Here is a 72,089-nt window from a genome sequence, read left to right as displayed (position 1 = left end):
TGCAGAGAGTGCAATCGACGGTACGGACTCAGACAGTCTCCAGCGTACGGGAGCAAGTGCAATCAATGAAACAAACTACTAGATCGACGCTAGTCCCAACAAGGTCAACTCGTGCAACCAAGCCACCGCAACAGCTTTATCACGGTGCTTCTTTCAATCAAGTAGTTTGAACTCTTCAAAATTAATTACCCCTTAGGGTTGCATCACGCATGAGCTGTCTGCCTCTGTCATTAGCGCAACACGATACACTTCGTCGATCGGGCATGTCCCGGTGAATATGGAAGATGTGAACCTCATTTGAGCATTTATTCCGCCAAAGCTTGCAAATGCTGCGGGTGCAGTACCCTGGAGAGCACTGAAACTTAGTGGTCTTTCATCCTAAACTTTTTACCATGGATAATAGCCATTTGAGCAGCCGTGTTTACTTATGCCCGTTTTGCTTATAGAAGTATGCGTTAATACCCGTAGCCAGAGAACCGGTCACCAGGAAGTGACAGCAAGTTAGCAATAATTTATAACAAGCGAAAAATGAACGCAATTAGAACAGGCAATGAAAGGACAAAAATACAAAAACGATCTATATTGAGACAATTACACCCAAAATAAATCCTGGAAAAATAAACGGGCATTATTTCAGCCAAATGTACTCAGAAATAGCATAATAGTAGTTTGTCTATATTGAATTTGGACGAACATTTTCAAAGACATCTCAATCAATCAATCAATCAATCAATCAATCAATCAATCAATCAATCAATCAATCAATCAATCAATCAATCAATCAATCAATCAATCAATCAATCAATCAATCAAACAATCAATCGATTAATCGATTAATCAATCAATTAATCAATTTATTCCAGTTTTCTTTACAAGGAAACTGAGGGTGGCAACAAAAAAGCAGTCATTACGACCGCTTTTGTTCACTGCTGTATGCGTATACCCAAGGTTATTATCCAACTGTCGAAATGTATGTTCAGCGAATAAAAAAAAGGAGGCATGATTGCACTCCCATATTAATTAATTGATCATATGCTCTCTAACTTGGCAATTCCGCCAGATACTGGCATTGTGAACATTGACATAACTGATCACTATCCCGTTTTCATGCGCTTCAATTCCCATCCGAAACACGGTACCATCTCGTATTCCAAAGTTGTGGTTGATAATGAAAAGTTCTTCGCTGCCGTTACTAACGCAGGCTAATCTTCGGTGAGCTCAGCGAACGACCGCCAACAGGCCTTCTGACGTTTCTTGACACTCCTGACATCCTTCGTTCGTGTTCAATCCCTGAAAAGTAAATTCAAGAAAGTTATCGCGTCACGCCAAAACCCATGGCTAACCGACAAACTCCTTAAGGCCATGGGCACACGCGACAATGTTTATAGAAAAATAAAAGAAAACAAAAACCTCGTTTAATATCAAGCTACGCACTTGCTACGAAAAGTTCTGCAATTGCGAATCCATGCAATAAAAGAATGCTAAAAGGCTTTCCTTTGAACAGCGAATTACCGAACTTGGTAGCAACACTAAAATAAAGTGGGAAGTAATGAACTCGTTCTTAAATGAAAATACACAGTAAGTATCCATAACAGCCGTGACCCATGACAATGTTGTTTATTCTAACGCTCCAGAAATTGCTGATGCTTTCTGTAATTACATTTGCTTCATAATTCAGTGCCAGCACCCCATTACGAGTTCAGCAGAAATCATCCACCTTATTCACTTCTTTTTATTCCAAATTACTCTTAACGCGATTTTTTTCACCATTTCCTCTCTAAATATAACCAGCGCCGGTCTCGATATGTTCACCTTAGCCATATAAAATTGATCGTCCTTATCTCTTGCTCTTTCTGTCATCAATAGCACGTTTAAGACCGGAACCCTTCCTCGCGAGCTAAAGCACGGCAGAAATATTCCAGTTTTTAAGAAAGGTGACCACTCATAGTTAACAAATTTTCGACCAATCTGCGTATTTTCATTTTTCAGCAAGAAAAAAAATTGAAAAGTTAATTAAAAACGCTCGACCAATTAATTTAATGAAATTAATGTCCTTTCTTCTTACCAATATCAATTTCGGCCAGGCTACTCTACTGACCTAGCAATTTAATCTTTAACAGGTAAAATTTAACCGGAAATATACGCAGGAAAATGCGCTGGTGTCGTATTTACAGACCTCACCAAATCATTCGATTCCATTAATTACTTAATCCTTTTTATGAAATTAGAAGCAGTAGGAAGAACAGGCCCACCGTTGCAACTTAAATGACCGCAGTCAGCTATTAAGCATTTCAGGCGTCCATTCCGATGAAAAAATTACTAATACAGGTGTACCTCAGGGCTCAATATTAAGCCCACTTCTTTTTATTGCCTATATTAACGACCTGCCTAACCGTCTCACATTATATGCCGATGATACTACAATCTTCACTTGCAATAAAGGTATCTCAAAATAACAGCTTGAGGGGCTATAGTTGGTGCTACATATTGCTTCACTTGCAATAAATCCGTATCAACTGTAGTTAGCAATCTTAACAGTTACCATGCTTCTATTTTCATCTGGTGCGAATTTCGCATGCTTCAGATTAATCCTTTAAAGACAGCGTTCCTTTTATTTAACTACAGCCAGACCAGTAGTAAATCCCCCCCCCCCCCCTCCCCCCCCCTCGTATATTCGAATTGATCAGCATATAATTGCAGCAAGCGTTTACTGCATCTACTTAGGCCTAAAAGTGGACTCAAATTTAGAATTTGATCTGCACATTGCTCACGCCAAAACTAAACTAACATCTGACATGCTCATTCTAATCAGAGCACTAGCCTTCTTTCCGAATGCTACACTGATGTCTTTGTATTACGCATTCATTCATCCCCATATCACTTATGACATTGTAGCCTGGGGGAACACTTACAACACAAACTTAATTTCTCTATAAATGATTCAAAAGTGCTCACTTAGAATAATTACTTGCTCATTCAATGATTCTAGAGCTAAGTAATGACTTCATAACCATTAAACCCTGTCAGTCGCTGACCTCGTTTCAATAACCTATGTATATTCTTCTATAAGTTACTAAACGACGAGCTTCCAGCATCACTTATTCCAGAAATTTCACTAATAAAAGATAACAAAAACATGATTGGCAAAAAACAAAAAATATTACTTCCTAGACTACGAGCAAATTATGGGAAACAAACTTTTAATTGCCCTGCTATGGTGCCCCGGAATGCGTTACCATCCATCATCAAATCGCTTAAAAAAAAAAAAAAAAAGAAAAAAAAAAAGATTTTCCTCCGAAGTTAAACGTTTCTTTATCTACAGGAGATAACTAATACTTGATGACTGTCGTTTATAAGCTCTGCGTAGTATGTACTTTTTGTGGTTTCAGACGTTTAAACTTTGTACTGTTGTATGCCCTTTTATGCAGATGTTTTTATTACTGTTCGATTTGCTGTTCAACTTATGGGTTAAGTTTGTTTTATGTTGCAAACTAATGTTATATTCATTATAGATATATGCCATATTTGTAGTATACGTTTATTTTAGCTTATTGCAAATTATTGCTGTTTTGTATACTGATTTCAATCTGTCATTCATAGGAGGTTCTGATACAGTCACTGACTATGGGACCTCCTTCTGTATGTGTATGCTGTAATGTATACTAACGAAGATATAATAAAATTGAATTGAATTAGACTCAGTGCTCGAGAGCCGCATGGTGGCAAGTAGTAATGGAATCTCAACCACGGCCATTTAAATAAAAGTGCAAAGCAATGCCGCCTTCCCTATATTAACAAACGCGATAAGGGTGTCGGTATGAGCAGATCATTATCCCGGAAATATGTCACGTGCCATCGAATGATGCATCATGGACGGATCGGTCAATCCAACCAATGAACGAATCAGTCCGAAAACGGGAAAGTCGCGCCCGGCTGTAGAAAAACTTAAGCCTGAATTCTAATAGAAGGTGCGGACGTCATGAAGTCTGATAAGCATCTTTGGCGCCGCGTGAAGGAAGCCTTAAGTTATGCGGCTACAGCGTCCCACGAGTGTGATGGCCATTGGAGACTAGAACGAATCATGCGCCAGACCATACAACTACAACGCGACATCGACTCAGCGATCGCAGATGTGCGTTGGCAAGTGCTACCGCTCCATTGGTGAACGTGCGAGTTGCGCGGTTCTCCACTAGAGAGAACCCTCCTCCGCATTCCGCCGTCGTGGACCCACTCAGCGGCCCTGGACTCCACGGACGCTCGCCTGTCCGTCCGAGTGACGAGAGCGTGTTGCCCCTCCAAGCGGTTTAAACATAGCCGCTTCCCTCCGTCCTTCCTCCGAGTAGCGCTGGGCAGGCGTCAAGCAGTCTGCGCGCTACGACTCGGCCGGCCTAGGGGCGCAGACCGCCGGGCGCTGCTGGGCGTTCCTTTCTTTAGGCTTTTTCCGGTTCTTCTCCCTCTTCCGAATGCCACGTCAGGGACGTCGACGTCACTTATTTTTCTCCCCTCAGACGAGCTATGTCGGGGGCGGCCAAGGAGGGCGCGAAGCTAAACAGCCGAGCTCACCGGGAATTTTTAAGCGCTCCCCCTGTCTTCGAAGTGCGCATTAGTGGCGCCGTGGTCAGGCGTAGCGTAATGGCCACAACGTGCACAGCTCGGCAGGTGCGAACGCACATCAGTGTGACCGCGAGAGTTACTTAAAGCACGCGGATCAGTTTGGACCGTGGCTAAATAGTACTGTCGGAGAATCAACGAGGTCTGTATTAGCCAGCTTAAGGTGACTTTACTTACAAAGAGACGGTAAATTAACAAATCCAATATCATTTTGCCTTTCTGGATTTATGGGTTACACTAATAAGATTGTTGTTATCATGCTCGTTTGCAGACGTAGCACAGAAAACACGTGAATGCAGGTTTACGCCGCTGAAATGCAATAGGTTTGGATGATTTACGTTACACCCAGAGAAGAACAGCGCTCATTGCTAACCCTGGGGCTCCATTTGTGATCTCATGGTATGCAAGATATCGGACAAATAGTTTTGCTTCTGTAATGAAACCGCTCCTAGGCCGCAAAAGATATCTGTCAAGATTGCCAAAACGTCTTAGCACATATTACACGATGTACAGTACCTGCAAACGTTGTACAGCGATTGGAACCGTTGACTTGGAAAAGCTCCCATGCTACTGGCTCGAGCATTTGCAATGATAGAAGTTTAATGAGGCCCCAGGCGATAACACCCAGCGCTGATCCCTCATAGACAAAAAAGGATACAAGACGCCGCAAAAACAGCGGTACCGTCTGCATATGTAGCTTAGCTCTTCCCAAATTTGAGCTTCACTCAAATGCAGCCTAAATAATACCAGATCTGTCTCTTTTTTATACAAAACAAATGTCATGATGTAGTTTTTAGGAACGATTTCTACATATTTTTATGCGGCGAAGCAGGAACTGGTAAACGAAGGTGTGTAGTCGTGCCTGTCGATAAGTGAGTTAACTGCGATAGCCCTTGACGAGCGTTTGTATGTACATTATCGGTGCGAAGGATGTTGTTTTGTTGTGCTTCGCGCTGAGCGGGAAACGGATGAACGGCTTCTTCGGAGCACTTCAATGGCGCAGAAGCCGCACTCACAAACCCCAAAGTTCTCGGAGGTGCGGTGCGACCGCAAATCTTCATTCCCTCATAGGTGTAGTTGATATGAGAAGTTGCGGTCAGCAAATTGATTCTGCCATTGTCAGTCACTATTGGAAGTATACAGTGTGCGTGGCGTATCGATACTGTCCTCGTATTTGCGCCGTGGCCTTTGCGGAGTTCCTTCATTCCTGTCTTCTTATCTTACTGAACGTCTGCGACTTGTTTACGTCCTCGCTAGGATTTGACTCGCAGCCATCAAGGTCAGTAAGCAAGCAGAGCTATCTTGCATGCCAGCCCGAATGTTTGTTTCCTGTTGACGTCTTGGCTAGTGATGTCTATGTCAGGCAAATGTGGTTCACCCATCTTGGGATGATAACAGCTAACAAAGACGCAGGATAGAGATTGGCAAGGTGAAATACGGGAGGAGGTGTAATAAATTTCGTATGAACAAGGTCACCTTGTTGCGAAATGATAGTCATATTTCGTCTTTTCAAGCCCGTAGCTATTCGGCTTCAATATTATGTTTTGTCAACTGGGCCCAAGCTGTTCCGTATCAGTACGTCCGATCACCAGCTAGGCCATGCCTCTTAATTTGCTAACTTGCTCCGCTCGCTCACTCACTCACTCACTTACTCGCTCACTCACTCGCTCACTCGCTCACTCACTCACTCACTCACTCACTCACTCACTCACTCACTCACTCACTCACTCACTCACTCACTCACTCACTCACTCACTCACTCACTCGCTCACTCGCTCACTCGCTCACTCACTCACTCACTCACTCACTCACTCACTCACTCACTCACTCACTCACTCACTCACTCACTCACTCACTCACTCACTCACTCACTCACTCACTCACTCACTCACTCACTCACTCACTCACTCACTCACTCACTCACTCACTGCTGCCCCACTCTTTGTCCTTTTTCGTCCTCTTGAATGTATTCCGAGAAGCTGGCAGGTGGCTAAAATTCGTGTTTGGTTATGCGCGAAAGCGTATTAGCTCGTTCGGTCGAAAAGGCATTGCTATCGCCGTTGCCTTAACCCAGAATTGACAAAAACGTATAGGAAAAAGCATGCACGTGATTCAGTGTTAAAGCTGTGACGCTACCGTTCGTCCTGCACCTTTCTGTCTGGTGTCATGCAGTTTCGCTTCCCATCTGGCATCTATATATGTGCGTCAAATTGGAGGATAGTTTGCGAGAGGGATTTTAACCGAGCACCGATGAACCTCCTTTTGTATTTTGTTAATCGGAAGCATAGGTGTCCAACCAAAAGTGAGACCGATACTGCGCCTCCATTTCCTCAGAAACCTAACCAACTAAATATGTGTAACTTTCTGCCATACCTTGTGTCAGCCTCTTAGTGTTGAAAATTAGCGGAATGAAAATGAGGTGTTAGACATAATCGCATCTACTGTCAAGAAGAACCTTAAGCGTCTTCCCAATTTTAATAAAAACAATTGAAAGCCTAAGAAGACATGGTTTCCCGATTCTACTGTGGCTGGCAGTCTCCTGTCCCGTGCTACAGTGTCAGATGAATGCTCAATCTGCATTGCATTTGACCACCAAGTCAATCTAAAGCTTGGAAGTTGCAGAGGACTTCGGAAGCAAGTCGTCGAAACGGGCTGAGGCAGGCCAAAGTTACACACGCCCACCCACAGAGCTATTATGCCATACCTTCTCAGACACTTAGCGTCCATTGTCAACCGATGGCCCGCTCAGTGCAGATGCTTGTAGATTCTTGACAGTCCCGACTGATCCTGGATGACCATGATCGCATATTTTCTTATCCCACCATATCTGGCCTATAAAATCATTTGCTTGGTGCGGTTTGCCCGGACACTTCGGATGTCTGATAAATAAATAAATAAATAAATAAATAAATAAATAAATAAATAAATAAATAAATAAATAAATAAATAAATAAATAAATAAATAAATAAATAAATAAATAAATAAATAAATAAGCAGAATGTTAGGAATGGACGTGACTATTTTGAGTGCTCAGCGCCACTATGACACGTGGTGGTGAACTGCATGGGTTTTCGTCCAAAAACGAATGATTAAGAGCGAATTAGTTGTGATATGGTCTCAAAAACATGTCACCATAGCGCTCCATTTCTCACGTAAGGTAATTGATCAGGAAGGGAATCCCGTTAAGTGGAGCTTATATATGGGGAAAACTATACAGGAAGATGTGCACTGCGCAGTGGTTAGTGCAACCATGGCTCCAAAACTAGGCTTTATGGACACAGGTAACAATACCTGCAGACTTGCTAGCTTTTGTTGCTTCCTGAGTCGCGTTGAAAAACGACAAGAGCGACAAGACTCTGTACGCTGCTCGTGCCAGTACTTTCTGGAGGGAGGTAAAACGACGCGAGAAGGGTGCCAGCCGCCACCTTGAGTGAATTGCATAGGTCGCACAGTATTTCTCTGGGTCCTTGATCATCGTAAAAGGTAATGACGATTTCGTGCACTTTTACTGGAGAGACAAGTAAGCCCCTAACAATAATGCCCACTTGCTAGACTACATCTGGTTTGAAAACAACAAAGATTCACATTTTAAATCCGCGTTGCCCCAAAAGTAAACAGGCGAGGCACTGCTGCTAAGGAAAGTCAGTTACACTGAGCCAGAAGTAGTGAGCTAGATTCGAGATCGGCTTGCTTCTTCCCCCATTTGTTAACAATCGAACCTCTTGTCACAAATTTTCATTGGCATCCCCCCTCATAGCCGCTTTCTTAGGCTCCTATTTATTTTTCCTATGTCCAATTCTAATGTATGTTCTAAATAGTGATAAGGGGGCTCTTCCAGGCCCGTCCTCCGGTAGGGGTTTTATGCAGCTTTTCTGGCCAAATATTCCTTATTGACATTTAGATGTACAAAATAGCCCCCATACCCTATCTGAGGCCGATTCATTCATCTTTACTATTGCCTCAAGCATTATACAAAGATGTGCGGGAGCAAAAAATATTCTTATCACTATTTTTACAAGACTTCAGCGTAACGAATATACAAGCATTCCTTGTCGATGTGAATGGCTGAGTAAAGTGACTTTCAGCAGGCCTTCAGTTACACTAGTTCCACGACTATCTCTTCCCTAAGTGAGAAGCTTTTTTTATTGTATCAGAAGCAAGAGACGTGCGATCACAAAAAGAAAAAAAAATATGAGCAGCGTCATGGTTGTGAAGCCTCTGCCAATAGCCACCTATCAGTGTTGGTAGACGGAAGAGCCACCTGATACTTGTCGCAGTTAAAAAAGGTGACAGAACGGAGATAAGGTAACCTACCATTCGGAATTGCAAGGGAGAGATGATGAACAATATAACAAAAAACTTGAACCAAATTTGTCGCCTCTAAATTCGAGAACAAGAATGTCTAGTGTGTACATTTCATAATCACAAGCTTGCCTGCCCAGTCTCACCCATCTCACTTTGTTCATGCATTATGAGAACATACTGACGCTTACCACGGCGCTTAACTCGTACTCATCGCCTGTGAATTTTTTAGGTTGTCTCACTCTCATTGAGAGCTGGGAAAGTTGCTGCTGCATCACCTCTCCAGCGAGAATTTTCTCGCTGATCAGCAATTGAGGAGGGAGTGACCTACCGTAACCGCTCCTCGCTTCTAGTCGCCATGTTTCACAGACAGCAGCTGGCCCTCGAGATTGATTTTTGGCGAGCAGTAACTTTCCTCTTCTTGTTTGGAGTGGTACCTGGAAAAGGGTCCACTTCGACATCTAGAGGCGGTTGGCCGATTCCAAATTTGAGCTTCCTTTTCAAAGAAGGGGTTCGGAAAACTTTCCGTCCACTCAGTCCGCGAACTGTTTGCCCTTGCAAGCTGATACAAGACCTCTAGCCGGTCTTTGCTATGTGTCTAAAAACAGCTATTGACTTGTTTTATCTTTAGTTTCGTGTTTTTCTACAGCAGAGATAACAGAATCATTAAAATAGCCAGTACAGACATGCCAATCCCATCTCACAGTTTATTGCATGCTTCACAAGCAGCCGGTACAAGTGAAATGGTGAACTCGCTTGTTCCTTCAAGGCACATTAGCCTCTTAGCAACCAGTTTATTGAAGCGCTTCGACGAGGTAGTTATAGTTAGTGAGCGATATTAGGTAAAAAATCGCAGTAATTTTTTTTTCTCAAAGCAGAGGGCATTATTATAATGTAAATAATGGACCAGACTAAAACCTGCTTCAGGTGCTAGCTATACAGAAGACGAGCTAGCAGAGGGCTGATGCGGATATTTTAGCGCCTGAAACTCTAGCTGCACAAGCTTAGGTCTTCAGTGCAGCACACTAAGGCGTTTAGATGTCACATGTATCGGCATGCGCCTACAATAACAACGACAAAAATATATAGAGACGCCAGTGACCCCTGAGCTTGCTTGGAAAGGTGACAAAGCTAGTCAGAATTGAAAATAATGATACAAGAAATCGGTAGGCGATGTGTAAGTTGCTTGAAAATGGGGCACTATCACACTGCTTCGTCATGCAAATAACCTGAGCCATCTCAATGCGCGCTAAACATTAATTTGTCTCTTGCTTTACGGGACTAAGTGTCCTGCGTAAGTGTCCTGCGTACTTGTCCTGCGTAACGTTGTGGACTACCGCCTTGCAAGCGTACATCATCATTACGTATCGTAGTGCCGATGTGCTCTCGAATCATGATTGTATCCTATTTTGTCGCCTCATCACGATGGTGCGCTTGTAGTGAAGGCGTGTGCAAAGTAACACAAAGAATGCATTTACTTATAACTGTGCTAAAAGAACCAAGCCGTGATGATTTGGTGCGCACTTGGACTGGAGACACCACTCACGCTGAGGAAAAGGACATATGCTTTTGTTTTCTCTCAAATGGTGGGCTGATGATGGACCATCAGGCCTTTGTGGCTCACACAGATGATATACTCAACGTTTGTTACTAGAATGTATTTTTCTTTCGCGACGTCCAATTCATCTGTCTATGACGATGCACAGATAAAATGCGGCACGTTAGTTTTTCAGTACTGCACAGTCTGAGTGATTTCATTAAAACCATTTAGGATTGGCCATTCAGCAGCCTTTTAAGCGCGGAGCTCATGAGGGTTGATATAATAGGTCCTGTAATATACGACACGAAAGTGAACCACGCAGCAACGAGTAGAGTGGGCTACATAACTCTCTAATGCCCAAACTGTAAAGAAGAAAAGTGAATGCCGAATTTTATAACTGCACACGAAATTTCAAGAATTGGCTTGTCGCTATTCACGGATAATTATAATTTTTAATTTTGAGCAGAGAGTCTGAGTAATGTAATTGAAGGCCCACATCGAGTATACAACATTTCATATTTCGTCCATTGAATTTTTGCCCATTGTACTGCTGAAGTTTCCAGAAAACAAGACTGGAGGAGCTCCTGAATGTTTGCTCCAACCCACAAATTCGCCGCAGTTTCCTTCGGACAGGTTACTCACCGCGAAAACAAATGTGTTGGCTAACTTGACTTGTTTGCTGCGTTTATGTTGGCCGAAAGCGCTGGCAACATGCTGACAATCTTTACTTAAACAGATGCCGTGCATAACATAGGACGCGATGCATTCACAGAAGCACCAATCGATGACACGGGAGTCAATACTTACAAGTGCGTGCTTTTGTGAAGCGTGGAAAAAAGGGGTATCTTAGCCGGACGCTTGCTGCGCCTTCTTTACAGGTTTAGCAGGACAATTTTTCGAAAGTTCCCTAGCTGTGAAGTGTGTGGGATCACTGAGGCACTGGAAGAATTATATCTGTTTCCCTTCTCTGCTTTGAATACATATTTTACAAATGCTCAGCGGGCCGTGTTGCGCGCGACACAGGAAAGTAGATGAGTGTTTAATATCGCTTGCAGGAGCTTTGGTTACATAAATTCAGTTTGAGGGCAGTGTTTGCGGCAACGCGCGGTGCAGGTGTGCACGCTCGTCGGCGACATTGCTCCTGCGAGATATTTGTTGCTCTGTATTGATTTTATTTTTCCCAATTCCATTGAAAGTCCTTAAACTATGTTGCTTTACTTTATGCTGCGGATAAAACATGCCTTTGGAACACAAAATGTCCCTTTCCACTCATTTATGCTTTCTCACTGCATCATTATCTATACAGTCAACGGTCACAACCATTTATTCCGGTAATACTACAATAATCGGTATAGTGCAAAAGAGAACTTTTGGTCAAAAGAGAAGCTTCTTTCGAAAACTGAAACCAAATATGTTAGATGAGCGCTTTTGCGTCATGCTGTTGTTAGCTAAATGTTAAAGCGTAATACTCAGTGTAAGCGCCACCGTTTTGATATGCCTTGAGCATGAAAACTCCCGCGTAGGTGCTCCCGCGACACAGTCGTCACGTCGACCGACTCTGAACTGGAGCGGCCTTTGGGAAAGTCGCGACCTGCCTACGTGACACAGTTGCCACGCAGACTCCACTGAGAGTGGATGGCGGTAGTGGAGAGTAGAATGTTAGCTACACACAGCCTTTTAAGGAAGCGAGGAAAGAGCGTGGCTGCATTACCGGGCCGATTCTCTGCGGCTGTCCGGGGAGCGTTAGTAGCGCCGGTGTTCATCGGTTCCTGAGCCCAGTCGTATATCTGTCTTCACTGGCCTTATCTCACACTCCAACCCTTCTCACACATTCCGCGGAGATCTGTCAACACTTTCTTTGTGCTGTGGTCATCCCTGGACAAGGAGTGCCTGCAGCGAATCCCCTTTCTACATTTTCCGAAGGCGATGGGGGAGATCGGAGCTGATAGCAAAAGCTCGCGAAGCGCGTACTCGAGCTCCCCTCTCTCCTTCTAGTCATCTTGAACCCACCGCCCTCGTATTCTCCTTCCTCTGCGACCGCTATATAAACCACACGCGACTCAGTGACATGTCCATTCAAGCCGCAGATAGGAAGGCGATTTTGGAGCCCGCTGTGTCAAGCAGAGGTCGAGTGTTCCGCCGGGCTTGTGAATTGGAGGTTGCTCTTCATCACTATGCGGAACAGGCGGTGATAGAGGCCTTGCGCTGAATTCTCATTCTCCGCTCTGTAGCTACTTGCTCTACTTGTACTTTGTTCTGCTAAAAGGACAGCTCTTATTGCTAGAAAATATCTTGCGACATGCGTGTGACACAACTGTCAGAAAATGACCGCAATAGTTCCTTCAGTTCCGTTTTCCGCAGGACTGTTTAAAAACGCCGATGGGCATTTCTGGGAGAGGAAAATGCCGGAGAGCCTAGACTAGTGTTCATGCCCACACAGAGGTCGGTCATCTCCTGTGAACTATAGCTTCACATGTGCATGATTTGCGTAAGTTGGCCAGTGCCCCGGGTGGCATTTTGAAATATAGTCGGATTCAAGGAATCTGAACTCCGCAGCAGGAGAAATCCCACAATTTTCAGCATCCATCTGATCAGAATTGCTCTGGCGATGGCGTTGAATTGGCTTGAACACTTGTGATAGATAATTCATTCGCGAGCGTTCGGCTCGTGCAAAATTTAATTTTAGCCTCATATACTCCACGGAAGACTAAAGTCCAAGGAAAGAGTGACCGAAGACTGACGTCACTGGCGACGTCACGGAAAACTATGACGCCATCATCGTCTGAACGCGAACGCATGTACCGTCGTAGAGTATTCTCGAAGACTTGTGTCGAGCATCTCGCCACTCCTGCTCGCCTCTGCCTCTCCCCCGGCTGTCACAGCCGCCATGCCCCGAGAGGCAAACCGCGTTCAAGCGCCGCTGCAGCCGCCGCTGCATCAACAAACAAACCGGCCCACCGGGCGAGGAGCGGCCAACGCGAACAGCGACGCAGCAGCACCCGAACCAGCGCAGCAGTCTGCCTGCTTCTTCCAGCATCGACGCTTCAGCCGCGGTGGTGAAGACGACGCAGTTGGAGGACCTCTTCTTCCTCCGGTGCGACTGACTCTGAGGACTCCACATTTGAAGACACCTCTTCCCGCCAAGTACCTTTAGTGTTGCTTTAGCGGGTAGCGTGGCGTGTGTTGGGTGTTGTCGAGACTGGTGGCGAGGACCCGGCGTTTGTTTTGGCTGCGAGCCTCGGGTGTTCGTGCGTCGGACGAGACACGAGCGTTTTCTCCTGTGGAGGGTAAGGGGACTCGGGACAGGGGGTGCTCTCCCTGCCGTCTGCCGCCCAGGACTCAGACCGCGTGTTGTGCGCTGAGTGAGACGACGTGCGTTGGTGGGCGCACGTGAGTTGATATATCCCGTAGGACAGACCTCATATTTTTCCGTGGGTGCTGGTGGCGATCAAGGTCTGCTTGTACTGTCGTGATCGTCTTCGAATGAAGCAACCTGGCGGAATTCCGGCTTCCGACGCCGGCATGGGTCGGCGAGTGTCGGCCGGCGCCGTGCTGCTAATTATTGGATACGTGGCATCGATGCTTGCTCAAGGTGAGGAGCAGTTGTTGCGATAAATTTCACTTTTAATTTTCGCAGCTGAAATCCAATCGGTGAGGTGAAACAGGAGCAGGTAGTAGCTACAAGTATCCAGGAGAAGAAGGGTGGATTGATCTAGTAAGACTGCGCGAAACTTTGGGAGTTTCCGGTTGTATATTGTGCCTAGTTAAACAGTGAGCCCCAGACGTAGCTTCGGTTTTCAGAAGGAAACTACCGCTCTTTTGTCTCACAAATAGACTGGCTCTAAGTTTTGCTAGGGGTGCAGGTGGCAGAATTTACAATGTTTAAGGAAAAAGTGCGAGAGAACTAGTGGTCAGTCTGCTGACAATTCCCTTCTCTTTATTAAATTAAAAACCCCCGGTTTGGGGGTATTATATTAAGGCTGTGTGCAGGTATGAACATAGTATATACAAAATAAACATATCATTGCTTAGACATGGCAGCTATACAATTACAAATTGTAGTAGAACCGATGTCTGTAACAATGTCGGGTGGAAGGCCATTCCAGTCTACGACTGAGCGAGGAAAAAATGATGCTGCAAAAGTTGTAGCATGAGATTGTGGACGGGCAACTTGCAGGGGATGACCAATGTGGGGTGAAATGCGTGCCGTAGAGCTGATGTAGGGCGGAATTCGAAGTGAGCTACTTGTGGAACAAACATCTACTGGCGATTCGACGACGACATACAAGATTGGTTAGACCGGACTCCGCTTTTAAATATGAATCACTGGCATTGTAGGAACAGCAGGAATGAATGAATCTAGCGGCTCGATTCTGTAGGGATTCGAGTAAGGTTATCAGACAGATTTGGTTCGGACTCCAGGTGGAGGATGCATATTCGAGTTTTGTTCGTATCAGTAATTTGTATGCGAGAAGTTTTGCATCTGGCGGTGCGTGGTGCAAAGCAAGTGCCGTTTTAGGAAACCAAGAGTTCTGTTCGCTGATGATAGGATGTTTGTGACATGAGCATTCCAGTTCATTTAACTGGATTGAGTTCCATGGGCCACCGACTGCACGACTCTTGCACACAGGTTAAACCAATCTGAAGAGCTAGCCGACCAGATGTGTTAGTAACCGTGCGGTAGACGACGCAGACATCGGTAAACATGCATATGTTAGAGGTAATATGCAAGGGTAAGCCATTTATGTATATCAAAAATAGAAGAGGGCCGAGAGAAGACCCTTGGGGAAAGCTTGAGGTTTCTGGAAGAGAATCAAAAGATTGGTTATTAATATAGACGAACTGAGTGTGGTGTGATAATTTTTTTTATCCATTCTAGTACATTAGGATGTAAATTTAACTGTGCAAGTTCTAGTATCTAGCGTTTGCGAGGAACTTTATCGAATGCTTTAGCCAACTTATAAAGACTGCTTCAGTTGGAATGTTATAAATCGGTATTCTCGATATTCATACGCAGATAATAAACGAAAATAGCTAATTGTTTCTAAGGACAAACCCTTACAAAAGCCGTGCTGTGAGGGATGAAAAAATTGTTCGAGTCAAGAAAATTTATTCTGTAAGAATAAATTACATGTTCTATGATTTTGCATGTTACACTAGTTAAAGAAATGGGACAATAGTTTATTATTTCCCTAAGACATAGTCATTTTACAGCAACTTTCTCAAGGTGTTTCCTTAGCATTTTCCTCAAACCTTGTGTGAAAGAGAAGTTACCATGACATAATGATTCAGTTCTCATTGAAGCTGGTGCTGCAAGGCACGATTGTCTGTTTTTGGCAGCAATTTTACTCCTTGCTGCAGTGTGGTTTTCACCGGTTGCAACGAAACAGTGCGTATAACTGTAATTACTCAACCGAAGATGCAATGTTAAGTTATTGTGGCACATAAAAATTATTCTGAATTTCTCTCGATTATTCAGAAAAAAAAAGTTACTCTGTAGATAATTATTTAGGCAGCAGTAGTGACCTAAGCCTAATGACTACCAGTCTGGCAGTATCTGATAACTGGCCTACATAGTTGATAAATAGATTTTTTTTAAATTTGATTATCGAAAGAGATGCTCCTAGAACTTCATAAGGTTTTCTTGCAAGCATTCTCTATTGTTTTCCCTTGATAAAATTGTGAATGATCTGGCGTTCGTAGAAGGAGCTCGCATTAGATGCCTTTTTTTTTTATCCCTGAAGATGAAGAACATTGCGAACTTTAAGAATGAAGTAATGAAGCTTGAGTCGCGCTTAATTGCGCAGGATTTGATAATGAGCAGCGCAGTGGCTTATCGCCACTTCGGAGCTGTATAATCCTCGCACTATAAGCGGTATGCGCGAGCGGTTGATTCAAAGCGGCGGCTCGTACGCATTCTTCAGCACTGGGATTACAAACCCCATCTTCCTAAACTATTCATGCAGTGCCAGCGCCCTAAGTAATAAGTAATAGCACTGTGAAGACGATGGGCCATACCGCGCCATATTGTGTGTCCGCCACTGAGTGTCAAGTTACTGTAGACCAGGTCAACACTATGCAACATAGTGGCGTGTTTCAGCCTTCTAAGAGCCCATGGGCCTCTCCCATAGCGCTACTTGGGATGACAGATGGATACGTTCGGTTTTGCATTGTTCACCATCATCTGAATTAGATCACGCGACAACTCATCCACTGACAACGGAAGAAAACTCTTGAACAAAAGTAATCTATTTGAAAAGAAAATACTCGCGGGGATAAAATGTGACACTACAGGGTAATTAGCCCCGGTAATGGTTTTCGAAGAGATTCCCTGAAGTGTCTTTGTGAGCAGGAAAAAAAAAATAAAATAAAAGGGTTGCCTTTTTCTTGCATGACTCTGTGTTTCTATACTTTTATTACATTTCAGCGGGTTTTTGTAAAGACTTTCCCGAGGTATGTGCAGCTGCTGTCACCTTTGGGAAAGGGGAGTAGCACGCGGTGGGAACCGCGTCCCCCGCGGGTGTCATATAGCACACAAGCCTTGCGCTACTTTTCAATGAGGCACACCTTAGCTCATAATCCTGTGACCCTTTCGTGTATTCCGCTCGTGCGTTCTATCTACTGTGACCTGAGTGCACCAGGTGGTGCTTGCCAATAAGACACTGGCGAACGCGTCAATATGGGTTTCGGAATAATGCCATCAAATTCCTCAAATCCTTCATTGCAAGTTTTGAGGCCTCATTTCACGAGTCGCTTTTGCTGCCGACATCAATACCAGCGCCATAGAGCCCAGGTAATACGTAGTCGCTATTGCATTACAAAGCTCCACTTTAAGCAAATCAAATGAAGTGGAAAGTATTAGTGAACAAGTGAGTCTCTTTAGTTGGTGGGCAGCTTGCAAGGAACTACGCCATATGGAGGCATTGTCCTGACAAAACGCTGGCATAATAAGAATGCAAGCAACCACTTCGGGGAAGAACAGATGCGGTCAACGTTGGCGAACTAAGGAGCCTATTGTCACCTGAAGCCCGTACTTGGACCACAAACACGCTGCCCGATAACATCCGCAGGCCTCGACCCGTTCAGTTCATGCATTGTAGCATTAGGGTGGCTTGGCACATAGGCAATGCTATGAAGAAGGAGATCAATAAAATTGTGAACAGAGGACGTATTAATCGCGTATTCCAATCGGCGGCCTATAGGTTATATCTTCTTGCACCGGAAACAGGACACCGCGTTTGAATGGGTAATTTCAATTGAAATCCTGAGCTTATATATTTGCAGCCACATACATTCCGTCGCAACAGACGACATTTATTCTACACATTTTTCTAATTATACAGTAATTTACCTAATTTTCGTCATTTATTTCATATTTAACACTTGCCTAGGTAGTACCAATTTGAAGTTGGAATCCACGCTGTTTCAAACGAAGCAAAATCCACCTTGTAAAGCTACACACCACCAGGAAGTACGGGAAGTTTTTGCGCGCAAAACGAAAAGTGTGCCCATTAGACACAGACGAAGCTCGGTGAAAACTCAACGTCCACTGCTGACTTATTGAAGTGACTGCGGCACCAGATTCGAATTGTTTGTCCCACTGTACCGTGTTATGCATTTTTGCTTGGTCTCTTCCTCTCACAATGACGACGACAGACTTGGCGACGACTATAATCTGCTTTGCCCTGAGAGGCGAAGAAAAATAACGAATATGCCAGCCACTATAGCACATGCTGTCAGAATTCGGCTTTGAAAGCATCGAAACACGTCACCAGAGGACCGCGCATTTTCGCCAGATTTCCTCTTGCGTGCAAAAACGTTCCTCTTGCGTGCAAAAGCTTCAGAGAATGAGTTTTCCCTAATTTCAGAAACTGATTTGTCATCGTCTTGTACAGGGCTTCGACCTGTCCACTGGGACTTAAATTGATAATTTTTGTATTTGCTTTGATTGTAATATTAGAAGTTCTGAAGTTCCGTCCACCGCCTATGTTCCTAAAGTAGATGTATTTTTCTATTTCGTACTCTCTAAACTTACTAATGCTTGAATATGTTCACTGAAAAAAAAAAAAAAAAAAAAATATATATATATATATATATATATATATATATATATATATATATATATATATATATATATATATATATATATATATATACGAAAAGGTGCGGCGGCAGTCAATCTATGGTTGGACACCTACGCCGCACCATGAAGGAAAACATTAAGAAGGCCGGGAAGGGGAAAAGATAAAAAAAGCGCCCATTTCCACTACTGAGCCCCATGAAAGGAAGCCGAGCATAGCGTAAGCAAAATTTTATAACTGCGCTGTAAAAATCAATATATCCGTGGCTCCTCTTCGGCAGGTTTGTAGATTCTGCTAGTTTTGGTAGTTATTTTCAGAACCGCATACCATCGACGTTTTATACCTACCTCGATGGCTTAGTGGTTAAGACACTCGGCTCCCGTCTGGAGTGCCGGGCTTCAAATCCGACCGCGTCTGCCGCGTTGCAGTGGAGGCGAAAATTTAGAGGCGCCCATGTGCTGTGTGATGTCAGTGCACGTTAAAGATCCCCAGGAGGTCAAAATTACTGCGGAGCCCCCCCGCCCCCCCCCCCCCCTTTTTTTTTACAGCACAACTTTATCTCTCTCTTCTTTCCCTCTTGCTCTCTTTCCTTCCTTCAGGGTGTGTTTCAAGTGTCTACCGAGAAGTGATAAAGGTACTCTGCCTTATCTATCCTTAAAACAATTTCAAATTTTTTAATAGCACTCTTAATTACTTGTCGCGAGAGCAAGCCAAAGTCCATAGGTACAAATTTGATAAGTATCGGAAGCGTACACCCTTTTTTATCAATGTGCTTATAAAGGTTCTTAGAATGGTCCATTTTTGTTTCACAATTATTAAAAAACACACCGCATAGTTACTCTTAGGTAGATTTAATGGCTCGTTTAAAGCGCAGGACGAACTCCAGCAGCGAAATTTTACGCCATATTCGAAGCTTGCACTATTTCTATCAACGCGTTTATTACAGGTATTTTACAATGTGCCGGTATCGCCACAATTATTTAAAAAAATTTCATTATATAATTTCATTATTTCATTATATAATTGGCATGAAGATATGCATAACAGTATCTTATAATATCTCACAGTTAGCTCACAATAAAAGTGGTGCTCTAGAAAGCTCGAGTAGCTCGTTTAAATCGTTTCGGGAGCTTGCGTATCAATGAGCGCTGAATGTGGGAAGCCTCAGAAATGACTTCACGAACGATTTGCGGTGCATCTTTTTTGCAAAAACGGCCGACAGCATAAAATCATTTCCAGAGGCAGCGAACATTCTTGGACGAATCATTGATGACACTAACCGCCAGCATTTAATACGTTTCGGTCACCATTGGATGCATGTTTTGCTTGGTGGTGGCCAAACTGTCTTCCTTGCCTAGTGACGCATTCGCATCCTCCTCGAATTCGCGTGCAGGCTAAGCAGTTAACCTACCAGTGCTTTGCCTTGAACACAGTTTACGTTCGAGATTTTGATGATGGCTGATGGCTCAATCTGTGCAACGCTTCCAGATGTGGGCGCTCAGAATTATTGCATGATCATTTCAGTCATGAATAGTGGCAGACGGCGGTGACAATAAACGCTTCTGACTTGTGTCATCGTGGTACGTAGTCATTAGGAACGCCTTTGAACGATCGCCCACCGTGCGTCAACAATTTAAACCCCTGTAAACTTCCGCGGGTAGCGCGGTCTGTGTCACACCATTCATTGTGGTCCCTCAGTCTCCATAGAAAGTTCGGATTATGCATGAAGATACTTGTTATAAACTCGATCTTCATCAATGAAGACCGAGTTTAGCCAAGTGGACTAAGGAGCCAGTCGAGTAGGTTACCAGATTAATGCTAGAGCCGGCCCCTTTGCTAATTTTCGTAATATATTTCGATTCAGTCTCTGCTTTAGTTTAGGGGGCATTTCTGTGCTATGGCAGAGTGATAGGACTGAGAGTGAGGGCTAAAACATTTTGTAGTGGAAAATTTGCATTACAAAGGAATTTATAAGGCTCTAAAACTGATATTCTGCCAATTGAGCTTCCGCTTAATTCCTTCATTCGCCCATTATACCTACTGTCGCGAAAGATATACAAACTTTCTAGTGGATAATAGAACCGTCTCTAAAATAACATACATGTCTTAAAAACGCCCGTCCATACACTTTGTCGCTCAAGAATTAAGGCCTTAAATAAAACAAACTGGGGCCAATGAATAACGAAAGATGCTTTGCGACAAAAAAAATCCTAGGGGCGGTGCAACTTTGGGATTTTCACCTTTCGCCTTGAAAACGCATTCTTATTTTCAGACGCAAAGTGTATCTGCCATTTAATCCAGCAGGGATTTAGAATGTAGTCAGAACCACAGATTTTCCGAAAAAAAGTCAGCGCTTTTCAAGAAATGTTTTGAAACGGCGTGTGTACAAACATGGACTCCGTGCCACAAAGTATTGGGCTATCACAAGGGCAGCTTCAGCGGCCGTGCAGACAATATTATATCAGCACAAAAAGAGTGAACATTGTGAAGAATTCGACGACCTTCTAGCGGCGGCAGTGGAGACACATGGACATTGAGCTGCCCCAGCTTACAAGCTGAGAAAGACAATGGCCGAAAAATTGCTGAACCCTGGAATATACTCTTTGCTGCACTAAAGAAACAATAACCCGGACAAGAAAGCGCTGATGCGCATATAACGCCAGCTTTACAAGTCAGACGAAACCCGGAGACAGCTGGAGCACAAAAAATGAAACAGGGATAGTCTCGAGTAGCAAAACAGTTAAATTAAAAAAAAATAGCTACAGAAATGAGTTTCATTTGCGCGTTTTTTAGTTAAATTTCAAATCCGACTGTTCATACATGGGAAGCCAAATGCGGTGATGGTAGCAGTGCAAGAGGTTTGTGCTTGAGTTGGAGCATCTCAATAGAGTTTAAGTGTGCCAGGCAATGCTAAAACTCTTGCCATCTATATCCCAACAGGGAATCTCGGATTTCTTCGAATAAAAAAGCCAATAATTTTTTCGAGCTACACCGAGAAAATTGTGCATGTACAGGTATTTCATTAAAAAAGCAGGAATCAGGAATCCATAAAGAGCTAGTTTTTGTTGCGAAAGCAACACTATGCTAGTCATCGAGCCATTTCGCGTGGAACAGCATGGCCCAAGCTGCGCATGCGCGAGGAGCCGCGTGACGTCAGAGGCAGCAGCTGATCTGTCGGAGCTGCAGTTGCGGCTGCCCTCGGCCACGCGCTCCGCTGGTGCCGGAGAAGTGACGTCATAACCACAGCCGGCGCCCCCTGCGCATTACTTTCTCCGTTGTTGTGGTGTATAGCTGTACTCCGTTTCATAAATCAGGTGCAACGAAGCGAAAGCTACGCAAGTAGTTCGCTAGAACAACAACAACAGCAACAACAACAACAAAAAGAGGCATCACTACACGCTCGTTTCGTGGCCGAGTGGTTTCTGCGGAAATGGATTTTACTCCGAGCATACACGTTCCCAATAGCTTGCTTCGCGTGACTGGACATCTTCGCAGTGGGGATCTTATAGAAAAAATCCGCTCCGAAGAGGCAGTCGAAGTCGCTGCGTTGCGCAGTGCAGAGGGCACTGCTGGCAGGGTTGTGGGGCAGCGAAAACGCGACACGAACAAAAACGACAAACAAAACATACAAATTAACAGAATCAGATATTTTCTCCCTAAAAAAGGGTGCTTTTCATGGAGTTGATGGCAAATGTAGGGCGTGTTAGGCTTGCAGACCAAAGTAACTATTATTTCCTCTCATCAAGAGCAGGCACTATTTTTCATCGCGGATGTGGGGAGCGCGAACAAGAGCTCTAGCTTTGGCAGGGTTATACCCCAGTCACACGGGCAAGTTTAGTGACACTTTCACGAAGTGCACTTACATAGGAAGAGTGACACTTTCGGTGCTCGCTGTCACACGGCAAAATCAAGTGTCATTTTGAAATGACGGCAGTGCCGATGCGGATGCTGCAGCCCTATGTGGAAATTAATTAGTTTTCACAAAAATACCTTAAAAGTCAATTTTATTGCAAGCACAATTACCTTAAGCTAATATTCAGTTTATTTGTGCATTTCAGTACATGGTTTTCACAAAAAAAAAAAAAAAAAAGCATCGCGATGTCGCACGCGCTTTTCGCCAACATGCATGGTTACTGCTGTTTATAAGCAAAACCGACCTCGTTTATTATATATAGTTGCGCTACTAACTGCGGTTATCGTGAACGTAGTTTTGCGACTGATTTGCATCGTTAACCGGTAGCGCCTACGTATGGAACGGACACCGGTGTTCGAGCGCGAAAAGTGCACGAGTTGTATGATTCAGAGTAGCGTGCATTTTTCACACGAAATCATGTCCGACGGCGCTCCTATGCAGCTTAATATGTCCAGCGGCGCAGCACCACGCATGACAGCATCGTCACGTCTTCACAGCGTTTGCTTGGCGTATAATTGTACACAGCGTTGAAAAATGTCCAGTTTCCGCAGCATCACGAAAGTAGGCGAGAAGTTCGCAGCGTTCACAGCACCGGATGCTACGAGCTTTCCGCTGTAATGCCGCCCGTGAGCGCCCGTGAACGGCAGAGCGCGCGGGGCAAGTAGCGCTTGGCCGTGCGCTCCTCCGTGGTCGTCGCTAGGCCTATAGTTTGGCATCGCAGTATCAGTGGGCGGCGCTTTCGTATGGCCAGCTTAATAGGATATATGGCTCACTTGTGGCACTGCCTTGAGAGAAATGAGAATAATGAGAGAAATGTGCAATTGAAATCGACGACTCCTTAGGAGCGTAGCTAGCGTGTACGTGTACTACAAGGGTGAGCTGCGCCGCTCCGCCGGGGACGATGGCTATGAAGTAGTGAGCAGAAATTTGCTTGTATCGCAGCGATTACTCCTGCTAGCGACTCGGTACGGGTCAACGATCCCCAAGAAGGAATAATTTCTGACATTGATTTACTCCAGGGATTATTATTTACGGAAAAAAACGAATTCTCGCACACTTTTCTGACACCGGTGACAGCGGGGCCGGATGCGCCGTAAAGGTGCTGGCTTGGAGCTGGCGGCTTGTGGGAGCAAAAGCGGTGCTGTCTTCGACCGGCGCTTGAGCGAAATGCTGCCGTGTCAAGTGACGACGTTCTAGAAATTGGGTTACAAATAACTCCAACTTGTTTGATGCAGCTTGAGATACCGCATACCATCGAGGTGCAGCAGCAGACGAACGCCTTCGCCTTAGAGCAAGCACTTAGAGCGAGGATAGCTATTCAAGTGTACGTATTTTTTTAATTGGTGACAGCTTAAATCCCTTGCCTATTAATAGAAACGCTCATAAAATTACGACAAACATTTCAAAACATTGTAATTCTAAAAAAATGTATGAGTAATATGAAGTGCCCTGTTGTCGAGACTACACACTCGCCTGCCGGACAAAGTGTAGTGAGTTCCCCAAACTCACTTTGCGCTGAGTGTGTTCGGCAGCGAGTGTCATTAAAGTTCATCGTGTGACACGATGCGAATGACACTAAAGGCGAGTGCACTCGTTGAAAGTGACACTAAACTTGCTCGTCTGACCGGGGTATTACACTTGATGTATGAAACGGAGTATAGGAGCTCGCGGATAGAATCGACCAACTTGGAGATGGAGAGGTCGGCCACTGCTCAGCGCGTAGCCTAAGCTATCCTAAGCGTAGCCATGCAGCTGCTGCTTTCGCAACTCAGCTATAGTTTAACCGGAGCTAAACCACTGCCAAGTTTCGTTTCGTTTTAGCATGACCATCGAAGTTGTGCAAAACGCAAGGCACCAGTGCGAATGAGCTGTCGCGCTGCTAATAGTATTGAAAGCGACTAATCGTCTAAGCGACGTACTCGCGAGCTGAAAACTGTTTTAGCAGTTATGCAACGTTCGCCGACCTTGCGACAACCGGAAGTTTTAAGAAAAGAAACCATAGCATCTGTAACTTTTCTGAGAGCATGGACAGCATAGGGGATTGCAGTTCATTTTCTTTATACCATATTTTATCTTTCGTAAACTTTTGACTTCGCTTTCTTCAATAAGAAGCTGGGGAAAACAAATTATTGCGCGCATCAACTTCTTGAATTCTTGTAGGTGTAGCGAAAAAAAGAAAGAAAGAAAGTAAAAAGCTGAAACGGTTGCGAGGGCCTTCAGCAATGCAAGAACATACTAAGCAACATCTATAGCGCTGCTTTCCATTTCACTCCACACCAATTTTCATGACTGGTGAAAGCTGCCTTCTACTTATGTAAACGAACATACGCGTCTCCTATAACATACATTTTAATTACACATTCAGCCCTTAATGCTCCCAACCTCACTCAAACCTGCGTCGCTCGACAGGGCTCTCAGAAACCTTCCAAGCCCCAAAGCGGCAACTTTTCTTGCGATTTTTTAGTCATGTAAATTGATATCTTCCCTGAATTCTTCGTATAAAGGTGATCATTATTTTGGCGCAAAATACGTCAGCGCAAATAATTAAAATTTTTACTGTACCTATAAGCTTTTTTTCTTGAACCAAGCGCACTGAAAGCCGTGGGCCATATGGCAAGTTTTGGGCGAGATTATTGCGTCTCCATCTCGTATCGCGGGTATGCCCCATAATCTTCTACTGACTACCTAGAGCCATTTTAAAGCACCTTACTAGTCAAAAGTGCTGGAGCATATGTGTAGAGACGTCGCAGTAGTTCTACGGTTCACAATCTTCGCCTTTAACGGCATTTTTCTGTAGTGTAACGCATAACGAAAATGTTCTTTTCTCCAATGGCTGTGCGATTTCAGTGCACGTTAAAGAACTACAGGTGGTCGGAATTTCCAGACTCTTCCACTATGGCGTCTCTTATAGCTTAAGTCGCTTTGGGACGTTAAAGCCCACAAAACCAAACCAAATCTTTCTAATGGGGCTTGTTATCAATGTTGGGAGGTGAAATGTAGATACATCAACGGAATTTGGAAAATTTCTTGTAGTAGTGCTTGAAATGTGGTTCCATAGAAGCGGGTCTTTATGGATTAGAGTGCAGGTGGAGAGGGAATAAAGAGAGAGAGAGAGAGAGAGAGAGAGAGAAAGAGGAAAGAGTGACTGGCGGCCTGTTTTACACATTGTTTTATAAGGGAGAAATAGTTTAGAAAGGTATTTTTAGGGCAATTATTGTCACAGACGTGTAAAAAACACCCTCATGATCTGCCATCATTCTAGACATTATCGGACCTGAAAGAGCTCGGCAAAACGAAGCGTGAGAACTTTTAACATGTTTAATACTATTCTAGAAACCAGGAGAATAATTAAACGCAATTAGAATTCTTCAAAAAAAAAATATGCTTTTAATACACTTTATGGAAAACAGTGTAAGCTTTAACTACACTCTAAAAAATCCTGGAATGGAGGTCAATAAGGAACAATAACATTTCTGCGCAACTCAACGAAAAGAAAATTAACGATAAGTTGTAAGAGCGACAAGGTTGCTTTCCTTGACAGCCGATAAGTACAGCCTCCAAATTCTTCACCATCATGGCGCGAACATCGACCTTGTAGTCAGTCGGTACGAACCGGTGAAATCGTTGAGGTGGCACGTGCAACAGAATATACCTGTTTCAGCCTTTACGCAGGCCTGCCGACTTTTTTTCTCCGGCTCGGGTTATAGAATACGTTACTGATTCTTGCTGAAACTGATGACGGAATTCTGAAAAGACAGAGAATAAATGTTCCAGCCGCATCTGGCAAGGACAGAAAAGCTATGCAGTCCCTAGATTCATGCGCGGTGTTCTCAGATCCCCAATAAATACTGGGGGTGGAGGTTAATACCTACTCCCTCCCCCTTCGTGACCCACTTGACTTTAGCCCTGAGTCTGTTTGAAGAAATAAAGGGTCGTTCTTTATACTGGACATGCTTGGTACATTAGGTGGTCTACTGTATAAATGATAAGTGGCTCTATAATCTTGCGGAATCGTGAATTGTTCTTAGAGGGAGTACGCAAAAGTGCAGTGTGGTTAAGCGCTTTTCTGCCTTGATGATGAGAACTCCTTGTTAGTATCGTCACGCCAATACTAGACTGAACTGTGCCGTCCAAATATAGCCTTGCCTCATCTTGCTGGTTTTGCTCGTGACAGTAATATCGGCCCTGTTCGTTAACGCTAACCTCGCGTAAACGACACTCTTGGCACCAGAAGTCCAGGGGTTTCCCGCCCGAGGTTCTCGGAAAACAAGAAAAGGTGACATCCCGGTTCCTAAAACAAAACCTGCCCGCGGCTGGATCGAGTTTTCCGGGACTCAGCGCTTTACCAGAGAGAAGGGAGACACCTCGCAGACGACACTTCCAAGGACACTTGCTCCGAGGCCTGTCTTGGTGGCCGCACCAGACGATGGAAAAACAAGCAGCGACGGCGGTATAACGCTAGCGAGGAGCGACCGTTGACAGAGGAGTGTCTCTGTGCTCACTGCGGGTCACGTGCTGCAACGTGTTGGGCACAAACGACACGCTACCGCCGTCGCGTCCGGAGCAGGCCAAGTGGGAGCAACAAGTAACAAACCTTTTAAGCTTCGATGCAGACGCGCAAAGGGGGCAAAGCCATTGCTTCCACGCCTCGTCGGCGGAGTTGGCAGGCGAGCCAAAGAAAAGACATGAGGCCGAACGACGCGTCTTCACTCAACGAAAACTGCGTTGCGACAGAGAAAGCAGTGAACCGGGAGTCGTTGTAGGTCCGTTGAGCCGTGTGAGGAGACGCTCGTCCGTCGACGAAAATAGACACTTCGCCTCTCTCTGCCGACTGGACGGAGACCGAACTCCAGTTCAAAGCGCGCGGCACCACATCACAAATCACTGCGAGGTGTCGCTAAACCCTGGGCTCTTTCTACGAAACGAGAGTCCCCATGGAGACTGAGCCCCTCCTGTAGCACTTTAAGCTGGCGTGGAAAAGTGCCCAGTCGGTCTATTCTTTGTTGAGCGCTTTACGGTGGCTTAACCATGATTTATATTATGACCCACGATTTATAGCGCCATGCAGTCGCTGCTGTTCTTTAGACAATCTCGGACCACCGTAGTGCGCTGTGTAGAAGGTGGTCATGGTGATTGCATGTAACATTTGCAGTAGTAGCAGTGGCAAATATTATCTTCCGTCCAGCTGAATAAACCAATCTGGGAAAATTTAGACTTTAGATCGCTTACCCTGTCACAGTGATACAATACTCTAACAGCCATATGCCAATAAATGAAGATTTGGTCTATTCTCATTGCGAGGTCTGTTGGTTAACTTGTATGAATTTGATTTGTCGCCCTTTGGGTTGCTCTGGCTTAGAGAGTTTAACTTCACAAAACAACTTAGTCTTTGAGGCACGCCCTAATGGAAGGCTCTACAAATTACTGCCAGCAAGGTCTCGTTAACGAGCTTAGATATCGCGCCGTAGAATAGCACATTGCTTTTCGCCTCGATAAAAAGCGTTCACTGTAGTCGAGATCTATAACCGACGCCACTGTATTCAGCAGTTAAGCGTCCTAAACACTGAGTCATCGCAGCTGGGCTCGTCGTTGATGGCTGATGTGGCCCTGTCCTAGGGATGTCCCCCACACGCTGCCGTCATTACCAGAACCGCATAACAAGATACGGTGAAGACGGAGTAGTGAGTCGTCATAAGCTAGATGGACTGGGCTTGCACCAGCTGATTAGGGTACGAGACCTTTTAAATGAAATCCTCATGATAAAATTCCCGCACCCACTGGAGCATTTTTTGCTTCTGCATTTCCTTTAGATGTAGTTGAGAGCGCAGGGGCTTGGGTAAGTTGGGTAACGTACTTATAGTCGGTAACGACGTGAGTGAGATTTGAAACTTCTTAATCCTCACGGATACAGACCGCTGGGTTAGTATATACTGTTACTCAAACCTTCGCTATTGCCAAGGCATATTAAATAATGTTTGAGAGGCAGCCTTCATTTTCATCACAAGTGGATTCCCATAGTGAAAGCAAATGTTCATGAGAATCTGAATGCATGTTTTATTATACGGTTTATTGTGAATCCACACTCTGTCATATTCTACAGGAAAATAGCGATGGAAGAAGAAAAAAAAAAAAACGTAGCTCGTTCAGTATATACTGAAGCGTTCAACAGAAAGCTCTGAAAGGACATTCTGAGAAGTGGAAAAAACCGTTCCTTAAAGAAGAATTATAGGAGTTGTTTTGCTAAGGTAATCTTAATAGTGCCGAGTAGAGAAATGCCAAAAGGTATTGTTTTCACGGCATAAATATTTTTTTTTTGTTTTTTGACGATGAAAAAATGCTGAGAACAGATATTTTTATGATAAGGCGGGAATTTCGTGTAGTTACTGCGGAATGACAAACAAAAATATACACAACAAAAAGAAGTAGTTCTAAACTACAGAAAACTCTGACAGATTGCAGAAAAGTGCAGAGTATTCTGTGTACTTTTACCATGGTTCTGTCGGTTTTTTCTCTTTCGATGACAGATAAGTGTTTTCTGTGCATAAAGAAAATATGAAAAGGAAGCACCGTAACAAACAATTTTTCTCTCATTGGACAGGCGCAGTGTTTAAAAGGTATACACTACCTCTTGATGAAAGTCACAAGGCACGTTTGCCAATTTCGACGGTCAAGCTAGTTTTTGTGCTTCAAAACTAGTGCGAGAAATATGTAAGGAACTAACTGTATGCCAGGAAGCCTTTGGCTTGAAAATTCGTACAAGAGCTAGAGCAATTCTTGTCCATCTAGCCTATGAAACAGTAGTGACAGCAAATAACCTTCGACGAGGAAGAAGTGGAAATGCAGGTTTCGTGCTGTCAGTCATACAGCCGCTATCGAGTGCCTTCTTTTGAAGGGCCTGGAGTTTGCTGGCTCAACTTTGAAAACGATGAGGAAGAGTTAATCATGTCGTTTTATAGGAAGCACGTTGGGAAGATGTTCTATATATAAATATTATCTAACTTACCATAGCCGTAAAGGCTATGGGTCCAACCAAGTGTTTATGTACAGTTTTTGTAGCACAAATAAAGAAAATAAAGGCGAAAAAAAAAGAAAGCATGCCATGTGCTGGCCTGTAATGTTACGAGAGATATCTTTGAATCGGCTACATCAGTAGTCAGTGTCCTTGAATTATACGTGTAAGCGGGGACCGATGTATACGAGCAAGAACTAACCTTCGGTATAGCTAGTGCGTGTTATCGCAGCGTTAAGCTACTGGTTGCGGAAATTTTCAATACGCAATTACGTTTTAGGACAATAGCAGCTTAGGCATGTTGATTATTCATCTTAACAGTGTTTTGTTCACAGATTCTTCGCTGCTAAGTTTAAGTTGGTTTTAGTAATTCATGCATGCTCACGTACGTAATGCTAATTCTGGTCACAGGCACTTAACAGTACTAGTGGAAGTGTATATGCCACAGACTACGAGAATGATGGGAAACAATAGTGCATCTGCTTTTGGTTGTTTTCGCGCTTAGTGAATCGGCTCTTAGTTGTTTTGGTAGAGTGTGCTACTGAAGCTGTGTACTTTTAGGTACGTACATCCATGCTTGTCCAATGCTAGAAGTTAAGCGACACATGATGTTGAGCATTTTTAAAAATTGCATTGTTGATTTGCTTGGACAGCACGAAAAATGCACAGAAGTGATCCTCAAGTTGGATATCATCGAGGTTAAATCTTGTGCACAAAAAAGGACAGTTGACCTGAACGGCGCCCTTGCAAATTTGTTTAAGCTGGGTTGCTCGTTTTCGCTTTCCAAAACGAAGCAGCGCGGGCAATGGCGGATAAATTAGCCGAAATGAGTTTAGTATTCACTTACACACGTCTATACAGCTACTACCGGGAAAAACGTAACAGTCTCGTAACAGTTTCGAAGAAAGTTTTGCGAGCTGTGGGTCAATTAGTGTGAGACAATTTGTGGAGTTCGAAACCATAACAGAGCGAATAGTGCACGTATACAAAAACGGGACATGAAGAGTACGGGCACAAATTCGGGAAAAGAGCGGTTAAAGACATGGAGAAGGACAACCTTGCTTAGCATGTCCACGGCATTTACACATGAAACACTGCAGTTCTGTACTCACAATACCAATCGGAAACTCCATCTGTTCCTGTGCAAACGGCGAAGAAGTTCAGCAAGAAGAGAAAGGGTCGTTAAAAAACTTGAAGCACTAGAGCTAAAAAACATGGTGCACCGTAGCTGTCGTCCTAAAAAGCTATGGTTACGTTTAACGTCAACTAGCCCTTATCCTAGCGGAGGCAAAGCCGACGCGCTGCCATTGAGATTTCAAGGTCAACTTCTTTTCCGCATGCACATTTCTCAACAGATTTGCAAAAGAGAGGATGAGTTTAGCTTCCGGTGGAAGGCTGTCCATAATATGGCACAAAACGTTGCCGTTGAGGTAACTGACAGTTTTTACGTTTGCAATCACCGCCGTCGGTTCCAACAGAAGTTTCTAGAAGAGGGGACCTCTCGTTTCGGCTTTGTCCTGCGAGTTCAACTCCGGTCTTTTTTGCTTATTCTTCGCACTTGTGCTTTCGGCGTCTTGAAACCAAGGCTATTAACGTCACATTTCGCCATAAATCAGTCAGCGGCTGTGCTCCGCGGTCGTTATGAAAACAAGCGTTGGTGCCACAATCAAAATAGGCTGTTGTCAAGTGCATGAGGCGAGCTTTTTACGTCCTACCCTTGAAGCTAAAGAAAGAGCAAGACACTACTCATGCTCAAGGTTGCCAAACGTTAGGAAGTAAGAATCGGTGAGGCGAAGCAGGTTTCGTGAAGCTAAGCGTGCCCTCGATACTCTGATCGTAAAGGTATCGGTACAATCGGGGACAGAAGCGTGTACACCGTACACCACGCGCAATAGCATAGCTAGAAGGAGTTGAGAAGAAACAAAGAAGGTAACGGATAGAAACGAGAATACTGATACGCCTAAAGTCTGTAACCCACAAAATACTAGTTGTGGCACGGAGTTTGTATGATTTGGTAGTCACTTTCCTGCAGTCGTCACTGAGTGGAGAGGCATTACTCTATTCGAGACTTGTTGGAAATGTATCTCAACCACAATTCGGATCCATACTGACCAACCATTCGTCGCGAAAACTGAGCGCTGTAATTACTGCAATTTTTACTCTCCTACTCTCTTGTGATATAGTGTACATATAATAATAACCGTCTCACCTGTCCTTAACAAAGTACCACCGTTATATGTCGTGGCAGTGCGGCTAAAAGAGAATAAAGTGGTGTAAATTACTTTTATTTCGCACTGCACTTTGCCTAGGTAAAGTCTGCCAAGCGTGTACTGAAATGAGGTATTGTACAGATATTCACGGAAGTACGTATGGCATTGCATCGAAGGGTAATGATGGAGCCAGTTCGACTGCGGTGTTTTTTTATTTAAATCTGCAGCGCATAAAAAAAGTAAACGCACCATTTCATTAGTTTACTGTAGTTCGTCTCGAAAAGAAAACCTTACCACTTGGTCCTCGCTGACCAAATCATTGGTCTTAAAAAGCTTCTGTCATGCATTTAAGAAGCGTTTCTCGCCTGGGGACCAGGCGAGGGCACGTTTTCAACAGCTATTTCTCGTTTCGTTAATGAAATAAAAAGCTGTGAGAAGACTTGATATTTTTGTTATGCTTGAAGTACGGGATTTGACGCTTGCGCTTTTGGTTTTATTTTGTGCAGCGTCAGCAGCGCCTTCCAATACAGACGTTCTGAGCAAAGGCTTTGAAGACGGACGCATTGAGCTTATAATCAAAGGTGAGCGCATTGTCCGCGAGACGTAACGGCACTTGTCCGCGGCGGCTTGACTTTATTGCATGATACTCGTGATGGATGCACGACGGTCCTTCAGAAGAAGCGACTATCGTTGGTGTTACAGAGTCAGGATTCAGACTTCGGCAATCACTGCCATGTAAGCAGTCACAGAACAGGACGCTTTATTCCACAAAAAACTCTTAATCTATGTCAGATTGCTGGAAAAGCTAAGGGTTTAGAAATTATCCCACATGGACTTTATTTGCAGTTTTATTGGTATATGAGAATGCGAAGATATTTCAAGAAAAAATCAGTTAAACGGGATTAATGAGAGCAGCTGACCTGAATTGTGAATATGCGCTTAGAATATCAGGCTACCTTTTATGTGCTAAGGGTGAACTGATTAGGTTTACTTGCAGTGCACTCTGATCTCAGAGATGGGGTCCATTACAGGACTTGAATACCGCAGATCCGTATCCTGAGATACAGAGAGAGCATGTTTAAACTGACCAACATTTAAGGCGACAGCGCCTGATTATTGTAAACCATGTGTGCGGGTAATTTCAGGATGTCAATGTCACTATATGCTAAGCTGAGAGATTTATCGGGATTGTTACTGCCTTCAGTAGCATCTGTTGTAGCTATTGAGGAATCATGTTTAACTGTTTACAGCTGTGTTTACTGAGTATACAATGAGTACTTGAGACATTTCTTAAAGTAAATACGTGGAACAATATATTGGCTGTACATTAGCAAGAAAATGACATTTATTACAAACGCGTAAAAGAAAGTGCGTTGCCTATTCTCTCGAGCTTCCATCCTTGGCGACATGAGTAAAGTGAGCTTCAGTTGGGCAGCGTCAGAGCCTGCGTTCCCACAAACGTGCCACCAGCAGCATTACGATCGAGTTGAACATAATCAGTATGACTTTTGGGAGTAGGTAGCAAGTCTCAGGGGCGGGGAGAATTGGTGTGGCCGAGCCGCTAAGCCTTCATGGCCTCAGGCGAGACACGGCGCTTTTAAAATCTTCCTACGACCTCTCTAGAGCACTGCTGTAAAGACATCGTAACTGCAATATCAGACTGTTGTCAGTTATACTGCGCAAAAAAAAAACAAACAAACAAAACAACTATGCTCCACTCCTTCATGAGGGCAGACGAAGGGACGAGAGCTTCACTCCGTCCTCTTCCTTTGATGTTAGGCGCTGCCTTTCAGAATACACAATGGCCAGAGTCTCTTGATCATATGGCAACACAGCACAAACTGCTGAAAGAGCCCACATACTGATCCGTTTGAGTTCGCGTCGACCATTGAGGGAAAGCGGTAGTTTACGGTTGCTATATTCCGAGCCCACGGCAGTGCATTTTATAGGCACAAAGCTACGGCTGTAACACGTTTGCCGTTGAAAGACTGTATGAAATATGTTAAACAAACCAGTAAAACTTCGCGAAAAACAGGACTAAAAGAACACACAGGCACAAACAAGGCCTTTGTGCATATGTGTTCCTTCAGTCTCGTTTCTCGCGCAGTTATACTCGCTTGTTTAAAATGAACCAACTAGCTCATCAGAGTGTCTTATTGAAATATATTATGTTATATTAAGGCAGCGTACGTATAACTTGACACGTACGCCTCTGCAAACATAACCTAACCTGATGAAAGTAGACTGCTCTTGCGTTGCATGTGCTTCACGCACGGTGATGATAACGGGATGCTGTTGGCTAAATCTGTATTGCTTCGTGGCTCACGTACGCCCGTGTATTCGGTGACATTCGTTTCTTGTGCAGCGTTCGCGGACGAGTTTGTGTCCCAGCTGTCTTCAATTCTGGGCAAGGAACTGGACAAGAAACATGTGCAGATGTTGAAGGAGAAACTGGTGAAGCTTCCTGAACACATCCGAGACCACCCGGCCCTCGGCCAGAGGCACCTCTGGGTGGGAAAAGGAAAGCCGCCCACATCCAAGGAGACTGACAGGAAAGAGCGTCACGCCTTAGCTGCCAGGTGAAAACCTGCTCGCATTGTACGCAGGCCTCTTGCATTACACTCTAATCAAAGAGTCAGCGGGGGAGGGTTGCTGAGGACCGCCTCGAATTCAAAAAGGTAGACAGATGAGGGGTGCGTGGACGAGCTTAGCTCCGCACGCTAAGCAGGTGGATTTAACAGATCCAAAAGGGTTTGGTTAACAGAAAAGAACTATTCAACCGACTTCAGAAATACTTTGTATGCCTTTATTATGCTTAATAAACGCACAAGCGCTTGCGTCATGCTTGACGTCAGGAGAAGTTCCGGAGATCTAGGCACACGAAGAGGATACTGCACCTGTGAAGATGACACGCGCGCGACAATGGGGGAACTTTCAAATACAACGATCACATGTTGTTCCCTTAAGTAGTGCCATGAGATGACACACTGTTAAGACAGTGTTACACTGACAAGGAGCTTAGACCTGTGTATTGCCTAGCTGCATTATGAATGTGCTGATGCAGACGAGTGTCGTTTTCCAAAATTTTGTCCCTGAGACTGCTTTATGACTAAACAGCAGCCCGTTACCGAGTATTCGGACAACCTAAAAGGCAAACTTTATTGTGAAAAAGAGGAGATGTGAACTGAGGCAAAATGTGCAACAATCACAATTGCTTTAAAGATTTACTTCGTATGAGCTTGAGAAGATGTGTCAAAGCTCTGAAATAAGCAGATACATCGAAGACATCATGGGCTTCTCGATCGATCATGACTAGCAGTAGGAACCTCGAACCCTTTGCTTGCGACTAGCGACGCTTTCTGCAGATTTTGTTTTTTTTTTTCTGCTTTGTAACATACTATGATTGCTGACAGCCTAGCAGCGATGAATGAATGCACTGAAAATAAAGTGATTTTACATGCCTTTGATCTGGAGCACTACAGGGCCATGTAGAGAAACCAGCAGGTAGTCATTTTTTCATTCCACTTGTACAAACCGGCATTTTGTCAACAAATTAGGCGCCGGGAGTTCTGAGTGTGTAGCCTAAAATCACAAACTTTGGCGTAATTGAAGGGCCTGAAAATTCTGGTAGCCTGACTGCTGCGATGGTGCTCGATGTAATGCAGGCGCAAAATGGCGATGCACAAGCGCGACGGTGCCCTGGTAATGCCCTCTGAGGAGATCTGCCAAACAACCACACAGTGGGAGCAACTGAACCGGACGCAGGACTACGACGGCCATGAAGTGGAGATCGTGCAGGACGAAATCCAGCAGTATGTCTTCTCGTACCGATGCGCCACCGCGCAGAACCCTTGCACCGCCATCTCTGGGCTGTGAGTAACCTGAGCTTCGAACATAGTTTGTTTACTAGCAATCCGTTATATTGGCCAATCCACCCACGATAAGTTCAGTAATTTCAGTTTTCACAACCCAGCATAACTTATCCCTTATTCAACTCAGAAGCAAAGCACGATGAGAGCTTTTGGCCAGATATGGAGGTTAGAAGACGGTGGCGCCGCCTGTGAACTTGGAAATCAGCTGCTGTGGAGCTTTGTATATTTAATTTATGTGCCACATATTTATTGTGAACTCAGTGCAATTCATATCCGTGCGACGAGTGGTGTTAAGACCCGTCACGTTTTCAGTTTTCGCTCATTTGGAGCGTCATGCTTTATGCTGTCGTATGAGAAGCTTCCCAATTAGTATAATAAATATCTTCTGTCATATCATACCAGGACTTGAGGATATCTCAAAACTGAGACTTGAACAAAAGAATCCACCGTATCTTATCTGTAAAATTACAGACATGGTTTTCCTCTTATACGTCACTAACGGTTGCTTACATTCATGATTCCTGACCTGTGTTGGCATCGTGAAGAAATTATAGCCGGCTTTCGTATGCTCCAATTCATCAGTTAACCTAAGCACCGCGGATTTTAAATATTACTTGCATGAGCGAGATATCCTGCATGTATAATTATATGCTTACATGCCTATCGGTCCCCCTTTGTGCAGTAGAAAGGATACCTATCGTAGAGTTGGGAAGAAGGGTGTAGTGTAAGTACAAGTGGATTAGGAGGACAAAAAAGAACTAAGGAATAGGCCTGTAAGGAAGAGAGCAGGCGTAAAAGAGGAAAACGTTGCGACGACTTAAGCTATCTAGATAAAATGGACAATCATGTTATGGGGTTTTGTCTAAAGAAGGCTTAGGTGGCTTAAACTAAATTTGAACTTTTTCCCTAGGTTGATTCTCAAACTGTTCGAAACCTCACAGATTTCCAATCCGTTTTTTCACAGCGTTCAGTTTCTTGTAAAAAGCCTGACCCGTGCAACATGCTTTTTGTTTTGTTGTCCCTTTCAGCTATGACAGCGAGTGTACCGAACGCAAGGGTTGGATGTACCTCTACTACAGACCTATAGAAGGCGAGAACAGAGTTGCCAAGTGGGGCTACGTCTCTGTGAACCATCACTGTGTCTGCAAAGTTACTCCAAAGGGCGCCCGTTAGAAATCAATGTGCACATGTGCACAAAAGCTAGATAGATCATCAGATCAAGCGAACAACGCCAAATGCTGTTGCGTTCGAACAAATACTGCAGTGCTGCGGTGAAGCTTTGCTCGCTGAAGTGTTTTTCTATTGTGCCGAGAACCTGTTTGACATAGGTATGCATTTTAGTCAAAAAGACAGTGAAGCGTTTTGCTTAAACGTATATTGTGGGCCGAGAAGTGGCATAATGACAGCTAGTGGAGCGCTTTGACAATGTATAGTACTCCCCTTCTTTAAAAGCACTGGATAATAAAAACCAGCTAAACTCGGCGTCAAGTGCACTAAGGATGCATATTAACGTTCTGAGCCAAATAGCGGTCACTTGGAGGATCACAAAAACTCGAATAGTTGGCAGCTTTAAATGGATGAGCAACTGCCCTGTTCTAGAAATTATTGCTTCTATGTGTGCACATACCTGCCATTTGAGCACACACAAAGCCTAAAACCTTGTGGCTTAAGAAATTTACATGGATGTATAATTTATTGGCAAACTTATTTAATGAAGCGCGCATTAGCCATTAGCCTGACATCCCTGAAATTCTAATTTTAGGCGAATTGTAAAATGTCAAGATTTTCCCATGTAAAGGCTACACCCAAGAAAACAAAACTGTTCGATTTCGCCTTTTTGTGATTTTGTTAGTCATTTCATAGCGCACTGACAGGAAAAAAAGCTGCTATTGAAGTTGTCGCTGCTGATTGGCAGCTAATGTTTCCCCTGCAGAGCATTAAATGTGTTCTTTGCTGCACTGGCTTCCGAATAATTCTTGTTGACGAATCTATTTGACATACTGATTGTTTATTTCTGTATTATGCGTGCTGTTGAAAAGTGATGCCTTTAATTGTGAGGCTAGGGTAGATCTACCTAGTTCTATTTTAGGTGAACAATTGACAGCATTGATGTTACGATCATTGCCGTTTGGAGCTCAATATATTTTAATGCCATATTTATACTTACATAGACAATATTATGCTTCATCCCATTCATAAGTACATCATTAAACGGATTTGTCAGTGTTTCAGACATTCAATAATATCATCCAGAAGCCATCGTTCATAGCACAAAATCCTTTTATCGAAAAGTCACCCGCATTCATGATCTGACCTGTGCTCACAGTATTATATATATTTTCCTCATTTCTATTCCCTTCACCACAAGATGCATGATTTTTATATTATGATTCATCTTATTCATTTCACCATCATTGACCTTCATTCGCCGCTTACATTATGTCGTGTGGTTACACAAGGGCAACAGTTGTTGCGCTCCACTGCTTACTTTTTTGCGTGGAATGTTTTGCGTGAATGTGTGCTCGCAGTTTGTACATGAAAGTGCGGTGTTTATATAAAGCGGTAGCAATTTTCAGCCTTATGTCTCTTGATGTTTCACTTTTTTGCACCGATAATGCTTTCAGAATAGTGCTTGTCAAAACTGAGACGCTATGATTATAGAACAACTTATTTGCAAAGGCACTCCTGCGTCGACAAAATGATGGGTATTGACATGGGAACTTCATTTCAGATAAAAATAAATCACATCGGAATTTCACTGCAGGCAAAAAATGAAGACAGAACGTTTTCACTGGAAGCAACTGTTCTTAAAGTATGAACACTGCTTGTTTAAGTACTGGCCACACCACACCACTACTAACATAACACTAAAAGCTTGGTAGTTGGAAGCTTGAGAAGCTCTTAATTTACTGTGTTGCTGGGCTGGCTCCACTGCCATCATTCCGGTTGCTTTACGGTTATCTGGCTATGTATTATAACTTCAAAGCTCGGATTAGAGACAGTTAAGCGCCGTCAAAAACGCTGTTTATAGGCAACAAATTTGCTACACCTCATGCTTTGCAACAACCTCAAAGTTTAACACGTGGTTTGAAAAGGGCCAGAGTTAAGTGTGTGCGTGCCTATCTGCGAGGCTGCCATTGCCTGAACTCTCTGCAAGGCTAACGTTTTCAAACCAAATGCTGAATAGAAGTCAAGGATGTCACTGTTATGCTGCCAGAGAAAGACGTTATTTTTTATTCCAGCAAACTTCCCGCACTCGGGGGTCGTCTTTTGGAGCAGCTGCCGGACGCGTCGCGATGCGTGAAAGCGTTTTATTATTCCAGCTCTGACATAATTAGGCCCACGGAGTCAAGTCTGTACCAAATGTTCGAACATATTACCAAGTCTCACTGCCATACTGTTTTGCGGTAGCCTTAAGAAAAGTGCGCGACTTATGACAGATAACCCTATAGACCATTTTACCGCCCTATTGCAAAAATCAGTGCCACTGGGTGCCAGCGCCCCAGCGCCATACCTGATTATGGTCCCAGTATGACGCTGGAAACTGGGCGCACTGGGACGCGGCATACTGGGACGCTCCGCACTGGCGGCACTGTTCGCCCGGAGGAAAAAAGGCGTGGGATAAAAATTAAAAAGTAAAAAGTAACGAAACAAGTTAGGTACATAAAAAACCTAAAAAAGTAAAAAAAAAGGAAAAGTAGTGCACCAAGCGCGCCTTGAACTCAGTTCCTACGCACATATCAATCACTAGCTCAGCACGCTAACCACTCGGCCACTCCGATTTTTTTTGTTCATTGCCAACTTTGACATTTGAAAGTGAAATCATAAATGCAGTGCATAAAACGCGTAAGCCAGGCTTCGGCAAACACGGATTAAAATTCTCTCAGCGACACCATAACATCAAGCAAGGTAATCCATTCTGGTGGATCAGGGAGTGCTTGGTAACACCCTCTTAGTGAAACGACACTTTCAACAAAATGCTCGCGAACAGGACGCACGACAAGACCAGCATGTTCAAATTGCATCCTCGTTTTCCATATTGAATGCAGGCCCAGAAGCATAATCAAATTATATGGTATATCCTGTGATGTTTCTATCGGCAAGAACCTTATTCCATATGGATCGAGTGGCAACTGTTTCTTAAGCGTGCGCTGTAAAACATCCCAGTGAGATATTGGGTCCCAGCAGTCAAGAAAAACATGCTCTATTGTTTCAGGTTTTTTGCATAAAAAACAATCGGTAGTCCAGGGTACGAAGATGCCTTTGCTATGAAGCCATATCTTAACGGGTAGCGTGTTAGTGTGCAATTTAAAGAAAAATGTTTTGACTGAAGATATTACGGCATTCTTTTAACTCTTTTAAGGACGTCTTGTCCGGGGCCTCCACGGTATGGCAAACGGTACAATGGCTGGGGAAGCATGATGTCAGTGAGGTCTCTATAGAGTTTCTTCTTGGTGACATTGCACAGATATTCATCAGAGAAACGCACATTTAACAACCTATAAGCAAGCATAACTTCACGCAGATATCCAGTCATGACGACAGATATGACGATCATATTCAGATATGACGACACCACGAACCCTGGAAGGAGTCTGCTGAACCTGACTTGAATCACTGTCCGGAGAAATGGATTGTTTTGGTCGTGTAGATAAATAAAGCGCGATACAACCTGGCGCACAAATAAATGCGCAAGCCCTAGTCCTCCCTTCTTGGCAGGAAGGAAAAGATTTGTTCGACTTGTTCTCTCCCATGTCGAAGCCCAAATGAACACAGCAAAAACACGATGAATTTTTTGTAGACTGATCCTCATGGCACCCGGCACATTCATTACATACCAGATCTTAAATACAAGGAAGAGATTGTAGATTGTGGCTCGGGAAAACATCGACAATTGCCTTCCTTGCCACGCGTCAGCCTTTTCTTTTGCAGGCAACGCTTGGTTAGCCCAATATGGCTCTGGGTCGCGATATGCATCAAGCGGTACACCAAGATAACGTTTTGGAACAGATGCCCAATTGAGCCGACAAAATTTGTCCGACGTGGCTTCCCCGTCTCCATGCCAAAAGCCATGACTCTTTTCCCAGTTTATCTGGGCCCAGGTGCACTCACAAAATTGTTGTACAACAGTTGTGGCATGCTGAATACTGTCTCTGTCGGAGCAAAAAATGGCGATATCATCGGCGTAAGCCAAGATTTTAACATGGGCCGCCTGCAGTCTATAACCTGTTATAAGTTGGCTATTTGCAATTGCCAAACAGAGTGGCTCGAGGTAAACAGCGAACAGCAAGGGTGACAGCCGACATCCTTGCCTCATGGACGACAAAACTGGCAGGCTGCCATTGAGTTCTCTGTTTACTATGACTCGCGTTGAGCAGTTCGTGTAGGCCATTCTCACTGCCTCGGTTATAACAGTACCGACGTTTGAATGCTCCAAAACGCATAGCAGAACCTCGTGCGATACACGGTCGAACGCCTTCAGCAGGTCGAGCTGCATCATAGCCACGCGGTCACCAAATGCATCGCAACACTCAAGAATACTCCGAGCAACATGGACATTAGTTGCTATACTTCTGCCTTTTATGCCACAAGTCTGGTGCGGTCCAACTAAAGTTGTTATCACTGACTGCAAGCGTTTGGCCAGAGCTTTCATAAAAATCTTGTAGTCTACGTTGGTAAGAGTGATCGGACGATAAGACCCTACGAACAAACGTTTATCCGCATCATCACTCTTTGGTATGAGCACAATGTGCGAAGTTGTAAAAGACAAGGGCACTCTTTTTATTTCGTAAGCTTCATCCAGAACCTTATGCAACATGCGGGCTGCCTTCGTTCTGAAAACTTTGTAAAAAGCCGCTCATAGACCGTCAGGCCCGGGTGTTTTACCTAGGGCGAGGGCGTCGATTGCGCATTCTATTTCGCCCTCAGTAATTCGCTGCTCCAGTTGCTTCTTGACCGTTTCATCGAGACGTGGCATAAGCGAAAGGAATTTCTGGAATCCGTCTTTTGCCTCGCGTGAGCAACTAAACAGATCCTTAAAATGATCGGCAACCACTTTCTTGATAACGGTGTTATCCGATGTGATTGCGTTCCCGGTTGATAACTGGCGTATTTCTTTCTGACATGCATATCTTTTTTCGTCAGATAGCGCTCGCTTAGTTGGCGTTTCTCCTGCCCAGAGCTTCTCTGATCTAGCGCGTACAATCGCCGCTTTGTATTTTTTCGCATCCACACCTTCCAGCTGGCTTTTAACTTCCCTTATTTCTTTCGTGTAATTACCTGGCTGAATGTTTTCCATGCTTATCAAGAACTCCAGTTCTTGCTGGAGTTTTGTTTCGTTCTCTCTTTGCTGGCATGCTACGAGGCTGCTTCATTCGATGGCTTTCATTTTAACTCGCTGTTTAAATTCCTCCCATTCGACTGCAAAACAGGGGGGCTGCATTTCAAGTAACTTTTCGAATTCTTCCGTTACTGCGTTAACGAAGACCTTATCCTCCAACAGCCTCATATTTAATTTCCATAGGTCCCAGTTGAATCGAATATCCCTCTGTCTTTCCCTAAACGTTGCCAACACCAAGCAATGATCCCTAAACTGGACGGGCTTGACTTCGTAGGTAGTACATAAGGACACCAACTCATGTGATGCATATAATCTGTCTAGTCTCGCGTGACTTTCACGTTGGAAATGAGTGTACTGCGGACGATTTTCACCGGTCAGCACGCTTCCTATCTCTTCGAGATTGCATTCATGTACCATTGCATTTAGCACCTCTGCACTTTTGTCTCGGACACGTGCACGCTTAGCGCGATCCCAAGCTGAGCACACGCAGTTGAAATCTCCCAACAGTACTATCACTCTGTCACAGTGTATGTAAGCATCAAAACGCTCAAAGAAGTATCGACGCTCTGTTTCAACATTCGGGGCATAGGCACAAATGACACGGAAAGACAGACCAGAATAGGTGAAATCCACGACTAAAAGGCGCCCACTTTGACAAGAAAGCACTGATTCCGCAGAAATCCCAATGTTATTGCGTATGAATAGGGCACAACCACCTGATCTACCATCTGCATGACATACACATACATGAAACTGCATACGGAAATTGGACACCATTCGATCAGTCGCTTCTTCGTTTTCAATTTTCGTCTCCTGGACGGCAACTACATGTAGCTCATTGTCAAGAAGAACACGACTAAGTTGGCACTGCCGTCTCCTTGCACAAAGCCCTCTTACGTTTAGAGTGGCTACCCGTAACGCTGTTTCAAGAATGTTTGCCATGGCCACACGAATGAATGGTGCCCATCACAATGAAACATGCTTCTCGTTTGATACATTTGCGATACCATGGGAACCGCATGCTTCCCAACCAAAATTCTGCCTTGGATTTAAAGGGAACGTAAACGCCTTTTTCCGGCTTCCGTTCAAATACTAATTTATACAGTGTTTCAGCCATTGTTGTCACCAATATCCCCCCCAACCCTTTTACGACCCTGACAGCAAAAAACTACGGTGGCGGCTTGCGCGCCCACTCGGCCACTCCGAGAACTGGATTTTCTTTAAACATTTTTGCATTTTATGTCATGACCCGCATTTATAAGGTTGGGACTTCATGTTTCGCAGTCTACAGGCCATTGCTACCGCTCTAACAATTGCCACTTCTTGATCATTTTAGCTTGCTGTCTGCTCTCACGACTTGTAACTAATGTTCTGGGTGCCTATGCGCGCTATTTTGTGCACAGGAATCATTTTAACATGTGGAGTTTGACATATCGCTGGCAAATTTACCAACGCCGGCTCTTGGGTGGTGCTCTGCTACCGTGGGCGTAATTTTCGCTGAACACGGAGCTTTAGTAGAAGCCTTCAAGGAAAAAAGTGCGACCAAGCTTCAATACCGGCGAGCACCGCAGCGATGACCCTAATTGCGTGTAACTAAACCTTATTTGTATGTAAACATTGCGGGAAGCGTTGCGATGACCGAGGGCTCCGCTGCTTGATACGAAGAGTAAGAAGGAGCGCAAAAGCTTGAGAAACACGCCAAATATTATGTATTACAAGCGCTTTATGTTGTTGCTTTTTCTCTCATGGGCCCATCGCTCGGTAAACTACTTTCTTCCTGGTTTTAGTTTTTCTTTCTGCTGTTTATACTGGGCCGTGGTGCAGGCTACGCTCGCCTGCGATTGAGCCCGCATTGAACATTTCGGCAGTAATCATTGTTAGAGTGCCTTTAAGATCAGCTGTAAAGTTGGTTATGCATGGTAGCCCACATTATTCAATTCTAGCTTTAGTTGTGCGTTAATCGCCAGTGTGTCATGAGATTGAGGCGCGGCGGTCGTTGTCTCTCTCGAAAACGCTCGAAACGACCTATGGAAACATGGAAACTCTAGAAAAAAGATACTGCCTTTGTTTTCTAACAAATGCGCAACGACTTCGCAGCAAAAAGCGCTTGCTTGAACCATATTTTTCATATGCCCCCCGATGGTCGATTGAAAGTATGCTGTTGCCCTGTTGGCCCCTGAGGGATGCTACTCCGGCTGACGCCGCAGGCCGCACCGGCTATACCGGGGCACTGGGACCAGTGCGGCCCCAGCGCACATACAGCGCTTCTCCCAGTGCATCGCGGATGCCAGCGACACACCCAGCGTCAAAAGGCTAATCCCAGCGTTTTTCTTCCATCGCACCAGTGCAGCCAGTGTATTCCCGATACTGCTCCAGTGAATATCGCAGACCTCCAGCGTGCCCAGCAGATCCAGTGCAAAACCAGGACGAAAATCTTACTGGTTTCGCACTGGAGTGCAATAGGGTGAATAGGGCGAAAGCTTGCAATAGGGCAATAGGGCGAAAGCTTCAAGAGAGGAGGAAAATACCCTCCAGCCAGAATCATTGCGTCGGCCAAATGTTGCCAGTCTCGAGCGGGCTGTGCACTCGCATGCTTATGCATGGCGGAGAGTCCTCACTGCTTAATATTTCACTGTTTAAAGGCCCCAAGTTCCTTCATTACTGCAGTTCTCACTGGTAACGTCATCGGAACAGCAACGCATGATCATGAACAGCACAAATAATTAAATAAATCGGAAGCTGATGGCCGAACGTGTATGGGAGAAGCTGCAAAGAGTCGAAGTGCTGCTTTTATGTGTTTCTTCTTGATCGCTTTCCAGTAGATCCTGATTTTAATAATCTATGAACGTTTTGTGTAACCGACGGAATTTTAAATGCCATACTTATTTCACTTTCTCCATCTTTATCAACAACGCACAACTTGCCGGCCGTCCTTCCCCCAAATCCCGCGCCAATGATACGGTGGATCCCTTACGCCAATGTCAGAAGAGGCGGCTAAAATCTATTATTTCATTAATAATAATCAGGTTGCCAAAAACAAATCATCCTTGAGAATCACAGACCCATCCCATGTTGTTGATAGGAGCTGATAACTGCAATATGAGGAAGTTTCCGCTCTCAGCTATTTGCTACCGCCACGGCGCGGCTCATCATCTGCTTCTCTGTTACTAAGTTGTCGTCGAAATTGAACGTAACTTTCTTTTGTTGTGAGTCAATGGTATTGACAGTAAGACAGTTACATGAGAGAACATTTACTCTAGCTCTGAGCGATTCCAAACCGCCGTGCGATGTGCGCCGTGCTTCGATGCGAACCAATTTAGGCCTAGCGACGTCTTGGGAGTAACTATATATAGCGCACGGCGTAAGAGCCGTCGTTCGATACGGCTGCGGGCGGCGCCGCTTTTGTAACCTCGTTGCATTCGCTGCTGTATAAGTGCTGCGAGCTTGTCGTCTACTTTCATGGTGCAGCTGAAGCCGCATGTTTTCAGACGCTCCTCTCGATAACACGCCGACCAAAAGATGTTGCAACGACGCGACGGGGCTGCGCTGTTGCGCCTCCGGATGCATACTCGAAGGTTGCATAGAAACGCCGCCGGATGGAGCTCCAGACACTGCTTGTTTTATGCGCTTTTCTTTAAAAGTGATCTAGCGGGAGAAGTACGTCGTTCAAGCGGGCTAATTCGATCGTACGCTTTTCGCGCGCGGGTGACGGCGTACCACAGACGCCAACATTCGCCAAGCTCGGTTCGTGATAGCAGCAGTTAGCGGCGTATCCGCAATGAACGCTGTCCGTGAATAATAGGTTTGAAACAGTTCAATGTGATATTAAGGCAGCGCGATTTGGAATAGAAATAGACTCTGCGAAGAGAAAATAAGACGTGAAATGGGTCGCGGTAAATCAATGCAGCGATGAATGGAAAGTATCTCTCGAAATGAATCTTTATTCCGCGTCCGGTAGCTGCCCGTATAAGGTTCATTCTCTGTGAGCTTGTGTCTACAGTTAGCATCAAACAATAGCATATAACTGAAAATAGACATGATTATAGTTAACTGTGGCACTCATAACTAATGACAGTTCGGCCTGCTGAAGCGAGCGCAATGCGTATACAGTTGCGCTGGCCACTACTGCTGGTTCCAACAGCTCCCGCTGTGCAAAACGAGTGGTATGAGGGAGGGCGCTGCGAGCGCGAGTGACGACGAACTAACTCCACATGAGCTGCGCTGATTTCGTGCATTTACCCTAGACAGTGAAACCCTGGAATAATTTCATTGATATCATCGGCTTCCTGAAGACGAGCGAAATCCAGGGACACCAACCAGAAGTATACGTACAACGAGGTTTGACCATTTTAGGTCAGCTTTTCCTCTCGACCAAGCCAGATGCCTCGCTAAGCCTACTGCGCCGCTCCGAAGGATACGGAGCTAAGCGTCGCAGCGGCGTTCGTCACCTGCGCCGCCGCAGAGTTCGCCAGCTGGGCTGCGCTGTGAACCGTGCCCGCGTGCCTTAGTTGGCCATGAGGGTCACCGTAGAAGACATCCCAATTTTTCGAGAAGAATTAGCAGCCAGTGATTGCTTGACTAAAGTTAACAAGCTCCGGGTCGCGCGAACAACAGCAAGGCCTGCCGTGCGAGATTTCCCTGCAGACAGAGTGGGACCGAGCCAAGCGTCCCAAATCAACAATGAGCTACGTGCGAAGATGGCAACTGAACTCACGCCTCCGCAGCGAGGACGCTTACTAGCCAAGACATCTGTAGCTTCGAACCAGTCTCGCTTACTCACCGACGCTCTCAAGCTAATTGTGCGCCCAAGGGGCGGACTGCTACATCTCCAAGATTACAACCTAACAATTACTGGAAGTGATTTGAACGGCTGCTCACTTCACCAGGGACGCTGTTCGTCACGAAGACCTAATAAAAGCTAACCTGGTTCAGATCACTTTCGCGTACTGCACCCCAGTCGTCGAAAGAGCTGAACAGGTGATGCAACTCAAAGAGATCACCGATGACAACAAGGTGCACGAGATATCCGTCTACTGCGCTTCACATGATAGTTCGAGCAATCGCATGATTCGCGGCGTCGACCTCCGACTGGATCGATACACAATTCAAGCAGAGCTACAAGACAACCGCAACCCACCCATTGTAGACTTTCGGTGGCGCGGGAACATCACCGCAGTACTCATCACATTCGCTCAAGCGCCAAGTGCCTACCTGGGTCTACTTTTGCAATAGTCGCCGCAGATGCAACTTATTCAAGAAGAAGAACGTGATGTGCTATCGCTGTGGCGAGCTCGGTAATCGAGCAGATGTTTGTGCAAGCACAACTACCAAGTGCGGAGGTTGCGGACTATAAAATCCTACCAACGACCACACCTGCAAACCGATCTGCCGCCTGTGCGGTAAAGAATATCTCACGGGCGATAGTCGCTCCAGGGAAATCTTCAGCATTCCTTACGAAGTCAAGCACAGGAAGTGAGAGAAAATTCAAAATACTGAGGCAGATAAACTCAAGATGCAAGAGGCCGCCAAGCGGATCACGCTCCAGCGCACCAGCCAATGGGACCGGCAACTCCCCAATAGCCAGCAGCGGCAGCCCCGAGCTCTTTTCCACTGCTCAAGTCTCCCGTTTCACGGATGCGTTCTCAGGAGACCTCCCAGACCAGTCCCGGCCCACCTGCAGTCGTTCAGCAGACACTGGACTCTCTTCAGCCTCTGCAGCAGCCACCTGGGCTACCACCATCTACGAGAACGTCAAGAACTGGTGAGCACGCAGGAAGGGGCACCCACTACTCTAGACACGCACAAAGCGATTATGGAACTGACAGCAGTCATCCAATAACTGATACTCAGAGTAGAGGCTCTCAAAAAGCCAACGGCCGCACTCACTCCATCTCTCCCGTATGCGCAGGGATCATCGGAACCAGTACCTATGAATATCGCTCCTCCCAACCGATCCGCACAAAAACGCAAAGCAACGTCCGACACCGACTCACCTGCGGAGGGTTGACAGGCGCGTTTTGCCAAAGTTGAGGAAAGCTGCAACCTCGGTCAAACTCGCATCGCGGATTTAGAAGCCCACTACGATCGTCACTCCATACAATTGGCTCACAAGTAACGCAACAATTTCAGATTCTGAGCAAAGCTATAAACGCACAGGACAAACTCCTCGCTGCCGTGGTACCCGCGGCCCTTCCGCCGACACTCGTTCAAACCCCACAACTCTCCCAGCCTAATCATGGCCAGCAGCCCAGGTAACACCACCATCTGGCAGTGGAACTGCCGTGGGTTCGCGCGCAAGCGTCCGGTCCTCCAGCAGTTCCTCGCCGCGAGTGATAGCCCCGAACTAATAGCTCTCCAGGAATGCGATAAGAACACAGAACTTGCCGGTTACAGTACATACCCATCGAATCGAGTAAAACCCCGAATAGTTACTCTGGTCAAACGTAACCTCACTGTCCTCCAACACAATTTAGATCCAACTTTCCCCGAGTACGTCTTCTTAGAAAGATAACCTCGACCCTCGCGTAAACGTTGCACTTGTCTGGTTACAATTAATGTCTACAGCCCTCCCAGAGCCCATAAAGATATGTTCGGTCCCCTTTTCCTCAAAGCCCAGCAGCTGGCTCAGGGGCAACACCTCCTCATCCTCGGTGACTTTAACGAGCATCACATCACTTGGGGCTACCACTACGACACTGCTAAAGGCCGGCGCCTTTGGCATGACTGGCATACGCACCAGCTGAAGCTTATCACGGATGTGTCCTACCGCACTAAACACGGTAAGGGCCTACACCATGATACAACGCCGGACCTTGCCTTTACGACGTACGGAGTTAAAGTGACTTGGTGTCACACTCACAAACATTTTGGGAGTGATCACTTCGTGCTCGAAATTGTGATACACGAGCCCACTAGGCAATGTACGCGACCGGCTCAAGTGATTGACAGGGATTCCTTCCGGATGCACAAGAAACAGCAGAACAAACCTCCCCCTATTACTGACATCAAGGTGTGGACAACGGAAATTGTCAAACAGGTAGCCGACGCCACACAAACCGTCGAGTTAGAGGACAGTGTCCCACACTGCGAACTCTACTACGCCTATCTGTGCGAGCGCAAGAAGTCGCTCGAAGCTCAACTCGCCACTCGGAAATGGGACCGCGATATCCAATGTAGACTGGCGCACGCATGTATAAATATCGAGAACTATGCAATAGAACTCACTTGACAGAGTTGGCACAATGTCTGTGACCAGATGAACAAGACTCCAAACGCTCGTAACACATGGAATCTCCTTCGACATTTACTCGACCCAGCTGGAGGCAAACTCCAAACACGCCAACAGCTCGAGCGAATCCTCCACCAGTATCCTGGCGCGTCTGACGAGCTCAAACAAGAGCTTATAAATATTAAAATCCGCCCCGAAATAACAAACAACCTCCCCTTCTATTAGGGCGCGGACAATATCTGTCTAGACGCTCTAGTCAATTTTGCGGAGGTCGAGCAGAACTCAATCGCCTCAAGACGACTTCAGCGGCCGGCCCTGACCGCATTTCAAATAAAATGCTTAGGAATCTAGACGACGCATACATTCATGCTCTTACCGACTATTTTCAAGAATGTTGGGCCAGCGGTACCATCCCTCAGGAGTGGAAATGCGCCAATCTAGTCCTCATCCCCAAGCCGTGCAAACCACCAACCTTGGCCAACCTCCGTCCTACCTTTCTCACGTCTTGCGTTGGAAAGCTGATGACACGTTATGCAGAGCAGACTCTCACGATACCTTGAAGACAACCACCTTCTATCAGACACAATGTTCGGCTTCCGCCCTCATTTAGCGGCCCCGGACATTATGCTTCTTCTCCATTTACAGGTAGTCATGAGACGTACACTAGACACGAAAGTCATCGATGTTGCCAAGGCATTCGACAACGTCCTCCATGAAGCGGCGCTTCAACCACTTCAGGCTCTTGGTGTTGGACATCGCATGTTTATTTATTTATTTATATACCCTAAAGGCCCTTTCAGGCATTACATAGGGGGGGGGGGGAATCACATGAACAAAGTTGGTTATAACAGGCACATAAGTAACATTTGCACTTAAGGATGAGAGAGGAGGAAAAGAAAGAAAAAAAAAACAAGTCATTCAGGTCGCTATTTTTCCTTTTTTTTATACAGTAGTTATATGACCTAAGCAATTTTACATGCTCTGAAGAACGAGGTATGCGCGCTTAATACCAAGCAGTAGGCTGAAATGCACAAGAAATAACACAGCACTACACATCAAGGAAAAAAAGTAATGAGCATTGCAAAATATTATTAAGAAAGCTAGGTCAGTTTAACATTCAATTCCCTCCAAAGCCTTGAGGAATGAACTATGGTCAGGTATGGTAGCGACATCTGCTGGCAAACTGTTCCATTGTGAAATAGCAAGTAGCAGTGGTGAATATTTAAACAGATTTGTGTGCGCATGTACGGGGTTGATTTTAAATGGATGGTCTACGCGAGCGAGCAGATATGGGGGGGGGGGGGGGGGGGCAGGAAAAGGAACGTTTTTCGAAAGTCTGATGAACCTTGATATAGTTTGTGCATGAAAGATAGGCGGGCATTTCGTCGCCTGGTCTCAAGGGGCCATAAATTAAATCGTTGCTTGTGTTAAGGCGGGGGTCCCACTCTGGCAGCGCGAATGTACCATTTTAGGCAATGTTTGCGTGAGCATTCTGCGCGTTGTTCTTTTTCGAACATCATAATGTAGGCATCATTCGAAAGCTTAATATACGTACTGTCAAATGATGTGCGCTGCTTTAGTGTGCCAACGTTATCAACTGCATGAGAGGTGGTATTGCAGATGACAAATTCCCTAGCGGCGTTGATATACCCTACTTCAGATTAATTTGCTGAAGAAACTGCTGCACTTAGAACAGTTTTTTTTGGCCTACACATAGAATGGGTATTTATATTAGGGAAAATAATGCGTCATTAGTTTTAATTTAATCAGTATTTGATCGGCAGCCTTTTAAACATGGTAAAGTTTGGCTATTTCGGGCACGAATATCTGCGCTTTATCAGCGTGCACAGCAGTAAAATTTTTACCACTTTGGGCGCACATTATAATAGTTGAGCGTACGAAGTTTCATCGAAATTTATTCGCTAGTTCGTTTTTAATTACCTTTCCAATTTGAAGATTTTCGTAATACTGCCTCACATCGCATAGCTTGACCAGAAAAACCGCCCATTCTACAGCCTAGGAATCATGCATGGCGAAACTAGAATAGTAGTTATTTGTGAAAATGAGCGCAAATTGCGCTTTATACAATTAGCACGATTATACTGAACCTTCAAATATAATCAATTTTTCCTACACGGCATTCAATCGAGGAGGCCGTCATACTCAACAACGTGAGCCTTGTTTGAGTTGGCTTTTTTTTTAATATTGTATTACTGTAAAATAAAGTTAAAATAAGAAGCACAAACCATGGTGATAATTAGTATTTGCACCTGTATTCGGACAATGCTTACTGAAGTAAAATCAATCCAAACATCTTTATCCGACCACGAAAAAGCTTTCACTGAAGTGAATAACCGCCTTTCTAAAATTGAAGCAGACTGCGCTTCTTTCTCCTCAATAAAACCTGAAGTCGAAAATATAAAATCTACGACAGCTAAATGCATGGCTGAAATGGAAGCACTGACTGCCCAACTGGACGATATGGAAAATCGAGCACGAAGAAACAATCTAGTATTTTATGGTATAAAAGATTCCGACAATGAATTGTGGCAAGATTCAGAAAAAATAATCACTGAACACTGCAGCCAGTACCTAAACGTATCCCTCGAACCTCGCAGCATTGAACGTGCCCACCGACTAGGCACATATTCACCAAATAAAAACCGGCCGATTATCGTCAAATTTGCTAATTTTAAAGACAAGCAGCATGTACTATCGGTGAATAGCAAATTCAAAGGTACTGGCTTCAGTGTCTCCGAGGATTATTCTCCAAACACCCGTCTCGCGCGGAAAAGCCTCTATGACTATGGTAAACGCGAAGGGCTAAAATTTAAATTACGCCATGACAAGTTGATATCCGGAAGTAAGACTTATATATTTGATCGCACCACTAATCATGTAGTTGAACATGAGCAACCCTAGCAACCACTTCAACAGAATCACACTGCGAAGCAGACTTACCGTTCCTCATTATCATTCTTATTCACTAACATCCGTAGTGTGATCCCAAAACGCGATGCTTTATGTAACCTCGTTGAATCATGTTCTGCTAACGTAATTCTGTTAACCGAAACTTGGCTCACCTCTACTGTTTGCGACACTGAGATTTTACCCTCCCTTCCGAATTTTGATATATTTCGAGCAGATCGTAGCGAAATGAGGGGTGGGGGGGGGGGGGGGGGTCTCATTGCCACTGATCGCTCATTACGTTGCTCACGTGTGACAATTTCAAGCAAATTGGAAATGGTTTGGCTCTGCTGTAATGCATGTTATCCACGTGTTCTCATTGGTATATGCTATCGCCCCCCAAACAATGATCCTTTATTTAATTCCTTGTTGCATGATGCCCTAAACACGCTAACGACCCTTTATACCAATACTCCAATCTTATTGTTTGGCGACTTCAACTTTCCATCTATCGTCTGGTCGGATCTTGCTTCCACGCTTTCAAAATCTAACCCTGAGTGCGAATTTGTTGACACCTGCCTCACGTTTGGATTAGATCAAATAATCGACCGTCCAACTCGTTTAACAGATCTTTCTGCTAATATTCTGGACCTTGTGCTGACATCACAACCTAATAGCTTCTCACCCATCACTTACATTAAAGGGCTCAGCGACCACATGGCCATTCATGCTACATTTTCTTGTGATTTACGAAACGCGAAAAAGATCAAGAAAACGCTTACCCTCTATAATAAAGGTAACTACGTTGGCTTTAACCGCGATCTTGCTGCTTTCCTTGATAACTTTTCGTCTGGTTTTTCACTACGCTCTCTTGAATCTAACTGGTTACTCTTTAAGTCCGAAATGCAACGCCTAATAAATTTACATATCCCGACCATAACCGTAACAGAACGTCCTGGATCCCCATGGTATAACAAAACACTTAAAAGATTAAATAACAAAAAGAAGCGATTATTTCGTGCAGCTAAAACTACAGGCACGGCTACCGCCTGGGAGAAATATTACACTGCCGCGGCTAATTACGATACCGAGGTCATCAAAACTAAGAATAACTTCTACTCATCCACCTTGCCTAACATGCTGCATGAAAACCCGAAGCGTTTCTGGAAAACTATTTGCACCTCCACCTCTAGCATAATTTCTCTGACTGATAATTCTGGTGTTTCCTCTTCTGAATCAGAGGTTCCTAATATTCTAAATGATGCATTTTGTTCTATATTCACAAACGAACCTCTTAATAACCTCCCTGATGCACCCAGTTTTTTTCACACACCTATGGATAACATTGCATTTGAACCGCGCGGCATCGCCATGGTCATCGATAAACTAAAAAATTCTTCATCCGCTGGTATTGACGGCATCAATGCCAAAATCCTCAAAAACACCAAAGACCTCTGCAGTATCATATTGTCTCTGATTTTTCAGCAGTCATATTCTTCGTGCTCATTACCACGGGACTGGCGCATCGGGAAGGTCATTCCAGTCCACAAGAAAGGTAACAGATCTTCACCACTTAACTATAGGCCAATCTCATTAACCTGTGTTTGTTGTAAAATTATGGAACATATCATATATTCTCATACTGCCAAGTTTTTATCATCTCGTAATTTTTTTCATTCTAACCAACACGGCTTTCGTAAAGACCATTCCTGTGACACGCAACTTGTTCTTTTTCTTCATGATATACACGCATGCCTAGATCGTAACATTCCCACGGATTCAATATTTCTGGATTTCGAAAAAGCATTTGATAAAGTCCCGCACGCGCGCCTAATTCTTAAACTGTCACGCCTAAACCTTCATCCCCTAGTTCTGGATTGGATTCGAGCCTTCCTTACTGATTGTTATCAATTCGTTCATGCTAACTCACACTCGTCATCCCTCTCCCCTGTCTTGTCTGGCGTCCCTCAGGGGACCGTTTTAGGCCCTCTTCTGTTCCTTATCTACATAAATGATTTACCCTCTAACATCAGATCTAATGTCCGACTCTTTGCGGATGATTGCGTCATCTACCGCCCAATACATAATTCCTCCGACGCCACCATTCTTCAAGAAGATCTCGCACGAGTCGAAGAATGGTGTAGTACTTGGCTCATGTCCCTAAATAGCAGTAAAACGTCACTTATTTCTTTCCATCGCCGGCGCAACCACCGTGAAAATACTTATACAATTATCAACAATCCTATTTCATCCGTTGACTCATACAAGTATCTTGGTATCCATTTAAGTAAAGATTTAACCTGGTCGCATCATATCCACCACATCACCAATTCAGCCAATCAAGTCCTAGGGTATTTGCGCCGTAACCTATCACTAGCTCCCCCTCCCATTAAGCTTCTTGCTTATATAACTTTCATACGTCCTAAACTTGATTACGCATGTGCTGCATATGATCCCCACTATACTAACCTAATCACCACGCTCGAAGCAGTCCAAAACCGCGCCGCCAGATTCATTTGCTCAGACTACTCTCGCTATACTAGCGTTACAGCACTAAAATCTCAGCTTAATCTCCCAACACTGGCCTGTCGGCGTAAAATCGCCCGTCTTTCGCTGTATCATAAATTTTATCACACTTCCGATCATGAAACTGCCCCGATAACACGCGCTCATCGCTTTTCTCGTCATAGTCACCCTAACGCCGTCTACCCTGAACGGGCCCGCACCGAAACATATAAGATGTCATTTTTTCTTCGAACAGCCAATGACTGGAATGACCTTCCATCCGAAGTGGCGGCCATCAACAATCGTGTTCTATTCAAAACCGCCATTGAAGACCATCTGTGTTCGTATTAACTTTTTGTTTGCCCACCCCTCATGTAATGTCCCCTGTGGACCCTTGAGGAAACAATAAATAAATAAATAGTATTTGCACCTGTATTAGGTCATTAAAAGTTTTTTACTGCTAGCGCCATCTAGGTAAAAGCAGCAAAAGTGTGAGTTCATTCAATTGCCAGGAGAGGCGCGCGTGACTACACTCCTTCAAACTATTGACGCTAGTCAAGAAACCTAGAAGTCAGCTTCTCTGCAGAGCAAAAACCCTTTCACCATGGCGGCCAAACCTGTTTTGGGGGCAGAAATCAGATGCAGTGCAGGAGACGTCTATTGTGGCAATAATGGCCACGTCCATTTCCTGCACTCCTCTTCTTTTTGTCGCAATTATGGGATTAAGAACCCCTCCGTTTGTGAATGCCATTCATAACACCTCCCCTTCCCCTACCTCCTCCAGGCTCTCAATAGTGAAGGAATTCTGCTCAACACGTTTGCGCATGACATCTGGCTGGACATAGAAGTATTCTGCGCTGCACCCAACTTCTGCCCTCAAAACAGGTTTGGCTGCCATGGTGAAGGGGTTTTCCTCTGCTGACTTCTAGGTTTCTGCAACCCACCTATACTACTTTTGTGCTGTGAAGTGTTTTGCTTGTTGCTATTTGCATTGCTGTTTGTGAGGTGAGTGTCACACTTTTCAAAAATTCATTGCCTGTCGAAACAACCTCTTTCTGCAGCAGATCCGGCTTCAAACATTCCATAGAGGAAGAATTTCGACAACTCTCTCACCTGATGCAGAGGCTACAATTCATGATCTAGAGGAAAGCAGAGAGTGTCAGTGGAGTGAAAGCAATGAATGAATACCTGGAGGCACCACTCGTGGTTCTTAGCACAAGGAGACGCATCTACTCAAAGTGGAAACACACAGTTCATTAGGGAAGGACCGCGGAATGAAAGTTTTTTTAGGTGACAAGACATATGACACGCACACTGCGTGCGTGCACATGTTTTGCGTGCATACACTGTGGTTTATGCGGGGGCTATTCGCTCGCACGAAGAACCTGCACATGGTCACCGCATCACCCTTTGCACCCCTGCATTGTGTGCGAACAGTGGACGCTCGCCTGCAGTGTTAAGCCGCTAACCTTCACGCCCAATCGCTGAGGGGCTTTGCGCTATTTTGTGCTTTTCTGAATATACTTCTGGCCCTGTACTTTTTCCCTCACGCATTCGTATTTCGCTAGGCGCTTCAGGCTCGGATAGCAAGTGACACGGCTAGCAAAAACCAAACAGAATGCGCAGAATCTTCCGGTAAATTTACATGTCTCGGGCTTGCTTTTCGGCTGGCGACAAAAGTGCAAATTTATCAAAATTAAGACATGCCTTGACAGATTGCAGGTTGCTTGGACGAGGTTCTTCATCTGTGCGCGCAGTTGGTCCAGTGGTATTTCTCGCCAAATCTAGACATGTGTTTGACAGCGAGTGCTACGGATATCGCCACGTTATGCTGCATGGTGTGCTGGCAAAATGCTCGCACGTGACATCACGATACGCCAGCTGGCGTACCACGCGTATGATCCACCGTTTAGATGCTATGTGCGTCACGCGACTCTCAAATATTGCTCGAAAGAGGAATAGGACAGTAGACCAAAAGAAATAGTTTCGGCCAGCGGTATCGAGTGGTTGTCTCCTTCACCTCTTCGTTGGTGCGTGCTCTGTTCCCTAGAGCTTTCAGTGGCACATGTGTGCTTAGGTGCAGCTGTCCTCTCGGAAAGCGCCGTTTTGAATGTAGCTTCGCAGCCGCTACAAGAAATACAACTGCAAAAGGACGACGTCGCATACGGAGTGCAGATGAAAAAAAAAAAAAAGAAACGGAGGAATTCGACGTTGCTGAACCGAATGTCGAGCGTTAGCTGAAATGAGAATGTACACTGTTTTGGTTCAGTGCTTTTCATGCTTACAAGCATTACAAATATGTGCTCATAGATAATCAAAAACCAGACGTCATCACCGATAATCACCGTAATGAAACGATAATGAAACGTAAGAGCTGTTTTACGTCTGTCTAATTGTATTTGGTCACTTACGAAGCATGTATGGACATCTTCGCAAAGATGGGACAGTTGACCGCACTGCGCTGCGTGGAAAGAGAGAAGTTTCGACTGCAGACAGCGTAACATAAACAAAGTGACGCCGAGAGGGTAGCTGGGCTCATTTCACTGTGACAAGAGAAAAGTGCTTGCCTACATGTAAACCGAATTACCGGATTCCTTCGGCGCACACGCAGTGGCATTAGTGGGGCCAAGTAGGGCTAATGCGCGTGCGCAACCGGCACTCTCTACTTCTCTGTGCGTCTACCCTATGCTCAAAATAGTAAGCCTCGAAGCCGTGGATTCATGTTTCAAGGCCAGGGGTCTGTTTTAATAATAATAATAATAATAATAATAATAATAATAATAATAATAATAATAATAATAATAATAATAATAATAATAATAATAATAATAATAATAATAATAATAATGTGAGGCAGAAGAACGCACCAGCAAATTCACCTTTTTACTTCAGGTAGGCCGAAGCAGCAGCTACCGACTAGCCACAGCTTAGCAACACTTCGTCTTCTTCGCACGACCCGATGACCGATGATGATTACGCTGAGATGAAGATGAAGGTCACTCACAGTGCTTACAACATTCCCCCTCCCGAACGAAAGCGACCATCCTGGTCGCAAATTAAATCTTAAGGTCGGCGGTTAAAGGGTTTCAAGCGCGACACGTGCACAATCTCGGTGCCGCGACACCGACGATCGCGAACAGGCGATGCAGGTGTGATGAGATAGTTTACAGGGGAAGTTTGTTCCAGAACCGTGTACGGGCCAATAAAACGGCTCAGAAACTTTTCACACAGGCCGGGGATGCGAGTAGGTGTCCAGAGTAGCACTTGGTCTCCAGGGCGGAAAGACACTGAGCGATGAGTCGCATCATACGTGCTTTTCCTGGAAGCTTGAGTGGCTTCAGTTTGAAGGCGGGCACGATCACGGCAGTGGGCGATACGAGACACGAACTGTTCGTGGGAAGGCGCGGCAGAAGGAGTAGAAGCTGTGAAGAAAGATGCTTCGAGGGAGAAGGTAGGATGGCGGGCATAAACAAGAAAAAACGGAGAGTAGGTGGTGGTTCGTTGAACGGCAGTGTTGTAGGCGAAGGTTACAAAGGGGAGTAAAGAGTCCCAGTTGTTGTGCTGAGGGTGAATGTAGGTGGATAGCATATCAGAAAGGGTGCGATGAAAGCGTTCTGTGAGGCCATTGGTCTGAGGGTGGTAAGGAGATGTAGTTTTATGCACCGTGCCTGAAGCATTAAGCACTGCGGCGAGGACGGTGGAGAGGAACGACTTGCCACGATCGCTAAGGAGGAGGCGAGGGGCGCCGTGGCGAAGAAGTATGGTGTGGAGGAAGAAGTTGGCGATTTCGGAAGCGGAGCCGGAAGGAAGTGCTGCGGTTTCAGCGTATCGGGTGAGGTGGTCAACGGCAGTAACGACCCAGCGGTTGCCAGCTGGAGTCAAGGGCAGGGGTCCATACAAGTCGATTCCGACGACTTCGAAAGGTGTGGAAGGACATGGGAGAGGTTGCAAGAGACCGGCAGGAGGCGACGTAGACCGCTTGCGTCGTTGACAAGGGATGCAAGACGCTACGTATTTTAATACTGAGGTTGAAAGGCCAGGCCAGAAGAAACGACGTTTGATGCGGTCGTAGGTTTTGTGGTACCCAAGGTGACCTGCGGTGGGGTCGTCGTGAAAGGCTTGTAGAACTTGAGGACGCAGGGAAGAAGGAATTACGGGAACCCATGTGTGGCCCAGTGGGCTGTAGTTGTGCCAAAATAATGTGCCATCCTGTAACTTGAAATTTTTGAGCCGACGACGGAGACGGGCATTTGGAGGTCTAATAACACCGCTGAGACTATCAATCAGCTTTTGACAGTAAGGGTCAGCACTCTGGTGGTGAGCAAGATTGCAGTGTATATCTGGCATGGGAGCAATAGAGGCGGCGCTCAAAGACTGCATACGGCAACGAAGATATTCTATCTGTGACTTCTGACGCCGTCACCGATGGCGACGTCCTGATTACACCCAGCCCTCGTCTCCTGTCAAGAGGTATTATCATCATCGTGTCCCTTCTTCGCTTCTCCAGCGGTTCTTCTCTTCTCGCCGCATTCAACACCACATCAGAGCCCATTCTTCTGCGACGCGACTCTACTGTTGCATCAATTGCTTCCGCCCAGCCTGTCACACTTCTTCCCATTTCCACCTCCGATCGCTCTGATTCATCCCCTGCCTCGCTCAGTGCAGCACTTCGCCACACGATCAGCACCGACCTGACAACAGACCAGACAGACGCATTGCTCGCTGTATTGAACAAGCACGCAGACTCGTTCGACGTCAATTCCGGCACACTGGGTCAAACCGCTGCAGCAACGCATCGCATACTCACCGACGGATCAAGCATAGTTAGACGCCGGCCTTATCGTGTTTCTCCAACCGAGCGCAAAGTTATTCAGGAAAATGTTGCTGACATGCTTGCACGCAACATCATACGCCCATCGTCTAGTTCCTGGTCATCGCCTGTTGTGCTAGTGCAAAAAAAAGACGGTTCGGTTCGTTTTTGTGTAGATTACCGTGCTCTAAACAGAATAACTCGTAAGGATGTGTATCCCCTCCCTCGAATTGACGACGCCCTCGATTGTTTGCAAGGTGCCCAATTTTTCTCCAGCCTTGACTTAAGATCAGGCTACTGGCAGATCCCCATGAATGAAGATGATAAAGAGAAGACCGCCTTTGCAACACCGGACGGTTTATACGAATTCAATGTAATGCCTTTTGGACTCTGCAACGCTCCTGCTACATTCGAGCGTATGATTGACACAGTTCTCCGCGGCCTCAAATGGAAAACATGTCTCTGTTACTTAGATGACATCGTCATTTTTTCTTCGTCATTTCCTGATCACCTTACTCGTCTCGATGAAGTTTTGACAGCACTTTCCAGCGCTGGCCTACAGCTAAACACGAAGAAATGCCGTTTTGCATCAAAATCCATTAAAGTTCTTGGCCATCTCGTAAGCAGCGAAGGAATTAAGCCTGACCCTGAAAAAATCGCTGCTGCGCTGCACTTTCCCCGTCCAACTCGGGTCAAAGATCTCCGCAGTTTCCTCGGCTTGGCATCATACTTCCGCAGATTCATCCGCAATTTCGCCTCTATTGCCTCACCTTTACATGCGCTTCTTCACAACGACACGCCTTTCATCTGGTCTCCTGCTTGCGAAGAAGCATTTGAAACTCTGAAGCGTGCTCTGACTTCGGGTCCCGTCCTCTGCCATTTTGATGATAAAGCACCGACAATTTTGCACACCGACGCCAGTAGCCATGGCATTGGCGCTGTCCTTCTGCAACGCCAAAACACCTCTACAGAAAATGTTGTTGCCTATGCGAGCCGAACTCTGACTTCAGCGGAACAAAACTACACTATTACCGAACAAGAATGTCTCGCCGTCGTCTGGGCTGTTCAGAAGTTTCGTCCTTACCTGTACGGCCGTCACTTCACAGTCGTCACTGACCACCACGCCCTATGCTGGTTATCCACTTTGAAAAATCTGTCCGGTCGTCTCGGGCGGTGGATCCTCCGCCTTCAAGAGTACGACTTTACTGTCACTTACAAATCGGGCAAGAAGCACAAGGACGCCGACGCTCTCTCTCGTTGCCCTATTGCTTTGCCGTCGCAACCCATGTCCTCGCATTCCTCTCCTGTCCCAACGGAGTCAAGCCATTTAAACCCTACAATAATAATAATATTATTATTATTATTATTATTATTATTATTATTATTATTATTGTTATGCAATGCACCGTAAACGCTTTCGCAGACATTTAGTGCATGTGGTGGGTTGACGGAATGAAGCGCGTGTCTGTATCGGGCGGTCGTGCAGAACAGAATACTGATATCCATCGCGGCGCACGCACATCGCCACTGTTTTTAGACTGCCGCAATAAAAAAAACGAACGTATTTATTAGCACAATGACAGCCTCCCTTTACGAGCGCACATGGTCATCCCCGATTAGTCATCGCGGTGAAATTCCAAGCTTTTTGGGTGTTTCTTGCACCTCATTTCGGTTTTGTACCAAAAAAAAAAAAAGTAAATAAACGTCGCGTTTGGTTTTGACACAGGACATCGTTTTCTTCACACCTTCGAACACGTCAGTTGGCTTTAGTAAAGTAAGTAGAGGAGGCTCAGAATTTTTGCCTCCGAATGGCTGAATATCGATTGACACCACCGAAATGAAATATGCGACGATGCGTGGAGCGGAAATCACATGACAGTGTGATTCAGCGAGCAGTTTTGACGTCGAGGTCACCAGCGCCATTTTTCTTTTTTTACTGAAAACATTTCCGATAACAAACATGCAAAGCAGTAAAAGAAAATAAAACCAAAGACTAACGCTAGTTGTAATCCTTACTGCTTAGCATCAAGGAGCCACGTGGTCTTACTCAAAAAGATTCAGAAATATAAGCGTAGTAGCACAGCTAGCAGTGCGAAAGCAATTCCAAGCAAACACGCAGAAGACACGCGGCAAGATCTACCAAGGCAGCAGTTGTTGCTTCCCTCAGGAGATAGGAGCCTGAGTCTTGCACGAAGGCACATTCACGAACTGGGCTGAACCTGTTCAATCCGTTTCGAAATGATTTTTTATAACATACCACGTCGATTCGATGTAGACAGCTATATGTCGAGACCTTGCGGTGAAACCCACAGTTGACCGCGTCGAGTTATCGCTATAGCTTTGTTCCCACGTGTAGCGAACATCACCCATTTCTGCTGTGCACAGATAACAAATGGCGACCACGCCTTGCAGCCTACTTTTTTTTTTTTAGTGATAGGAAGGCAAATTTCCACTTTTTTGCAATGATAAAATCGGAAATAAATGGGAGAGAATGGAAACATAATGTTCAAAAAACAAAATGACTTGAAACAGCATCGCCGCAGAAGAAACTGCATAAATATTCACAGCATCTGCCATTTTCTTGGTTTAGAGAAATTGCTTCAAGGGTCTATCAACTTGCATCTTGAATGTTCACGAGCATACTTCAGCCGACTGATTGGAAAGTCATTCTAAAAAGTTCTTGTGTGGACAAAAAAAAGCAGGAGGATAAGGGTTAGGTGCTACAAGTGGCCCTGAACCAGCTCTGCCATTGTTCAACTCTAATCCTGCTGAAACGCTGCATGGCATAGTGAAACAACAAATCATTGGGGTGAGGTCAACGAATTGCCACCATGATTGATCTCATGATAGAGGAAGAGAGAAGGACAGGAACTGGTCATTTTGGGCCAGGGATAAAAATATACAGGCACGAGGGACAGGCAAAGCGCTTTGTCCCATGTCTCTCGACCATCCCTGCCTCTTTTTCGCGCTTTGTCAAAATGAGCAAACTCCACCAACTAGCCCAAGAAACAGCATTGCAGAGAGACAGTGTGCCTAAAGCTCACAGCCGCTTTTTGTAAGCCTACAAAAGCTAGTAAATTCAGACTAGATTGACCAAAATTGACCACAATAATCTGGGCATGCACTGGGAAAATGTTTTGTCTAACATGAAAATGAACACATTCCGATGCCTGTGCTGCTTAGCATTCGTCAAGATTTTTTCTCTCAGTGTGGCGATTAAAGAAAGCATAAAGGCATACCACTTCCCCAAAGTACATACAAAATTGCGTCATGTTGGGGGTAGAAGGGGCGTGGGGGGAAGGGAACTACTGGAATACATAAGCCCCGACTCCAAACACACATGCGTCATGCACTGCTGCGCTAACGTCGTCGCACGCGTCAGCCAAAGCCGGTCTGCGCATGCGCGCAGCGCCTGCGTGCATCGCGAGCTCTGATGCTGTGATCTGTCTCTGCCAGATATCTGGCGCGTGGTTGGTTGGTTGGGAACTTTGGGATATTCACGGGGGGGACCGGACATGGGTTATGCCGGCCTAATGTAGCGGCGGCACTCTTGGTGTCCGGGGGATGGGGAAGTGGGATGTGGGGAGGGGTGGGGAGATCGTCCTGTCGTCTTGGCCCGCACCAAGCAAACAGCCCGGTGAACGTTGGCAGGTCGGTAGTCCGGTGCGCAGCCTCCGGTGCAGCAGCGCTTGCGGGTGTTCCAGGCGAAGCCTGGTACTGCGCCTCTGCGAGGCACAGGAAAGACTGCTGGTGACAGCAGGACGCTACGGTGATTGGGGCAACCGCCGCAGCAGGAGGGGACCGCGATAGACTGCTGCCAAGGCAGCAGTGCGGTGGGTGGCGCTGAGGAGACCGTCCGTAGACAGCGCGCCGAGGCCCGCGAGCAGGGAGCCCACGGGAAGCTGTGTCGCTGGAGAATCCGGGCGGCAGCAGGGAGGACCGCTGATTTACCTCTGCCGTGGCAGAGGTGCGGCGGATGACGCTGGAGAAGCCGCTGGCAAGGCGGCGCGTCGAGGGCCGTGAGCACAAGGCCCACGGGAATGCTGGCGAAGCAGCGGGGGGACCGCAGGAGCGGCAGGGGCCGCGGACCGTGAAGTCCGCGGGAGACTGGCAGTGGCCAGCAGGGCTGCGCCCACGGAGGAGCTGCAGTGGGCCGCCGCAGTAGCCATGAGCCCGGTCCAACGCAGGGGCGCGCCGCTAACGTGGAGGCAACGAGGGGTGTGCCGCGGGGAAATCCAGGCCACCGGCACAGCACTGGGTCGACGCCTCGAGGGCGGAAGGGGCGCACTGTGAGGGTCCGGTGATTCTGAAGTCGGTTGCAGCACTGGGTCGCACCTCGCATGCAGCAGCTACGAGGTGCGCGAAGGAAGTCACGGGTCCGGGGCACCACGGCAGCAGGAAGGTTGGCAGAAGCCAGCGAGATGGGGACGATGGCCCAGGGAATACGCACCAGCGGGCTGGAGCAGGGAGGACTGAACCCCCGAAGGGGGCGAGCAGGACGCACGAATACGTGAGGGACGGTCAAGGCTGACGAGAGCGCGGCGAGAGCGGGAACGCACGAGCTCGCCGGAGCGAGCGCCGCACGCACCCGCTCTCGCCGAGCTCTGAGGGGCGACTGCGCGTGCTACACTGGCTACACGCGTCGAAAACTAGCGAGGGGTTGGGACCGCGCGGCTGTCCCCTACTCCGTTCTTCTCGTCCTGAAGTCCACTTAGCTCCCCCTGCTTCTTTTCTTCACAGAATAGTTTTCTTCACGGTTTTCAAATTTTCTCAGTCCGCGCGAGAGGGTGAGCGAGCCAGCACCACGAACACGCAGGTGCATTCCCCTTTTGCGACGCCTGCCGTGACAGCGGCGTTGACGTCGCGGCGCATGGAAAGTGCTTTGGAGTACCCGCTTTATTTATGGCAGTTACGAGGGCTTACCTACAGAAGGAATGTGAGGATTGACAGCCATGTTTGTCAGTTCTTCGATTTTCGGTACTGTTTCGTCGGGCTGTTTTTCTTTTTTCCATCAATGATGAAACAAACCCTTCACACATTCGTGGGGATAATGTTTGCAAACAGTGTAGGTTCGCCAGTACTTGTCTAAATGGGGCGATCCCCCCCCCCCCCCCCCCCCCCTTTTTTTTCATTAGAACCGCAGATGAATCAACAAGGGTATCTTATTGTACGATCCCCAGACATGTAAAAAGAATTCCGGGGCTGGTAAATTTCAAATTATGAAATCATTGTCAAGAAACACATGTGCTAGTTGCAAAGCGGCGCATATTTAGATAACTGCTCGTGATGTCTCACTTTTCTGGCCGTCTTATTGCTCAGAATATGTTTATTTATTTATTTTATTTACATTACCCCTCAGGGAGGCATTACATATATTTTGAATATATTTCAGAAATATCGTGTTGCACTCATGCTCTCGAGTGCTGCTAGTATGGCAGTCCGCTTTCTCAACGCATCTTATAGCTAAAAATGTCGCAACAAGAGCGCAGACTGACTTGAAACTAGAGCTCGCGGTAGTTATTATAGCTGGAGTACCATTACCAATGTACGCTTACTACCAGCGCTGGTGCATTTGCCTTCAGTCCACCTGCTCATGTTGCTGTATATAGCACAAGGAGCTCAATCTAAAACATCAATCTATTCGTTGTGTCGTCTTCTGACCTTGTGCTCCCGTCCATGTTCCGCGCTGTTACTTCAAGATGCATAACCAACACGCCCAAGCTGCTATTCTAAATAAAAACGAAAATGGGGGAGGGGCGGTTAGCTTACCGTCAACACTATATAGCCTCGTGTGTTTCAATAGAAATGCCTCCCTTCCCCTTTCCCCCCCCCCCCCACCCCCACCAGGGAAAAAAGAAAGCGGTCAGCGTATTATGAAAAGGAAAGTGCGCTCACCCACATATATCAGCGCGCGCGTTTTTTTTTCTACTTTTATTACAACAGAAAAATTACCGACGATTGCGTTACTTCATAATGCGAAATTTGAGCGTATCTCATTGGCTGTTCCAGCTTTTCGATAGATTGAGGCAAAGATTTCGAGAAGGACATGTATGTACAGTTACAGACAACTTTTTCATTTTATTTTTCACACGTATTTCGTCAAGAAACACTCCACTAACAGTTCTTGACTGTCATGAAGGAAGCTTTGTTGATCGGGAGTTCGCGTAAGGCAGCGTGTGGACCTGTAGGAGCGTTGCGCAGCGAAGAGATAGCAGCGACTGACTGATGCCGCTGACGCTGCTAGCGAGTCAAATCAACGTGGCTCTGCGTTTCGGCTTAGGATGTATGCACCGTGATCCACTTACACCGGAAAACACCGTCGCCGCCACAAAGGAAAAAGGTAGGGGGAGGAGGGGGGGGGGGGAAACGCAGCGGCGAATGGTGGCAGGAGCGTGCGCTGCCCTGGCTATGGTGCCATACCCTGGCTGCGGAGCTGGTTGCGAGGGACAACGCAGACGGCGACGAGAAACGCAGGAACGGGCGCCAAACAGCTGGGCTCCAAAAAAAAAAAAAAAAAAGAAAGCTGTTCAGCACGCCAAATGGCCACATCAGGGCAGCGCGAGGAAGTACATGTCCGGACAAATTCTAGGGGCAGTAAGTAACCGAAGGGCGTCTTGCATTATTCTTTTGTTGCACATACAAGGACAGAAACGAATCCTTTGACTCCAAAGAATGCCTCAGTGGCAGCCAGTTATGCATTTTACCGTGGTTAGCGCCGTTCTATGCTTGTTATGAAAGCAGGTGATGCTGGTAGTGAATGAATAAATAAATAAGTAAATAAATATATAAAAAGTACACTGGATTCGCAATGCAGCAAAGACGTACATATAACCAATGAATAGTACACAGGAGATTCAAAGGGGAAGGGTCGAGAAGGAGAGGTCTAACGCACTTGCGAAACTAACCCTTTTCTACTGGCGACGTTGCCTTATAACTGCCTGCTACCCTCCCCTCTCCAATTCATTTCCCCCAAAATATAGCCTGAATGCATTGCGGCAGCTGCATGGTGCTTACCCTTTTGGTAGGTATTTCACACCTATTTCGCAATGCCGACTCTCCTCTCTAAGGTAAAATGAAATTGGCCATCGCCCTTTTCTCAGCTCATTAGGCTACCAACGTCAGTTTCTATGGTTAGAAAAGCCCGAACTAAAAAAAGAAAATTATTACTGCTGATTGAAACCGACTTTATTGCAATTTTATTATGTGCAATAACGTTTGATAAAAGTAGTTCTGCACCAGAGAGCTCGCAAGAATATCCTACTATAAATGCTATAACTTCAAAAGTGATAACAGCTCAAAAGATGGGTATCAAAGGAAAGACAATACAGGTGTCGATTTCAGACAGAGTTCATGACGAAACCACCAAAGATGTATACTTCGTCTCACAAAATGTTTTTAGTACTGCGAAAGGCCGGGGCGCCATGGACCAAGAGCACTTGGACACTTGCGCGCGAGCGAGGCAAACGCGTTTCCTTTTTTTTGGTACTTTGTAACTAATGTACAAATCTCCCCCTGTACTTTCTTGCTATACCTTTCCTCTGCCCTTCCCCTCGCTTTCCTCTCCCCATCATTTTGCGTTCCCTCCGGCAGCAGCTTGGGCGCTTCAGATTTTAGATAGCAGTTGAAGCGGCCGGCAGCACTCTTTTTCTTCCTTTTGTTTGAATAACCACTATCCACACCACCTATAATAGGCAATTGTGCTCCCACTGTCGCCCTTGCCGATTCGAGGGGTGCGTCGGAGCATAATTACCTATTACAGTGCGCATTTGAATGGGCCAGGAAGCCCCTGCCTTTAGCAGTGGTGCAAATCTCTTGCGAGTCAAAGTATAGTATACAAGGGCCACATAAATATCTTCCATCATATCGCACCTTCCCATTTTTGGTATCCACTTGAGCTATCGTGAACATATGTCGACGATGTATCATCAACTCGCTCAAGCTTCCACTCTATCCAGAACAGTGAACAACAACAAAACGAGGTGGTACTTTTCATTTACGTTACGCACATTCGGTCATGGCCGAATCGAGCGGCGGCGGTCCGCGTCGCCGCTCAAGTTCAGCCGTGGTAGGCAAGCTAGCACCCCGCAGTCCTGCTATCCGCTGTAGTCAAGCTAAGACAGGTGAACGCTTCCCCCCTGCGCACGGCGGGGAGAGAATGGGGCTTTGAAAACCCACCCTCCAACAAAAGAAAGCTTCTCTACAAAGCAAAGGTTGGGTCCCTCGGCCAACTGGGGGCAAGGCCGATAGGCACTTTCTCAGTCCTGAATCAGTGGTGTAGCCTGGTGGCAGAATTTGAACTAATTCCAAGATGGCCACTGTGGGACCCCCCCTTAAGCGGGGATCCAGGCACTGGTAGCGGGCACTGGTAGCGAGCAGGACCGGAGCGGGGGTGGCCTAGCTTGCAGTCAGCTGGTCCGCAAAATCACTTCCTCTTCCTCTTTCTCAGCGATATACCCACCTAATCTGAACTTCTTCTTTACAATCTGGCCCCCGTAGAAAAGAGGAGCCATCCTGGCGACTCAAGGAGACAAAAGGAATGCGGGATCGTAGTAAGACTTCAAACGGTCGACGTGAACAATCTCACGCCCACGGCGGCGAAGGTCGGTGGAAGCGGCTAGCGGTTCAACTAGGTAATTGACGGGAGAAGTCTGTTCGAGCCCCTAGGTTCGAGCACTTGGAAATAAACTTGCTGGTCAGACCGGGTGGTGTCGATGGGACCCAAAGCCACTCGTGAGCACCGGGAGAAAATTGGTGGCCAGAGTGGCTGCTGTCGCTGTGCGCTTGTTTCTGGGCTTGCTCGTCCGAAGTGAGTTAGCGAGTCAGTTTGCGACATTCTTCAGCGTGCCTGGCAGCTACTGAAAGGGGCGCTGAGGAGGAGCGCCGCACTCAGCGCCGCCGTGGCGAATTCCGCGTTACTGAGCAGGCCGAGTCACGGTCGATTTCAAGGGGAGCGCGTTCCCCCTTGAGGCAGGCCGTGGCTGATGATGCAGGGGAGGCGGTAGGCAGCCAGTGGCCACCCACCGTTGTTTGTGCTCAACCAGCGGGTGCGATTGTGTGTTATGGCATGCACTATCTTTTTTATTGTGGCTAGTGACAATCTGTAATATTCGGGTCATTAAGGGAATATAACAGAGGTCTAAAACTCGTATTTGCTGTGCGAGCCGCACTGAAAGTTTTGTCCCTCGCAGGATAGGAGACAGAATTAAATGACAAGAAAATAAGAAAAGAACAACCAAAAAACAATACGAAGGTAAGTACAATAAATACCAATAAAAAAAACTTCTCGTTCCCATAACACGCCTTCTCATCGTAGAGGAAAAGAAAATCGACGTGATTCTTCGGTTTGCTTCCGCATCACTTGGTGAAAGGTACTAATGGTGCACCGGTTAATAAATAGTATACTCACCATCAACACGATAAAAAATGCACAGTTAGAAATGAAATAAAGGACGGGTAGTATGGTGCATTGCTCTTTGAGGCAGAGTGATGTACCATTGAAAGTTCATGCAGATTAGGCGGTGAATGCCTCTTCATTAAAAAAAAAAAAACCTTTGCTGTCTGGGTCTAAAGCCTTTGAGTTTATTTTAGTAGCAGATCAAGGCTGCTGCTACCGCTTCATGAACATATGTTTAGAGCCGCCGGTCTGCACCACGCAGCTCCAGGGACCGCGATTCGCGTGTTCGAGATCCCTGGCAGAGTCGGATAATCTCTGACGAGCAGAACGAATATATTCAACGCTGGACATATGTGTGCTTACTACGGGACGCGTGTTCTCAATAAAAAAAAATTATTGCAGGTCTAATCTCGACTGACCGAGTCGCGTGGTAGTGATACTAGCGGACAAAATGAACCTGTCTTTATTCTGACGTATTTCAGACTATTGTGGAACTCGGACGTAAATAAGATTTTCAACGGACTCGCGACCAGCAAGATTTTGATCGCGATGTTACCTATTGGCAAGCATTCTGCGGTGTAATGCCTAAGGAAATAGTTTCTTTCTGTCGTGTAATCTAGAAGGTAGAATTCATATGTAGAAAGATAAGTTTTGTACTTTCCGATTACAGTTCCCACAAATTGTGCTCCATCTACAATCTTAATTCTGCTAACGCACCTGCATATTTTCGTTCAGTTAACAATCACCCGTACTCTGATGGGAAAGAACCTCTTGAAAGCAGTGCCGGTCCCTTGTACGGCCTGCCTGGGAATCAAGAATTCAATGCCCAACTAGCCTTCGTGGCTACGGTAATCCATGACGCATCAATACTGACGATTGCTTTTTGTTCTCTTCGCATTATTTTTTTCCGAGACCACCACTTTCTGCCGTTGAACTGCGTCTGAAAGCGTGCGCTGGAGCCGCAGCGCCTTCTGAGTGTCTTGTTTGAACTGCGGTAGGTGGCGCAGGGGTCGCAGCGCAAACTTCACAGTACGGAGCCTATACCCTGAGATATCAGGACGGTAGGGAAGGATGGTGTCGAGTGGCGACGAAGGTTCACGCCCGTACAGCAGAAAAAAATGGCGAGAATCCGGTAGTTGCTTGAACGGCGGTGTTGTAGGCGTAGGTTATAAATGGGAGAATCTTGTCCCAATCGGAGTGATCGGAGGCGATGTACTTGGATATCATGTCACCTAGTGTGCGATTGAAGCGCTCTGCCAGTTCGTTGGTTTGAGGGTGGTACGCGCTGGCTGTCCGATGGACGGTTTGACATTCGCGTAGGAGCGCTTCGACAACCTCGGATAGGAAAGATTTGCCTCGATCACTTAGAAGTTCACGGGGGGCCCCGTGCCGCAGAATGAAATTATGAAGAAGAAAGGACGCGATAGTTGGTCCAGTAGCATCCTGAAATGCTGCTGTCTCCGCATAGCGAGTGAGGTGATCGACGGCCACGATTATCCAACGATTTCCTGCAGGTGTCTACGGCAGAGGTCCATACAAATCAATGCCAACACGATCAAATGGTCGGCATGGGCACGGAAGGTGCTGTAGTGGAGCCAGCTGATGGAGAGGAGGCGGCTAGCGACGTTGGCAATCGATGCACGAACGCACATACTTACTGACGAAGGTATACATACCGCGCCAGTAAAATCGCTGTCGCAACCGTTCATAAGTCTTAAATACACCCACATGGCCACACTGCGGATCGTAATGATAAGATGCGCAGATATCACTTCGGAGGTGGCGAGGTACGATGAGCAGCCACTTACGGCCATCTGGCATATAGTTGCGTCGGTAGAGAAGACGGTCACAAAGGGCAAAATGCTGCGCTTGACGATGAAGGGCGCGAGGAGCCGGTGAAAGTGACGAGTTCGTAAGAAGATTGATTAGTGATGTAAGCCACGGATCCTTGTGCTGTTCTGATGGCATGTCGTCGATGGACAAGGAAGCCAAGGCGGAGCTGGAGGCAGGGGACAACGGAGCGTCAGGCGACACTGGCGAGCGAGATAAAGCGTCTGCGTCGGAATGCTTAAGCCCTGTACGATAGATGGCTCGGATATCATATATCTTGTAGTCTAAGCGACCAGCGGGCGAGACGGCCGGTGGGGTCTTTTAGTGAAGACAACCAACATAAAGCGTGGTGGTCCGTAACAACATCAAATGCGCGCCGAAATACAAGTATGGCCGAAATTTCTGAAGCGCCCAAACAATTGCCAAGCATTCCTTTTCTGTCACCGAGTAGTTGGTCTCGGCCTTGGTCAGCGTTCGACTTGCGTACGCCACAACGTATTCATCAACACCGGGTTTTCGTTGGGCAAGAACAGCGCCGAGGCCGGCGTCGCTGGCATCGGTGTGCACTTCGGTAGGAGCAGCCGGATCAAAATGGCGCAATGCGGGGGGTGAGGTAAGTATCGTGCGCAATTTCGTAAAAGCAGTATCGCAAGCCGGCGACCAGGCAGAAAGATCTTTGTGGGCGCTGAGAAGTCGCGTCAGAGGAGCAATGATGGTCGCAAAGTTCCGAACGAAACGCCTAAAATATGAGCATAAACCTATGAAGCTGCGCAGTTGCTTGATATATGTTGGCTTCGGGAACTCAGCGACAGCGCGGAGTTTAGATGGATCAGGAAGGATGCCATCCTTGGACACTGAATGCCCTAAAATAGTAAGTTGTCGAGCGGCGAAATGGCACTTTTTCAGACTGAGCTGCAGACCAGCGTCGCTAAGACATTGCAAGACAGTTTCAAGGCGAGTTAGGTGGGTCGCGAAGTCGGGTGAAAATACGACGATGTCATCCAAGTAGCAGAGACATGTGTGCCACTTCAAACCGCGGAGAATATTGTCCATCATGCGTTTAAAGGTGGCGGGCGCGTTACACAGGCCAAGCGGCATGACGTTGAACTCATAGAGCCCGTCGGGAGCGACAAAAGCTATCTTGGGGCGATCGTCTTCAGCCATTGGAACTTGCCAGTTGCCAGATCGTAAATCGATTGAAGAGAAAAATTCCGCTCCATGCAAAGTGTCCAGAGCGTCGTCTATGCGTGGCAGCGGATAGACGTCCTTTCGTGTGATCGCATTAAGTCGGCGGTAGTCCACACAGAATCGAATAGACCCGTCTTCTTGACTAAAACGACCGGGGACGCCCAAGGGCAACTGGAAGGCTTAATAACACCTCTACGGAGCATCTCATCGACTTGTTCATCAATAATGCGGCGCTCAGAGGCTGATACACGATAAGGACGTTGGCGTAACGGGGCGTGCGTACCAGTATAGATGTGGTGGGCAACAGTCGATGTCCGACCCAAGGGTGGCTGCTGGATGTCGAAGGAA

At 45.9% G+C, this 72,089-nt stretch overlaps 1 protein-coding gene across 1 annotated transcript; it reads left to right on the top strand.

Annotated features, from left to right (window-relative positions):
- The first annotated feature begins 13,462 nt into the window (after window positions 1-13,462).
- LOC146175046 (uncharacterized) lies at window positions 13,463-38,110 on the top strand. The gene is made up of 5 exons (XM_084584406.1): window positions 13,463-14,046; window positions 32,174-32,248; window positions 34,033-34,246; window positions 35,333-35,539; window positions 36,568-38,110. The coding sequence occupies exons 1-5, from the start codon at window positions 13,938-13,940 to the stop codon at window positions 36,710-36,712; spliced, it is 750 nt and encodes a 249-aa protein (XP_084440532.1). The 5' UTR covers window positions 13,463-13,937; the 3' UTR covers window positions 36,713-38,110.
- Window positions 38,111-72,089: the final 33,979 nt, after the last annotated feature.

The sequence above is a fragment of the Amblyomma maculatum genome, chromosome 11 (genome assembly GCF_055883805.1).
Source record: "Amblyomma maculatum isolate TAMU_Amacu chromosome 11, ASM5588380v1, whole genome shotgun sequence".
NCBI classification, from domain to species: Eukaryota; Metazoa; Arthropoda; class Arachnida; order Ixodida; family Ixodidae; genus Amblyomma; species Amblyomma maculatum.
This window is presented reverse-complemented; position numbering and strand designations above follow the sequence as displayed.

Excerpts from the sequence above, each read along its gene's own strand:
- LOC146175046 (XM_084584406.1), top strand. The coding sequence starts at position 13,938 with ATGAAGCAACCTGGCGGAATTCCGGCTTCCGACGCCGGCATGGGTCGG. Across the intron at positions 34,247-35,332 it reads CGTCACGCCTTAGCTGCCAG|GCGCAAAATGGCGATGCACA; the intron begins GTGAAAACCTGC and ends GATGTAATGCAG. Across the intron at positions 35,540-36,567 it reads TGCACCGCCATCTCTGGGCT|CTATGACAGCGAGTGTACCG; the intron begins GTGAGTAACCTG and ends TGTCCCTTTCAG.